Source organism: Argentina anserina, chromosome 5 (assembly GCF_933775445.1).
Source record: "Argentina anserina chromosome 5, drPotAnse1.1, whole genome shotgun sequence".
NCBI classification, from domain to species: Eukaryota; Viridiplantae; Streptophyta; class Magnoliopsida; order Rosales; family Rosaceae; genus Argentina; species Argentina anserina.
Window position 1 is genome coordinate 20,151,079 of NC_065876.1, and position 72,089 is coordinate 20,223,167.

Sequence of the window (72,089 nt, forward strand, 5' to 3'; positions counted from 1 at the left end):
TGATCATATATTTTTCATGTTCACGAAGCGATTGGAGGACCACCTCACCGTGCTCCACACGGTGAGGCCGTGCCTATCCGTACCATGCATGGTGAGGCCGAGCCTGCCCCTCTCGGCGGCTCCATGGCATTCAGGCCGTCGGTGGCGGCATCCCTTCCTTCACAAGAGCTTGTGATTCCTCCCGTGTTTTCTAATGCCTCCATGACAATCTATGATGTCCATCGCTCATTTTGCAAAGCTTGTTCTCTTGCTAGATTTCAAGGAAGTCCTTTATTTGATAAGTCTCCAACCGAGAACATTCCATTCTTACAAAGTCTTTAAGGTGACATTAGTGGACCATATTCAACTGAATGCAGACATTTTTCGGTATTTTTATGGTATAGGTTAAGAGCATCGACGCGTTAGTCACACGTCGATTTGCTTTCCACAAGGATCGCTGCATTTGCTAAGTTTTTAGCTATGATCATCATCCTAAGGGCTCACCACCTTTCACATCCTCTCAAATCTATTTGATTGGATACCGTTGGAGAGTTTACCTCCACGACTTTTGATGATTTCGTTTTGCATATCTATTGTGATCATCGTTGAACATATTGTTCATCATATTCATTCACCGCACGATCTAGCAGAGGCCCGGTCTTGGTTATGGGTACTAACCTACCGGTCTTTGCAAGGGGATATGTAATGATGTTGCATGCAACGACACTTATTCGTTTCAGACCCACAACTCACAAAGCGTTTAGTGCGTACCAAATGGTTATTGGATACGATCCCAACATTTTTTTTCACTAACGCGTATTTGGTTAAGTTGCTTATGTGCCTCCATTTTAGTATCTCCGATGGGTCTACATGAAACGATTAAGTATTTTGGTGGGTTATGATTTATGAATCACCAACACTTGTCCGCTATTTCCAATCTACAACCGTGGATCTCTATCCTGCGATATTAGCAGATGGTCATTTTGAGGAGACATACTTCCCATCGTTAGGGGGAGATATGGAGTGCTCCCATTCTGGTTTTAACGCTAGGAATTAACATGGTGTGACACTATGTCTCATTAAGATCCCACACTACTCTAAGTTAGCAAGAATTTCAACGCATTATTGACCTCCAGATAGTCAAAGATTCGATGCTTAATGACTTTACCGATATTGCGAAAGTGACGAGATCGCACATAAATGTTGTGATGTGCCGGTATGGTTAGAACTCTCAAAATATGAGAGAATTTCATATGACCTGGTCCTAGCACTGTTGGCACCATCCCTGACAGTGGGAAGGAAGCTGGCGATGGCACCATTGTACCCTGTGGTGTTGTCGGCGCCCGTGGTATTGCACCACAAAACAAGGGCGGCAAACACAAAGATGGACTAGTAAGGGTAATAGCTTCGTTCTTGGCTCCTACCTAGATGAGGGGGAGAAAATTATTCTCTGGAATCAAAAACCAGAAAGAAGCGAGGTGCGTAGGCACAAGTATTTCGCCCATCATCAAGAGATATTCTCTAAACATGTGTATCAATTAAGTTTTTGTGAGATGCTACAGACTCTTTTTGTTGATGTTAGAGAAGAATAGAAATCTCTCAAATTGATTGTATAAAGCGCGCGCGCGTGTTTAATAGATTGATCTCCCATGATTGATGATGTATTCGCTTATGCTCTTATTTCGTTGTAAAGTATCAACGATGAGCAACTTAACCGAAGTGAAAAGAATCAATACAGGCTGAACTAGACATGTTATGTTAGTCATTGTTTATAAGTGTAATGAGAAAGATGAAGTCATGCGATATTTGCAGGACTTATGGCGCAAAGATTGTCTCATTATCCTAGTATTGACTATGATGAGTTATATTCTCTCGTTATGGACATAATTGCTTTCCGCTACTTGATCAGTAGTAGTGTCCATGAAAACTGATTTGCAGCATATGATAGTGGTCATAGTATATCTGTAAAGGAATCTTAACGCATATATGAAAGTGCCCGAAAAAACCTTAATTGTAGTTAGAGTGCGACGTTCAAAAGAACGTAGTACAATCGGTTGCAAGAACTTATACCCATATGTGTTCATATGAAAGCCAATTTTGGACTCTCTATTCTGTCTAAGTAAAGATGATGAAGAAATTCAATTAGCTATGGATTCATATATGTTAGTGTTGCTGGGACACTATTGCTTTCATTATGATGTGATTAACTATGCACATATGCATCGTCATTGGACTTACATTGTTCCATCGACATAGGTCTAGTTCTACCAACGCCGCCAGCAACTCATACATACTAGCGTACGCGTTAGTGTTACTGTTGACACTGGGAGCGTAGAGAATACGTATGATTCCGTCTCGGATCAAAATTAGTTCTTCATTGGTCTATTCTCCCATTCCTTTGTGAAAGACACATTGAATGTAACAAATAAGAATCTGTCCAGTCTCATAGGTCAATTTGAACAAGACCTACATTACAGCTCACTCAATGAAATATGGTGAATTGGAAATGTCTATGAAATATGCTAGCGTGCAGCCATATTAGCCTCGCCAGCCATTAGAAATGTCTATGTGTCTACTTTCCAGAGACATCAACCATTTGTTCATAGCTATCGTATTGAGTGAGTTATGGCCGTTTTAGCAAAATATGACAGTTCTGTTCGGGAATTTGCAAGTCAATCAACTTCGACAGAGCACTCTGAACTGCTTCGGTCGAATTAGGTTGTGAACTTTATGTCACTGGAAAGCCACGGGTGTCTACTTTCCAGAACAATTTACAGTTCACTGTTACCTATAGTGACGAAGAAGTTATGGCCGTTTAAGTGAGTGGATGTCACTTTACTCGAGAATATGATTTTATTACAAACTCTTGTGTTGAGTTGTTATGCGATCTTGTTTCCTAAGATCTAAGTTTGGCTAAGTATATCATGTATGATCTAAAGATGTGTGGCTAGATTAATGATTAATCATTAGCCTAAGATTACTTTTGAGAAGCATGTAATGAAAGCATGTAATGAAAGCATGTAATGAACGTTGTATACGTTGTTCTGGCGAACTCCATGATTATGGTACTAATCAATGGGAGTTGTTTCGTAGACTTCAAGGGGAGTCTACCTCACATGATGCTATCAAATGTAGATGGTGTGTTGTGCTCTTTTTTCCCTTCGATCAAGCTTTTATTTTTACCCAAGAGGTTTTTATTTTGCTTGACAAGGTTTTTATCGAGATAACGATATGTGCACCATGCAACCTAGGCATGTGACACAAGGAGGAGTGTTCCGGGAGAATTACTATTATACCATTGTGTGTGTCTTAGTCTTATTAGGTTTCCTGTTAGAGATAGGTTCACACTTCTGTAATAGATTATCACTCTGAATCCTATGATATTGCGGTTATGTAATGCCTATATATAGGTCTCATTATCAATCAGCAAAGGGTTACATTTTGTTCCATTACGTTGTCATTATTCTCTTTTCGTTCCTCTTCAAACGAAAATGTCATTTTTGAATAAAAAGACCATCTTATGCTTATTAATCCGACAGATCTAAATTATTATATTTTTATATCATTTACTATTTTCAAAATGCTTTCAAAATGTAATAAAAAACGATATATACAATGTATGCTGAATATATATATATATATATATATATATATGTGTGTGTGCGTGTGCGCGCGCGCGTGCGGACGATATATATATTTATATATATCTATATGAGTGTGTGTGGTGCCTATATGGTAAATAAGAAAGTCATGAATCTTGACATATTTGTCACTAGAAAGATTACAATTGACATAATTGTATTAAATATGGTATTAATTAAGATATGTATACTCTATGAAAAATAACATTTGTTACCTTACATATCCACTTAAATCGATCATACCCTAACAAAAGAATATTCCATTTCAGAAAAAAAAACAAAAGAATGTTACTAAAATATTTCATCTAAATATAAATATTGTAGTTACATTATATCGTCTGAAATTTTAATATAAATATATTTTGTGCATATACATATATATATATATTGAAAATATATTTTGTGCATATATGTATATATTTCGCACGTGCACACACATATATTAAGCATATTTTCGTAAATTTCAATTTTTAAAGTTGTATTTTAGAAGCATTATTGTTATGAAAAAAGAAAGAAATGATAAAAAGAATAAAAAAATATTTTTATAATAATTTAGAACTGTTGAATTAAAAATAATATAATTGTCTTTTCATTTAAAATGATATTTTTATATAATTTGAATTATTGATATGGAAATGTAATGAGTATACCACATAGCATTGCAGCGCCGGAGTTAGCACCATATTATGGCGCCCTAGCACTCATCTTCCTTCTATTTACTTGGAACATAGAAAATGGGCATTTAACTATATTTAAGGAGTAGTAATTAAGCTACCACTTAAATGAAACATCTTGCGGAACATTGACAAGCAACCTACGATAATAATCTTGTTTAAAATCTAACAACAATCTTTAGCATCTTGCCACGGGACCTATGGAAGCCATATCAATCTCGATCATGAAATAGCTAGATGAAACACTTGGTCATTTGGATTTATGACTTGTTCATTAGATAAATTTGCAGTTGTGAGATGAATTTTTTTTATAAATGAACATGAGATGAGATATCATCTCATCTGATACAGAATGAAAGAAGAGGCATATAGAGATTAATTTGAAAGAGTTTTATTCTGATGACAAATATCGACATATTTAATTTAAAGATAGCATAGTCAAAAAAATATTTTGCGCTTCGCACAAATAAGAGTGATTTTTTACCCCCACTCAAGAACTTTCCTGGTTCCGTCACTGGCGACTATGCCAATTCAATTGTATCCCTTTTGAAAATGGGACGAAGCATTATTAATTATCAGAACAAGGAATGAAAAATTAACAACTTCCAGGATAATTTCAATTTTAATCATCAAGGATATTTTCCTTCCCTTTTGTTGATGGGAACTTCTATTCATACATCTCAAAATGACACTTACACCTCCTTAGTCAACTCTCCAATTTGTTTTTACAAAATAGCAAAATGCTATTTAAACTTCCATATTTTTTTCCAAAATGCCCATTGTCCAATTACATCAAGACAAAATTAAAGATATACCAAATATTTGAGTTTCTCGTTTAAATCAAACCCACACCTAATGCTTTCTCAATCTAAACCAAAGTTCTTTTTCTACAAGCCCATTATGCCATTTTGATCATTTTGGTTTCCTTAATCATTGCATCTATTTATTGTACATGTTTAATTCAATCATTCCATTAATTTGCCATTACTTTAAATTTCTAAAAGATTTGATTTCAAATTTTTCTTGAGAAAACGTTCTTTATATAGCTCATATGAGAGTTTCAGAATACAAACACTTCTCTAGCTTTTGTAGATCATAAGAGAAAAAACAAAGCATGTTGTGTACTTGTATCATTCGTCGTTTTTTTCTTCTTCAATTTTTTAAATCTACCAATAAGGTACGTATGTTATCTATGATATATATATTTTCTCAAATTTTTCTTTTCATATCATTGTACCATGAATTTTCGTGGGGTAAACCTTTTGTTCTAGGTTTCATCTTTCATTTTCTTTTCATTCTCTACTATTACCTAATAGATAGAAACATGCAAATTAGTATAATTTTCAAATTCAACTTATGAAAGAGATCTTTGGAATAATATATTACCTACCAAACAGGTTGATGTGAAAATTCATAGAAGAGATGTTAGCTATATAAATACATACCTAATGTTTAGGTTGTAATTAAAAATAAAAAACCTACTAAATAGGAATAAAAAACTTATATCTCTACCTCAAATTAAGGTGGTAAATAAATAGCTGAAATGAACAAAAGATACCAATGAAATAGAAAATTTTAAATTATTCAAAAAAAGAAAAGGAAAGTTCAAATCACCATAAAGTGATTTTGATTTTGAATTCTAGATATGTAATTAAGGAAATGCTTTATTATTTTTAAATTTATGATGAGTAAAAAAAATCTATATTTAAGGTAGTTAATGGGAGCACAACTTATTGATTAATCACTAATTTACATAACCTTTTAATAATGGCATTTTGTAATTTAGATTTAAAAGAATGGTTATAGTTCGGTGCATAATCAAGAAAAAAATAAATGGGTTTCTCTTAAAAGAGATTCTTAAAATTGGATAGATATTAAAATACCCCTTAAATCAATAACTTGCTATCCATACCTCCACAATTGTTAATTATACCTCCTTTAATCAAACCTCCATATAACAGACTAATTGTTTTTCCCGTTTAATAAGCTCTCAGTTTTGTCTAGATTCATAACTAACTTGTTTGTTCAATTAAAAACAATTACAGTGCATTACAAAATATATCTATCTACAAGTTGTTTAACATCATCCTTGATTATGATAATTATAGTGGAACCGAAAAATGAAGTCATTATAAACAGAAACTAAAAACAATAAAAAATAATATCAATACACTGTGCACATCATCTTTCGAAAAAATACATCAAAGTGGCCTACAGATTACATAACCATTGAAACTTACATAAAATTTTACATAATCATCGATTGTGAATGATTATGGATACATTGTTCTTGAACAAATTTTGTTGAAATGATTAAGACGGTCTTGGTACATAGAGAATAAATGTTGAACTCTTACATCAGCATTTCTTTCCCAATTCATGTTCTACGCGCGGTTCTTTGGGAAGAAAATTTGCATCATCTGTTTAAGACTTATGTCGTACGTACATTGAAGAAGAATTTAGATTGATTTTATTTTTATTTTATATTTGTACTCTTAATGTCTTTTTGCTCATTCACATGTATTGACTTTGTCAAGAGTAATATGAAAAAAAGAAGAAGGTGTAGGTATAATTTTGAGAGGTATAAATAGAAATTTTATTAGTTGATTTAACGAGAGAGAGAGAGAGAGAGAGAGAGAGAGAGAGAGAGAGAGAGAGAGAGAGAAGATGCATAGGAATATATGCCTATATGAATACAATAAAAAAATGATCTACGATCAAATTGTCTAATTTCTAACCAGCTAGCACTTTATTTTTCCAAGCCATGCAAATGTTTAATTAAAACAAAAAAAACAATAATTAATTATTCTTCTTTCTCTTTCTGAAGGAATAATTGATTGATCCCCCTTAATTTGCAGACAGTGGATGAGGGGATCATGATTATTAATTGTATTGCAATGGGAGACTTCCATGCTGCAGCATCAGCTTTAGTTACTCTTGGACTGGAGAAGTGTCTGCAACTCTGGGCTTATATTGAGGGATATTTGTAGCACCTCAGGCGATAATGCCTTCAACACTGATGTCTTGCCAGCTAAGTCTTCCAGAACAGCCCTACAAAATAAATCGATCATAATATTAACTAATTAATTTTCATCCTTAAAAAAACAAAATCGATCATAGCCTATATAACTTAGGGTACGTAATATGTACCTACATGTATATATAGACAGTAGAAAAACCAAGTTTAGTCTCAATGAGAACTTGAGATGATTAGATGCATAATGGATGAGATGGTTAGATGCTTAGTTACCGGGAACTTGTAATGACAGTGAAACATTCCATTCCTTTTTCTCCGGCAAGTTTTGCCACCATCAAAAACCTGGGCACGACGATCAACTGACCCGCAGTTACTTCTGCATCCAACACACTCTGACCATTGAGACTCGCGATTTGGACTCGACCGCCTCCTCCAACGACATAGATCACTTGAACGGTGGAATCGGTTGTGTACATGGGGGAGGAAATTGCAAGGGGTTCAAGTTTAATGAGGTTGGCACTTAAACCAGCTTGGTTAAGGAAAGGAAATTCCTTCTCAGTTAAAGTGGCACAGACATTGAGTTGATGAACAAGTTTTCGGGTGAGAAGGGCGTTGGTAGGCATGGTCTTTCCGTCTTCTAGCTTAACGAGCGAAACTCCTTTCTGGTTTTTGGTGACCTCATCAGCTTCATCATTGGTAATGTTGAATGACTTGCTAATGAAGTCAGTTGAAAAACCTCCTAGAAGACTTCGAGTTCCTGCAATAAAGAAATAGGTAAATACACCAGGCGTGTATGCCTTTGTAGTTTCGCCCAAGAAAACGATAACAAGGTCGTCGGCTGAGACGTCGCCATTGTTGAACCACCATGAGACTGCTCCAAGTGGTACCGGAATCACGTCTCCTTTCTTAAGCTTCAACACTACCTCCTCTGAAGTGTTGGGGAGTACCATTCCAACTACTCCATCCTCACCTGTGTCATAGATATTATAATAGAAGCAGTCAGGTTATCCTGAACGTTAATTTCCACTTGAGTAGTGGATTTTTACCATAATTTAAACAGTACCAAGAAACACGTACAAATATGATATACTAAACTGACAGAAATTAATTAGAGATTGATCTATCAAAAATTAAACTTGATGAGGTAAAATGGTTTACAAAACAAGAAGCGGCCTATTCATCTATAGTTTCTATAGAACTTACAGGCACAAGGTAGGAAAGAGCGAGCTAGAGACCGATTGGGGCGGACCTATTAACAAGCCCGATCGAAGGGGTTCAAACCCCCCTTAGGTTTTATTATATTTGATATTTTCTTCCTTAATTAGCCAATTACTATAAAAAATTAATTATATTAGGCATGTATTTATTATTTTGACGAACCATTATCCCTTATCAATCAAAATAGGTAAGATATAATAGATTTCTTTTTATCACTATAGAACGAGAATCCGAAAACAAATAAGAAGTCAGACACGTGTACAAATAAAATGTGATTTATTGAATATCAAGTGCGGGGTTACAATTTTTGTGAACTCCTCTGATTCTATCTCCACATATGACTTGGCTCATAGGTGGCGTGCACTTGATCTTGAGAATTTGAGTTTGATTTGGATTTGGATTTGATGAAGAACGAGTGATTTAACAGCTTGATGATTCTTCGTGGACTTGAGTTTGGATTTGGATTTGATGAAGAACGAGCGATTTGGTAGGTTGACGATTCTTCGTGAACTTGAGTTTGGATTTGGATTTGATGAAGAACAAGCTATTTGGTGGCTTGATTATTCTTCGTGGATTTGATGATCTTCGTGGATTTGATGATCTTCGTGGACTTGATGATTTTCGTGGACTTGAGAGACTTCGGGATTTGTCGATAGTGATCTTGCTCAAGTGATTTTTTCTTCTTCTTCTCTAGTCCCCTTTCTTCATGTTGAAAAGGGTATTTATAGTGTCAAGGTTTCTATTTTGTAGAATATTTAATGACACTAAAATATAAATTTCTTTAATTGTATAATTAAATCAATATGTATTTTCCGATTAATTTAAAATTAGTTATTCTCATAACTAAATTAAACAGAAAATAATCGACTTAATTATAACCGTTAAATAATTTATTAATTTAATCAAATGTCCGATTACCATTTCGAATCGTCAATGACATTCAATTTTCCGATTTATGTCGAAATCACGTAGCTTCGATTACGATCATCCGTTCATGTGCTGACACGAGTTTTATTCGGATCCGCACCAACTTTGCTGACTTTTGGGCCACGTGTGCAGTTTTGTCAGGTCCTTGGTTGATTTAATCATTTAATGAAGATGATTTACTTCATTAAATTTCATGTGTCTACAAATGCCCCCACTTCAAGTCGTGCTGTAGACATGTCGTCGTCACATGCCGAAAGCGCAGCTTGAAGTATGCACTTTGATTTGGAGAATTTGTGGAGCTAGGTTCCGAGGCTCCACCAATTTTGTAGTAATCTTTCCTTATGACTTCTGAGATTTAGTTCGACACGAAGGGAAATTATTGACCTCTCCGTCGATTTATTTTGTTTGTAAAACAAATGTTTCAATCCCCTCTGCAATCACTAGAAACATCTTTATTGGTCTCTCTAGACTAACATTCCGGTGCAATACCAGCATCATTCCAGATTCAAAAAAAATTAGTTCTCTGCTAGCTGGCGTCGGTGACGGAGCATAATTTGTGCGCGTCGCCTCAGTGCAAGACTACACATCCAGGCATGCGTCAAGGAATAACCACGCCTCTGATTTATGGGTTCTCCAAAATGTAGTAATGGCGCCACACCAAAATGACAAGATAAATCTTCAAAGCTATATTGCTTCCCACGTGAAAAGCATACAAGATCCTGCAGCCAAAGACCATCATTTACAGCTTTTGCAAGAGAACCCCATTTCCTCAAGTTGCTTTCTTACGTTCAATAGTGCCTCAGAAGACATGTTGCAGTATAGAAGAGAATCTTCATCAAATATATTTACAAATGCATCATATTCCTCTCCATCAACCCCAAAGTCTTCTTTACCAAAACCTTTAAGCTACCTTCTCCCTACAACCTTGCCACCCCATAAAAAATGAGGCATGCCGCATCTTCCTCAATCATCATGTTTCCTTTTAGATTTCTTTTTTGTACTTTATGGAGCACCATCACCACCTTTTGCGCATGTTCACTATAAAAGTTGTTAAGTATCATGATTTCAGACTACAAAAGAAACGCATCAACACAACTATAAAACTCTAATGTCTTTCATTTAGATATCGGTCATATCTTCTTTTAATCTTTATTCTCAAATGTGGGAAGCTACTTTTCGCTGCTTTTGTGTCTGCTTCATGCCTTCTCCATCATTTCTCCATGTTTCATCAGTACTGTAAGTTGCAGAAACCATGATACTCTATTACGAATATTACCTCCATCACCTCCATTATCTTTTTTTTTTCATCAATCTTTGCGTATCAGATTTTCTTATCAATCCCACTAATTCTGCCAGCTGTTTCAGACTCTCTTGACTGCATCTCTTTAATTGACCCAAGCTCTTCTAGCTCCAATTCAAACTGTTCTTTCTAACTGATATCCATCACTTCCCCTCAAGAACACCAAAAACAAGAACACCCCCCAATCCAGATTTTGTGCTACTTTTGGTACCCACTGCCTTCTTGCTCACAATATAGTAGATTTGTGTTAGAACTTCAGCAAATGCATTTTCTACATTGACTGCTTCCAGTGCATAGGTTTCCATGAAGTACAGTGACTCCTTCTCAGCATAGGTCTTTCCATCTTCGGTTGGAACAACTACAAGATGGCACATACCTGGCTTATTTCCAACCAGCATCACAACAATGTTGGAATCAGTGTGGTTCCTCAATTCTTTCAGCCATCTATCAACATTCTCGAATGTTGCATGGCGAGTGACATCATACACGATGAGTGCACCGACAGCCCCTCTATAGTAAGCACTTGTGATAGCACGGTACCTTTCCTGGCCAGCAGTATCCCAAATCTGAGCCTTGATGACTTTGGGGTCGACGTTCAAGGTCCAAGCGGCGAACTCGACGCCAATGGTGGACTCAGACTCGAGGTTTAACTCATTCTTAGTGAACCTGGAGAGGAGATTGGACTTGTCAGCGCCGATAAGGACCACCTTGAAGAGGTAGTCGTAGTCGTCTTTGTAAGTTTGAGGGAGACTGGTAACGTTGTTGGAGAGCGAAAATATGAGAAACACAACCATAAATGGGATCTTGGAGCCTGGCCTGAGCCTTATATGAGAGTGTCACTGCAGCTTCACAACGGTCACTCACTGGAAGGTGAGTTAGCAGCTTCGACACATTGCTTGCACCGAAAACCTTATCGATGGCAGCAAAATGGGTAGAGTCGTTTTCATGGCAGAAATAACGTGCAAAAATACAACCCCTCACACATTTTCTTCTCAAGAACTTGCAGGCTCCACAAGGCGAACCAGAGCCAGCCATGATTTTGATTAAGATCTCTTAATTAATTAGAGGAGTTTTTTTGTATGGTTTCTGCTCTCTTAGCTGAAGATATTGCCTTTCCATTAATCCTTCTGTTATCTTTAAAGTTGATGCACAGCGGGATCTGACATTCCGTTTTTTAAGAGTGTGATTGTGCATGCTCGGGTTTGTGACTGAACTCATAGTCTAGATGGACAAAGGCACGCTTGATTTCAGGCAGGAGTTCAAGCTTCTCCTGCAATGCTTCGCCTGTGTCATGAGCTTCTTGTAAGGGCATGACTACTGGGAGGGAGAGGAAGCTTAACGAGATGAGACTTCTGGGGTGAAGAGAGAGATAAGGAGGAGGAAGATTGAATGAATGAGTCTGCATGAATATGGCGGGTGTGGTAATTGGCTGATTCAATCATTGATTGATTGAATGTGGTTGTGCTCTTGTGCAACCGGTTTGGTTTATTTTTTTTAAGTCTGACTTTGACTTTGTTTTTATTGGTTTGATTTTTTTTTACCAGTTTGACTTTGACTTCTTTTTTTTACTTGTATGACTTTGACATTTTTTTGTTGACCTTTTTTTGTAGGATTTTGACAACAATCTGAGAGTCGCTGTCAATCTAGCCATTTGACTACTACGCGTTGATTTCTGGCGGATTTGAAAACGTAAACGACCTAATCGCTTAACTGCTTTCATTTCATAGACTTGACAGTAGTTAACAAAAACATGTTAGGTTTTACGCATCACATTCACCATGGCGGCTTTCAAGAGTTTGAAGAACGTAAACGACCTAATCGCTTGACTGCTTTCATTTTATAGACTTGACAGCAATCAACAAAAACGTGTTAGGCTTTACGCATCACATTCACCATGGCGGCTTTCAAGAGTTTGAAGAACGTAAACGACCTAATCGCTTGACTGCTTTCATTTCATAGACTTGATGGCAGTCAACAAAAGCGTGTTAGGTTTTACGCATCACATTCACCATCGCGGCTTTCAAGAGTTTTCTTCACGATGCAAGACTTATTGATCTAGAATAGAAGATTTGTAGAACGTCGGAGCAGCTTCAAGTCAAAGAAGAAGTGCCAAATCCAAGAGATTCCAGAACTGACTGCAACAGAGATTGAAGAGGCAAAGAAGTTAAGAGCCGATTTTGAAGAACGTCGGAGCAGGTTCAAGAGTTTGACCTGGATGTGACAGCTGACTTGAATGATCAGGATTTGCCCCTCTTTTTTTTAATCAAACCCTTTTTTTTTTGATGTGACTGAACTCTTATATTTTTTTTGATTTGACTGAACTTAAGATTGTTATTCTCAAGATGCCTATGTATCCTTCTAAAGAATGAATCAAGTCATCACGTAGTTCAAGGGTTTTTTTGGGTGCCTCGTGCAGTTTAAGCTCATGCAGGCGTGGAACATTTTTTTTGTTTTGTTTTTTTGTGTGTGTGTCTTATGCAGTTTAAGCTCATGCAGACTTGGAGCATTTTTGATATTTTTCAAGTATGATACTTCTTCAAGAACTTGCCGTTAATGGACCGATTCTCAAACCGTCTTCGGCAACAATTTTGTAAGCTCCATTAGTGTATACTTATCTGACGACGTAAGGACCATCCCACTTTGACTTGAATTTGGGGCCAGTCTTGTGCGTCATAATGATGGGTCTTCGAACAGCAAGAACTAAATCATCAACTTGAAATGACCGTGGTCGAACACCTTTGTTGAAGGCGTGTGACATCCGAGCTTGGTAGCATTCCAGGTGTTGTTGTGCATCAAGTCTCTTCTCGTCCAAAGCTACTAACTCTTGAAGGTTCAACTTGATATTTTCCTCGTTTGTGAGACCTTCTTGCAAAGCGATTCTCAATGACGAGATTTCTTTTTCTAATGGTAACACGGCTTTGACACCATAGACGAGAGAATAAGGTGTAGCATTTGTGGCTATCCGATACGTCATTCTATAAGCCCAGAGAGCTTCGCCCAATTTCTCATACATATCCCTCTGCTTCTTGCTAACAGTTTTCTTCAGAATGTTACAAAGCGTTTTATTAAATGCTTCTGCCAAACCATTTGCTGGAGCGTTATACATCGAAGAGAAGTGAAGCCTGAAGTGAAATTTCTTGCTCAACTTTTCTGTTGCGGTATTCGAGAAGTACTTGGCATTGTCTATGATGATGCATCGCGGTATACCATAGCGTTGTATAATTCTTCCAGTAATGAAGTCCACAATATTTTCTTTCTTTATTTCTTTGAGTGATATCGCCTCTGCCCTCTTTGAAAAGGAATCCGTGGCTGCCAGAATGTACATCTGACCAGCCGATGATTTTGGAGTGATGGGTCTGATTGCATCTATTCCCCAGACATCGAACGGGTGCGAAGCAATTGTCGGATCTAACAGCTCAGGTGGCTGATGAATAAAGTTGGCATGAAACTGACAAGCTTGGCATTTTTGTGCATACTCCATACAATCCTTGACCATGGCGGGCCAATAATACCCTAGTCATCTTACTTGAAAATGTAACTTTGGTCCTGACTGATGTGCTCCACACACTCCAGAATGAACCTCTTCCATGGCTTTGACCGCTTCATCTTTTCCCAAGCATCGAAGGAGTACTCCGTCAAATCACCTCCGATATAAAGTTTCTTTCTAGTAGAGGAAGCGCGGTGCTCGCCGCTTGATGCTCCACATTTGCTTCGAATCTTCGGGAAGCTTGTTGTACTCAAGATAGTCGATAAAATGATGCCTCCAATCTTCAACATGAATGATGAGAACTGACACTACAGAAAAACTGGCACACTGGAGTGAAGGCTTTGTTGTCATGCCCCACCTTCGGAAAATTGGGATGTCCAAAATTTAGTCTCCAGACAATGCCAAGGTCGCTGCCAAGTTTGCCAATGCGTCTGCCATTTAATTTTCTTTCCGTGGCACATGTATGAGTGTAACATTATCAAAGCCCTTCAAGAGTTGTGTGGCGAGTTGGAAATAAGGTACCAAATCTTCCTTCTTGACCTCGTAATTAGTGAGCAGTTGATCAATCACCAACTTCGAGTCCCCATACACTTCGAGATTTTGGATTTCAATTTCTAACGTTGTTTGCAATCCCATGATCAACGCTTGGTACTCTGCAACATTGTTGGAGCACAGTTCCCCAAGAGTGAAAGAATATGGCAATATCTGTTTTTGTGGAGAGACAAAGATAACACCAGCCCCTGCTCTGTCTGCCCTAGATGAGCCATCGAAAAACATCTTCCAAGTATGGAGGATATCTGCAAGGAAGACTTCCTCGTCCGGGAATTCATCTGATATTTCCCAATCCGCTGGAATAGGGTGGTCTGCCAGGAAGTCGGCCAACGCCTGTCCTTTCACTGCTTTAGCGGGCACATATACAATGTCATATTAGTTCAATAATAATGCCCACTTAGCCATGCGCCCGATTAGAACTGGTTTAGATAATATAAACTTAACTGGATCGGCTCACGCCGCCAAGTGCATTGTGTAAGCTTGCATGTAATGCCTCAAATTTTGAACGGCAAAGACGAGTGCAAGACACATCTTCTCTATCGGCGGATAATTTAGCTCAGGTCCAGTGAGAGTCTGACTTAAGTAGTACAAGGCTTTCTCTTTTTTGGCTTCATTTTCTTGGGCAAGAAGGGCCCCAAGTGATCTATCTTGTGCCGCGATGTAAAGGATACGAGGTTTCCCGGCGATAGGTGCACCCAACACCGGAGGATTCGCCAGGTATTTCTTTATGCTCTCAAAGTATTGTTAGTGCTGTCTACTTAGTGCTATTGTTAGTGTTATTGTTAGTGCTATCTTTTCTTAATGCTTACTTAGTGCAGCAGTTTCTTTTCTTAGTGCTATTGTTAGTGCTGTCTTTTCTTAGCTAGTGCTTACTTAGTGCAGTTTCTTTTCTTAGTGCTGTTTGCTTTGCTAGTCTATATATAGTTGTTTCCATTGTAGCTGCACATAAGATTCAGTTGTAAAAACTAGAAGTTCAATACATCATTCATATTCAAACTATTTCCTTGTGTTACCTTCTTCATGGTATCAGAGCAGTGATCCTCATAGGACCTGCTTCTGTTTCTGATTTTCATTTCATCTTCATTATCATTTCATCATGGCCGGAGGGGATAAGCTTGCAGGAAACTCTTCATCTGATTCCAAAGATGTCATTGACTCCAACACATCATCTCGTCTCACCTCCATCTTGCTCAATGAGTTCAATTCCATTCAATAGGCCAATGCCATGACTTTGGCTATAGGAGGAAGGCAGAGGACAAATTACATTAATGAGGAAGCAAAGAAGCCCATTACTTCTGATGTTGAGTATGATGCTTGGCTTTCTCAAGATCAACTGGTCAGGTCATGGATCATCAACTCTATGGATGGAACCAAGGCTGCAATTAATCTTTCAATACTCAGATAGTGCTCTTGACATGTGGAATGCAATCAAGGGCATGTATGGAGATCTAAACAACAGTGCTAGAGTGTTCCAAATCAAGAGGGAGCTGGCTGATCTTTGACAAGGTAATCTAACCTTCAATGAACATCTTGGCAAATTAACTGCAAAATGGAATGAGCTCGAGATCTACATGCCCTTTACCACTGAGAGAGCTATACTTTTGAAGAGACAAGAGGAAGATAAAATATTTGAGCTTCTTGCTAGCCTTGGAGCTGAATATGAGGATATCAAGAGTCATCTTCTCATGTCACCAGAGCTGCCTACTCTTCTCAATGTGAGAACCACCATTCAAAGAGAAGAGACTAGAAGGAAGGTGATGACAAATGCTGAAGTTGTTGTTGTTGAAAGAGAGGAGAGGGCTACTGATGCTAGAGCTTTTGCTAGCAACAACAGACCATATCGAGGCAGACGCCCAGATCTGAAATGCACACATTGTGAGAAGATTTGAAGGACTGGAGTAGGTCATGTGAAGGAAACTTGCTAGATTCTTCATCCTGAGTTGAAGAACAAGTTTCATGAAAGCTCGAGGGGACAGTTTAGACCTGTCTATACTCCTAAGGCTAATCAAGCAAGTTGCAGCTCTTCTAACTCACAAGATCTCAAAAACTTCACTGCAAATCTCATCAATCTCATCAATGATATTTGCAGCTTTTATTCAACCGAGACAAGGCAACTGTGACAGTGAGGGGGCTACTGCCATGCTTGGCAAGTTTGCAGACTATCTTGCTGATTCAAATATTACATGGCAAGAGTAGATATCAGGTATCATTTGTGCAATTTCCACTGCCTTAGATTTGTGCAAGAATAATGACTTTTGGATTGTGGATTCTGGTGCATCAGATCATATGTCTAATGATGCATCACATTTAGAAGATTTTCACACTTTCAAATCTCCCTCACATGTGTCAGTTGCAAATGGAAAGAAAGTTGAAATCTTAAGAAAGGGTAGACTTAAGCTTTTCTCTAATCATAAGTACTCATATGTCATGTTTGTTCCCTCATTCCCATTTAAACTACTCTCAGTTGGAAAAATCACTCATGTTCTTGATTGTCATGTTTTTTTCTCAACTAATAGTGTTGTGTTTCAGGATCGTATTTCAAAACAGAAGATTGGTGAAGGGTTTTTCCTAAATGGCCTTTACTACATTTCAGCTTCTTCAAGTTTTCATCAAAGTCTTGCTGCAGATACAAGCCTCATTCCTCTTCCAAATATGTGGCACATGAGATTAGCTCACCTTTCATCAAATGTCATGTCATTTTTGTTTCCTAAGTCTTATAAAATCACTCATGAATGTGAGACTTGTCATAAGTCCAAATCTACCAGATTGCCTTTTCCTAGTTCTAGTTCAAAAACATCTCGAGCTTTTGAGTTAGTTCACACGGATGTTTGGGGACCTGCAAGGGTAGAGTCTTTTGATGGCTATCGATTTTATGTAAATTTTATCGATGATTTTACAAGAACTACGTTTTTGTATCTCCTAAAATCAAAGAGTGAAGTGTTTCAATCTTTCCAAGACTTTCATAATCTGGTCAAAAATCATTTTTCTTCAAATATTTGCATATTAAGATCCGACAATGGGACTGAATACACATCCAAAGTCATGCAAAATTACTTAACACAAAGCATTCTCCATCAAACAAGTTGTATAGGTACACCTCAACAAAATGGTATTTCAGAAAGAAAAAATTGAGATTTGTTGGAGAAGACTAGAGCTCTTATGCTTCATGCTCATGTTCCTAAGAAATACTGGTCTCAAGCAATTCACACAGCTGCATATCTCATTAATTGACTTCCTAGTCGAGTTCTTAACTTCCAATCACCATTTGAGGTTCTCAAAGGAAGAAAAATAAACATTGATCATCTCAAAGTCTTTGGTTGTGTGTGTTATGTTCACACTCATGCCAAGAATCAAGACAAGCTAGATCCAAGAGCCATCAAGTGTGTTTTTCTTGGCTACTCCTCATCACATAAGGGATACTAGTGTTATGATTCTCAATCAAGGAAGTTGTTTATCTCCAGAGATGTGAGATTTGATGAAACACAACCATTCTTTCATGCTAAAGATAATGATCTTCAGGGGGAGCTATTTAAATCTGCAGCTCCTCAGCTAGTTATACCTAGTGAGGTTCATGTCCCTCACATTGTAGCTCCAAATGATGATCACTGCATTGATCAACCCTCTTCAGCTGTTCATGATGTTGATGAGGTCATTGAGGATGTTGTAGTTAATCAACCTGAAGATGTTGAACCTGATCCAGTTGCAGTCATTGAGCCTGACGTCGAGAACAATGTTGCAGATCCACTACAAAGAAGGTATCCTAGTCGAACTAGGAAACCAAATGTGAGATTTGGTTTTGAAACTCCCACTTCTCTACATACTCTTGGTAATATTGCTACTCTAAACAATGTGTCAGCTCCCTATTCAGTTTTTCTTAACAAGTTGTATGACACCACTGAGCCTCGATCATTTGAAGAGGCCAATCAGTCACCAGTGTGGAGAAAGCCTATACAAGATGAACTTCGAGCACTCCATGAAAATAATACTTGGAACATTGTTCAATTGCCAAAAGGCCACAAGGTAATTGGAGCCAGATGGATCTACAAAATCAAGTTTCATTCAGATGGCAGAATTGAGAGACACAAGGCAAGGTTAGTAGCTCGTGGTTTTACTCAAACGTTTGGAGTTGATTATAAGGAAACATTTGCACCAGTTGCTAAAATGAACATTGTTCGTGTATTGTTATCTGTGGCTGTCAATTCTGGTTGGTCATTGTTTCAAATGGATGTTAAGAATGCATTTTTGCATGGAGAATTAGAAGATGTGTATATGCGCTTGCCTCCAGGGCATCCTCAAGCAAATGAAGCTGGGGTTGTGTGCAAATTGCATAAGGCTATATATGGTCTTAAACAATCCTCAAGAGCTTGGTATTCTAAGCTCAGCTATGTGCTTCTTGAATGTGGTTTTAAAAGGAGCATGGCTGATTCATCTATGTTTGTCATAACTGGTACTTTTGGAAGACTCCTTGTTCTCGTCTATGTGGATGATTTAATTATCACTGATGAAAGTAATGAAGAAATTCAGTCTCTTAAAGGTACCTTGCATACCAAGTTTGCCATTAAAGATCTTGGTGTACTGAGGTATTTTTTAGGAATTGAAATGGATCAGTCACCCTTTGGCTTGTTTATCAATCAGAGGAAATATATTTTTGAGCTACTGGAAGAAGCTAACATGAAGGCTAGCAGTTCAACTCATACCCCTCTTCCAAGCAAATTTGATATTGAAGCATCAGGTGATTCTCTCCCTCACATCTCAGAATATCAAAGATTGGTTGGTAAACTCATATACCTCACAATTACACGACCAGATATTTCATATGGTGTTAGCTTGGTGAGTCAGTTCATGCATGCTCCTACATCTACACACATGCATTTGGTCAAACGAATTCTAAGGTATCTCAAGGGCACAGTGACTAAGGGAGTGTTTATGAAAAATAATGGTCATTTTGTCTTGTAAGGTTTTTCTGACTCTGATTGGGCAGGCAACACTCTTGATCGAAAGTCTACGACTGGTTTCTGCACATTTGTAGGTGGAAACTTAGTCACACGGAAGAGTAAAAAACAGTCAGTGGTGGCAAGATCAAGTGCAGAAGCTGAGTATAGGGCAATGGCCTCTACTGCATGTGAATTGATATGGCTGAAGGGTCTTCTTCAAGATCTTGGTGTCAAGTGCAAGAATCCTATCACTTTACATTGTGACAATCAAGTAGCAATGCACATAGCTGCGAATCCTGTCTTTCACGAACGTACCAAGCATTTCAAAGTGGATTGTCATTTCATTCGAAATCAAGTCCAAAACAAAATTCTGACCACTTCGTTTGTGCGTTCTTCTGATCAACTGGCCGATGTGTTCACCAAAGTGTTGCCTACTGCTCAGTTCCATCGTCTATTGTTCAAGCTTGGTTCGAAAGATTCTCTCGATCCAGCTTGAGGGAGAGTTTTGTTAGTGTTGTCTACTTAGTGATATTCTTAGTGTTATTGTTAGTGCTATCTTTTCTTAGTGCTTACTTAGTGCAGCAGTTTCTTTTCTTAGTGCTATTGTTAGTGCTGTCTTTTCTTAGCTAGTGCTTACTTAGTGCAGTTTCTTTTCTTAGTGTTGTTTGCTTTGCTAGTCTATATATAGTTGTTTCCATTGTAGCTGCACATATGATTCAGTTGTAAAAACTAGAAGTTCAATACATCATTCATATTCAAACTATTTCCTTGTGTTACCTTCTTCACAAAGGCATTGCGACAAGCTTTATCCCATACAAATGGAACATCTTTCTTCATGAGTCGACTGAATGGTTGGCAACGGTCCACCAGGTTTGATATGAACCGTTTGATGAAGGTAAGTTGTCCCTGAGGATTTTCAACTCGCGCAAATTTCTTGGCTCTGGCATTTCCTCGATGACTTTAATTTTGGATTGGTCTACCTCGATTCCTCGGTGTTTCACGATGAATCCAAGAAATTTTCCAGAACTGACGTCGAAGTCACACTTTAAGGGATTCATTTTTAACTGGTATTCGCGTAACCTGTCGAACACTCTTCGTAGATCTTGCAGGTGAACACTTCTTTTCTTTGTTTTGACAACCAAATCATCAACATAGCATTCTACATACTTGTGCAGCATGTCACCGAAAATATTCTGCATAGCGCGTTGGTACGTTGCACCGGCATTTTTTTAACCCGAATGACATGACCTTATAGCAATAAATTCCTTTGGGAGTTCGAAATGCAGTGAGTTCCTCATCCTCTCAGGCCATCTTTATCTAGTTGTAACCTGATAATCTGTCCATGAATGACAAAACCTCATGCCCGGTTGTTGCATCCACCATGAGCTCTATGATTGGCAGAGGGAAATCATCTTTTGGAATGCCTCGTTTAAATCACGAAAATATACACAAACGCGGATTTGTCCGTTCTTCTTCTTGACATGAACAATGTTTGCGATCCACTTGGGATACTGAACCTCTCTAATGAAGTATGCGGCAATCAACTTATTAACTCCTGCTTCAATTTAAGGAATAAGTTCTGTTCGAAAGCGTCTTTGTGTATGCTTGTACGGCCGAGCCTCTGGTGTTTGACAGCAAGTCGATGAACTGCTACCTTTGGATTCAGGCCGGACATTTCTTTGTACGTCCAAGAAAAAACATCTTTGTACTCGAGCAACATATCAAGATATTCTTTTTCTTCTTTGGAACTTAAAGACGCACTCACAAAAATAGGTCTTGGGTCTTCCTCTGTTCCCAAGTTAATCTCCTTAAGTTCGTCCATACTGGCTTCCCCCCCCGCCCCCCCCCCCCCCCCCCCCCCCCGTCTTCACGTTCTGGAGGAGATTCATCTACTTCAATTTCAAAATCATCATGACCGTCTTCCTCTACGACATCTGCTTCTGCCACCGTGACATGATAAGAGGTTTGGACAATGTTATCCTCACCGCTATTATCGAGGTTGCTGTCTCCTTTTTGGCTAGTGAATATGATGGTATGTTGCTTCACTTTGATTTGATCCGTGGAATCCACTTCCAACACACAATGCCTCTTCATGCGTGACGGGATAAGACTTCGGATTTCTTTGCTCTCTACTCAACTACAAGTCGTTTTCCTCTTGCATATTTGTCGTTCCTCAGGTGCTTAGATCCTTTCCAATGCAGGCTTTCGCGAAATGGGGTTTGAGTCTTTCTTATCTTTGTCTAAACTTTACATCCTTTTGAATACGGAAGGCCAAGTGATTGTTCTACCGATGCGATTGAAGACTGAACCTCTACTTGCTGTCATGTTCACACGGTCAAAAACCGATACCCTCTTGATTGATCCTTTAATATATTCAGATGTTGCTCTTCGGGAACCTGGACGAATGCGATCGAACGATGAAATGCGAGGGGTTGACTGAACCTCTTGACTCTTCTCTTCAACTACCTCGACGCTGATATGTTGCACATTGGCTCGCTCCGCCCTTCTTCTTCTTGAAATTCTGATGGGCTTGCTTGAAGTGAAACCGAGACCAACTTTAGAAGAATCAACTATTGCCCCTTGCTCTCTTAACTTTTTTTGTGACTCATCGAGCTCATGCGCCATCTTTGCTGCAGCCTGGTCGTCCTTTTTGCTTGATGAACCAAAGTCGTATCCGGCCTTTTCTAACAGCTTGTATGCGTTAGGATCGAACTCTTCACTTGTTCTTTTCTTGGGCAGCGATCCATGTTCCGTCTTACCTTGAATTGGTTTGACAAACCCCTTTAATGGCTGCTTTGTGGGATTTTGGTTACTCACCTTTATTAATGGCAATGTTGACTCCTCCTTCAACAATTTCACATCATCCTCCTCTAATTTTCGTAGGCACTCTTGTGACTTTGTCCCCACAAATGGAGATTCCCCCTCCCTTCGTCTAGACTTCGGAACATAGCGAAGGACCAGAAAGGCATGGCTGGCTTTTCTTTCTGCAGACGATGTTGCCACTTCAGATGAGACTTTTTGCGACACTTCACCATGAAGCTTAATGTCTTTTGATTTGGCATCATTCTCTCTAACTTTAGCGGCTTTCCCCGTGGAGGCTACTCCAACCGGAAGGACTTATTTCATTAACTCCTCATCGGTGTAGAATTTAGAATCCGCAAAGTATGATTCAGCTTCAGTGAATGGTTTGGCATCTCCTATCACGGTTTTCACACCTCCGCGATAGAACTTGAAGCATTGGTGTAAAGTGGATGGCACGATGCCGTTTTCATGTACCCATGGTCGTCCCAATAACAAGTTGTACGAGGTCTTCGCATCGATGACATGAAACAAGGTGTTTGATTTTAGCTCTCCGATGTCCATGTCTAGTCTAATCATTCCTATCGCTCTTTGTCCTCCTTGGTTGAAACCTTGGATCATGAGACGACTCCTTGATAACTCATCAACGTCGATGCCGAGTTGAGACATGGTTGACTTGGGCATGATATTTACTGCTGACCTTCCGTCTATGAGCATGCGATTCAACTTCCGCTCTCGTATGTACCCTATTATGAAAAGAGGCCGATTATATGGCTTCGAGCCCAATTAGAGGTCATCATCTGTGAAGTGAATGGTATCACAATATGCATCACACACGCTACATTCCTTCATGCTTGTACAGTGTTTTTCTACGTCGACAAGCAACTCCACAAGCGCGCATCTCGTTAATTTTGGCAATTGCATCAAGTCAGAGAGGCTAAGTTGGAAAGGTAGACTCTCTAATTGTTTCAACACCTCATTCTTCTTTAACACTTGACTTGCACCTATTTCTCTTGCTTCAGACTTCTCGTCTTCTTTGGAGCTGACTTCACAACTTGTGGCCATTGAAGTGACATTCGGTTGTTTTGTAGGCAAGTATTCTTTTGATAAGTTCCGGCAAAGAGGCTTCCACAAATATGTAATAACTTTCGTCTTAAAACATCCTTGTCGGTTCTCCACCTGTGGTGGAGGTGATTTCTTATGGCTTGGTTGGGCGATCAGTGAATTTGACATCATACCTCTGTGAGTTCTTCACCGGGTGACCAATATCCATCCTTCATCATCGGCATTAGAGGCAACTTGGAGGATAAGCTTGGAAGCAGGACATTCTTTAACTTCTTTGGTCTTCTTATGTTCGCGCGTCTCATTTGTGAAACAGAACGGTGCTTTCATCGGGTGAAAAGGGAGTGGAACTGGCTCAAACGACCCGAGTGTTACGGTAGTGCAATTGACTTCAGCAACATCGTCAACGTCCAACTCAATCTTCCCTTGCTTGGCGAGGTTCATTATCAAATCCTTGAGAACAAAGCACTTCTCTATAGGGTGACTAACGAGGCAATGATATTTGCAATACTTCGGATCGTTGACTCGATGCATTTCTTTTGGACGTTTGCACTCTGGAAGATCTATTATCTTGTTTTCGAGCATATCCTCTAACATGCCCGCCATATCAGAGTCTGGGAACGGGTACATCTTTCGCTCCATCTCCTTCAACATGCGTTTACTCCTATCGTAGGTTCGAGGAGGGTCCACCTTATTGAACTCCTTTTTATCCCGCGTAGAGAACTTAACCGGTGCAGTATTGATGACCATTGATTCTTGGGAAAGCTTCTTCACAACCTTGTCAAATTTGCTTCCGAAGACTTTGTCTTTTTGTTAGTCAACCAGGGACTCATTCTTTCCCTTATGACTTGCCAAGCTTAGCTCTATGTCGTGGGCTCGAGTAGTCAACTCTTCGAAAGAACGAGGCTTGATTCCTTACAATATGTATAGGAAATCAAAGTGCATGCCTTTGATGCACATTTCAACGGTTGACACCTCTGACAGTCGGTCCTTGCAATCAAGGCTAAGTGAGCGCCATCTATTGATGTAGCCGATCGCGGGTTCATCCTTCAGTTGCTTCATGTTACTTAGCTCCATCATGCTCACCGTCCGCCTTGTACTACAGATTCGATTAAGGAACTCGCGCTCCATTTGGTCTCAACTGTCAACATACGCCGGCTCTAAGTCTGTATACCACTCGAAGGCATTTCCCTTTAACGAGCGAACAAACTGCTTGACAAGGTGATCGCCTTTTATCCCGGTGTTGCTGCAAGTCTCCACAAAGTGGGCGACGTGTTGCTTTGGGTTCCCTTTACCTTCAAATTGTTGGAAATTTGGTGGCTGATACCCCAGCGGCATCCTTAAGTTGTCAATCCTCTTAGTGTAAGGTTTGGAGTAAGTGATGGAGTCACGAGAAGGACCTCCATATTGAGCCCGAATTGAGTTGGTGATGATGTCCTGCAATTGTTGGAGTGATAAGGAACCAAGCGAGTCACCATCGTTCTTGGAAGTTTCTCCCTTTTCATTTACTTTGCTCCTGCCAGGCAATCCTTTGGTGGAGTTCTCATTATTATGATCTTCCAACTTGCTATAGAGCTCAGCGATTTGCACATCCTTTTCTTCAACCGTTCGGGTGAGCTTTTCAACCATCTCCAACAGATTGGAGAGTTGCTCCTCGATTGTAGATGGCCCCGCCACCAAGACCTGCGCATTGTCAGAAGATGATTCATGTGACATAGAATGAAAGTTTTCGCCATCTTCTTTGGGACTTCCATGGAATGATGCCGTGCTAGATTCGTCATCAGAGAAAACGTCTTCCAAGATAGGGCCATCACCATGAACGGATAGAGGAGATTGCTCCTTTGGCTCCTTCTCCTTTGACACTTGCTTCTTCCCACTTTGAAAGGCATGCTTTATTACTCCCAATCTCTCCAAGGTGATGACTGGATGACGAGGCTTACTAGTAAGTGCCATAAACGTCGTGGGTTGAGCTCTAGCCACGCTCCAGGTGACAAGGGAAATCGGTTCACTCTTTGATTTAGAGAATGCTTGTTTGGATTTCTTGACCGGCTCGGCCTCTCCGCTTAACCTCCCGGTTGTGGACTTGGATTTCTTCAATGGAACGGCTTGGTTGTTCTTAGAAGCCATCGCAGAAACGAAAGATTTCTTCGGAGAAGAAGATGAGAGGCAAAAAATGTCCCACTGGGCGTGCCAATTTGTAGAACGAGAATCCGAAAACAAATAAGAATGCAGACACATGTAAAATAAAATGTGATTTATTGAATATCAAGCGCGTGGTTACAATCTTTGTGAAATCCTCTGATTCTATCTCTGTATATGACTTGGCTCAAGGGTGACATGCACTTGATCTTGAGAATTTGAGTTTGATTTGGATTTGGATTTGATGAAGAACGAGCGATTTGGCAGCTTGATGATTCTTCGTGGACCTGAGTTTATATTTGGATTTGATGAAGAACGAGCGATTTGGTAGCTTGACAATTCTTCGTGGACTTGAGTTTGGATTTGGATTTGATGAAGAACAAGCGATTTGGTGGCTTGATGATTCTTCGTGGATTTGATGATCTTCGAGGACTTGAGAGACATCGAGATTTGTCGAGAGTGATCTTGCTCAAGTGATTTTTTCTCTTCTTCTCAAGTCCCCTTTCTTCATGTTGAAAGGGATATTTATAGTATCAAGGTTTCTATTTTGTAGAATATTTAATGACACTAAAATAATAAATTTCTTTAATTGTATAATTAAATCAATATGTATTTTCTGATTAATTTAAAATTAGTTATTCTCATAACTAAATTAAACCGAAAATAATCGATTTAATTACAACTGTTAAAAATTTATTAATTTAATCGAATGTCCGATTACCATTTCGAATCGTCAATGACATTCAATTTCCGATTTAAGTCGGAATTACGTAGCTTCGATTACGATCATCCGTTTATGTGGTGACATGAGTTTTATTCGGATCCGCACCAACTTTGTTGACTTTTGGTCACGTGTGCAATTTTGTCGGGCTTTTGGTCGATTTAATTATTTAACGAAGATAATTTACTTCATTGAATTTCATATGTCTACAATCAGCAAATAGAAAAATCTATGCATTTACCAAAAGAAAAAAACTTGAAAGTAACAAATGGATAAATTATTACTTTCTTTACTTGTACATTTTTTATTATCGTACTAGTTTAATTAGGAGATAATAGTATGTAGTTTATGATATAAACAATTTCCTTAATTTAAAATTGAACGACTTCTATAAGAAAATTAAACAAAGTTTTAAATTCAGTAATTTTGTTACTATGCTTTAACATGCATAACCGCAATTTCGTATATCATACTTAGACCCCAGGCTTCAAATCTCGGTTCCACCATTGAGTGCGAATAATTACATATGTACATACCTTGAAGAACATAGCCCAATTTGGCAGAATCTGCATAATGAGGAAGAGCAAAGCCACTAGGCTTCAACACAAATTTGCCGGCACCAACGTTGGCCTCACCGAGCGCAGGAAATGACCATACGTAATATCCTCCACCGTCTCCCTCGAACGCTGCTACTGCTGACTTTGGTGTTAGATCCATCTCCGCCATTGAGGATCGGTTCAAAGTTATATTTTGAACAATAAGAAATGGAGCAAAGACCTTTATCAGTTTTATGAGTAGTGAAGGGATGGAGATCCTTCCAAATTGCAGAATGGTTGAAAATGTTGTAGTTCTTTATTATATAACTCTACGCACAGTACGCACTACATGATTGATCATCGTTATATTAGGGGCTTATATTAAAGTGATCATGATTATGTCTAGACTTATTCGCATCACCAACGAAGGGATGATCCACGTTTTTTTAACTTTTCTGGACTTTTTTGGATTTTCTCTTACTGGTCCCGGAACATGGATTTTCTCAACATGTGCCTACATCAAAGAAATCAATAATGAGGCTCAATGCGACATCGAAGGAAACGCTACATGGTCATTGTATCAATTATCAACATGTGCACTAGAAGGGACGCTGGTAGATGTGGCTAAGAATCGGAAAACCACAATAAGGTGGTACCTACGCTTATCGTAAAATGCCATTTGGATTCTACAGTGCAGTGGCGGAGGGAGAAACAAAAATGAGTGGGGGCAAATTTTTTGAATCAATGACACATAAGTTAAGACTCTGAAAGGGATGCAAAGCTATTATCCAGTAACAAAAGAGAGAAGTAACAAGTATGTTTAGCTCTTTGATCCTTCTAGCTCACTAAATATTGCACTTTCCCTTGTAGAGTTGCTATGTCACAGAATTCTGAATTTGATCATATCTCATCCTTAGTTTGTTAAAGCTATTTTTGGTGATCAAAATTAAACGAATAAAACATATTCTTCAACCAAGTCTTTTGCATATATGTTGGAGGCATCAGATCGATACTATATATATGTGTCTATATATATACATGCATCTTCTAGAGCGGAGCCCTGTTTTGAAATTAAAGTGCGGAGTTCCTTATTTGATTAATTTTTTTGTCACTTTGTCGTATCTCCATCATTCAGTAGTCATGTATGTATGTATGGATCATCTATACAAAATTTCCTGCAATTTTGTGACCATTAAAGTATCGAAATACTATTAAATCTATGAATTAACGGTCACAAAAATATGTGAAATTTTATATGGACGATCTATACATACATACATGATTAATGAATGGTGGAGATGTAAAAAAGTGACTGGAGTCAAATAAGAAACTCTTTAATTTCAAAGAGGGACTCTGTTCTGAAATGAGATTATATATACACACATACAATCTGTCTAGGCCTCCTTCTAAAGCTCTAATCCAAGACCACAAAAGTAGAAGAACATAGCGGAAAGTATCACACTAGCAAAGAAAAGCATAACCAAGAAGATGATAGATGAATATGACCGTGCAATCGACAATTAATTTCTTTCACATGGCAAGTAAAATTAGTATATGAGTGGGAGCACAAATGACTTAAACATGAAGAAAATCAAAAACTCTCTTTCACGTGGTTCTATATTGCCTCCGCCAATGCTGCAACGCACTAGGTACGCTATTACATTGAAAAGATTATTGAAATTTTCATGAATTACTTCTCAGTTTTTGGAAAGAGTTTTGATGATTGCCTTCAAAATCTAGATGGTTTAAAAGAAAATTGTACTTCTCGTTAGTGGAAATAATAGAAGATGAATCAAACATAAGGAAGAAAGAATGGCATGAATGTGCAAGTGTCCAAAAAGAATGTTTATTGTTTGCATGCAGTGTATAGTGCTTTCTTGCAATTGCCTTAGTTTTCTTGATTTTTCTCTTCACGATTGGTATGCATATTGCAGTAATTATTTTTGTTGCTTGCATTATCTTTGGATAAATTTAGTTTGTATGTGGCGACCTATTTTCCACCTTACATACACATGTATTAGCCATTTGGTTTGATTAACTGCTCCAGCTTGTGGTCGCGTTCTATATTTGATGACCATGAAAGAGTGTGCATGCAGTGAAAGGCGTTTGTTTTGAGATGCCTTGGCGTGTCGATCTCTCTCATAGCCTTTAGAATGGATGCATGACTTTCAAAGGATGAGCTTGGTAAGATTGTTTTTGAGTTTTATTCATGTGCTTAATTGTTGTTTATATGCTCGGAGCTAAAACTTCTCTTGGTTATGAATTTGGTTGGCATAAATAGATTGGTATGGTCATCGCTTGGCATACACATTAGCTTGTGACATGTAGACATGAGCTTGGAAAGATGGAATGTCTATCTTAAGCGGATGTAATTAGTAAAATGCATCTGGCTTGATCTCTTGACCAAGTGCTCACACAAGCTTGCTATTGCAGTAGTATTTTGATACAACAAACATGCATGAGGAACTCTTAATTAGAGTAGGATAAAAGTAGCAGACTAGCAGTGCCCTATATCATTCGCACAGTAAAGTATGGACGTTTAACAGTGGAGCTTCTTTACAGTGTCAATAGTAGCATGAAAGGGAGTAGAATCGACAACTAAACTTTGATTCTTGCAATATACTAATTGCAACAAGTATACAGGCCATGGTGCTAAGGTCGATCTTCCGATTAATTGATAGTCATATATTTATGTGACTTTTATTGTGTAAATTATTCATTTTACTTAGCTATTTTGTTATTTTTTTAGGTATTTTTGAAGTGGGATAAAGAACAAAAGAAAAATCTACACCTCTATGTCCATCACTTCCTTCTTTATCACCCACTCCCTCTATGATCATTCACTTCTTTCCACTTCATTCCATGATCACTCACTTATCATTCACTTCTTTATCATCCACTTCCTCAATGATCATTCATTTCTTTCATGATCACCCACTTCCTTCCACTTCATTCCATGATCACTCACCTCACTCACTACATCATTATCTCTCACTTTTCTCTATTTTTTTTTACCACCATTCTCCTCTATAAAAACCTCCATCAACACCATCTCCATATACACCATTTTTCTACAACCAACCAAGAGAAATATATATATATATATATATATAGAGGGGAAGAAAAAATAGAGAGAAGAAGAGAAGAGAAATAGGAGAAGATGGACATGAAGAGTCGAAGTGAAGTCACCTTCAATCTCCTCAAGCTACAACTCACATCTCCACAAGGTGCTAAAATCTCATCAAGCGTCCATAAGAAAAATGAAGTTCGGTCTCTTCTCCTCTAATTCATCTTTGATGTATTCTTTGATGTTTTTATTCAAGATTATGTGTAACTAAATTTCTTAATAGTTATGGGCTAATCAAAGCAATAGATATGTCTTTGATTTCAAACTCTAATTAATTTATATAATTTTAGATGAGAATTTCTTCACTAATAGTTCATTGATAATTCTATTGCATGTCTCATTGGGTCGATATTTTGATGCATGTTTTAGGATTTTATTATCTTGAATATGTATATGACCGACATATCGTTGCATATTCTGTGAGAGATAATAAGTTATTTACAAGTACTTGTGTGAAGTGATTCCTTAGTAATCTAAGGCTACTAACATTGACCTTAGATTCTTTGTTGTTACTCGAACGTTCTTAGAACTTCATGATTTTAATTATTTTGGTCTAGATACCGACATTTCATAGATCAATTAATTGGGAATATAGTTAAGTCGATACTGACATTTCGCGTAACACGACAAGTAAGAGAATGTAATACGGTTAATAACCTAACGATATTGGCTTAACTGTGAGTGCATTCATTTATAATTATTGACATTGTTTTGGGGTGATTGAAGCATATCTAGTGGTAGAGAAAAGTTCCTAGCTATTGTTTTTCTCATATTTACATCCATATTTACTTTTTAATATTCTATTTTTAGTAGTATTTCTGTTTTTTTTTTCACCAATCAAACCAATTTCGAATACCCTCAAAATATGTGTGGTAGTCCGCCACTGTGTCTAGTTAGTGTCTATTTAATTTCGTAATTTTTGGTTGAGTCTAGATTAGTTAATTAATTAGGTTTTCGCTCCTAGGCCGAGTTTGCCAGATTTCTGGTTTACGCGTCTGTTTGTGTTTTTAAGTCTTATTTTCACCAATTCTCTATAAGTAATGACCTATATTTTCTATTTACTACATTAATATAATTGATTTGATAAAATGGTATTTTTATAGGTGGTTTTGCGCTTATCATTAATATGTACGTAAACTGCAATAAGCATACATGACTAAAAGGTCATTAATAATATGTCATAGAGTCAACAGCATGGGCTTTGTCCGCCGCACTTGTAGTCGGTATGGTACGATCTCTCGATCACTCTCATACACTCTGATTTGTTTTTCTAGGGTCGAATTGTTTCAGATTTTGTTCATCGCTAAAATTTTCAAGAGTTTTCCAAGTCATTGGGTAATAATTGAAAGTTGATGAAGAAAATTTTGGACCTCACGGAATGTTCTGCAATGGTCTATGGTCCAAGATTGTCAATGACACATGCAGTGGCGGAACCTGAAAAATAATCTCGGATGGGCCAATTTTTTTGCCGAAAAGACAATTTATACTAAATATATCACTAACTATGTAATTAAAACCTAATTAATGGGAGAATTAATTTTCGCCGGAGGGACCGTAGTCCTCTTTGGCCTCCAAAGTGATCCGCCACTCGACACATGGCGCATGGTGACTCTGGTGACAGTGTTTGACTAACAATTAGCCGTTAGTGTAAATATTAATTGTTTAATTTTAAAATAATCTTACATGCATTAGGCTAGTTAGGCTAAGTTGAGTTAAAATTGTATTATTCATAGCCTGCGTTTTCAATCCGACAACGTTGGACCAACGTAGGACTGGAAGAAACATTAGCATACAATGCTTTTCCAGAGCTTGAGTAACTGCCTTCATCATCAGCATGCGGTACCAAAGTTGAATACAAAAATAATTACCCCTTGGGGCACATCTCATGTGTTACCATATTGCAAAGGTCCTTGTTGTCATAATTGTAACACAATAAAGTTGTTTGAGAGCCCTAAGGTGGCAAAGATTGTGATTTCTTTGTTTTCGTGAACTGCGGACAAGGTGTAGATAGGAAAGGTGAGGTTCCCTTGCTCCAAGCGAGTGCCGTAACTTTTATAAGGGATGTGTAAGCAGCCATCCTTCCATCGCTTCTTTGAAAAGCGACCAAAGCTTGTGAGCTAGCCTACCCATACCACCCTTGGAATTAGGGTTTATCGCCCATGCCACCCATCATATTGCCAAGTAGGGTTGCTCTGAATTCAAGGTATACTGTGCCGTTCAGGGGCGGACTTAGGATTTGACCATGGGGTGGACTACAATTTTGGCCAAATGTCAATTTTTTTTTTCGTTATAGGTTTACAACATAGAGTGTATGAAGTTTTTATAATTAAAGGTCAAAGAATCCTCAAATATAACTGTAAAATGATATTTTGGACATTGAAGACAAATTAGAAAACCAACAAAGTTTTATTTGTAATGACAGATTCAATAGAGGGGGATCGGAGTTCCTAAGGTGTTTTAATGATTTAAGAAGGTAAGACTAGAAATTAGTAGAAATTATGGAAAAGAAACTTAAGAACATAGGCATAATACTGCTATAATTAGAGTTTTTGAAGTTCAGGTAGTTGGTTTTTTTTTACCTCCCAGAAATCTGGGTCCACCCTTTGATACACTTAGGTTTGCCCCTGGTGCCGTTTGATGTGAAATAATTACATGTATATAGTTGAGCCTGGTTAGGGAACTGGTGGGTTGAGCAGGCTCGTGCGGTTAGGATTGAAAATGAAGAAGTGAATAAGAGCGTGAGGAACATGAACAACCGGACAATCTTAGCCATGGTGGAATACAAGGGAGAATGAACACGTAAGCTTCAAGGTTTTGGCAATTGTCTGTGAGAAGAAGGAAGTGAGATAATAGAAACCTATCAATAGGCCCTCTTATATATAAGATTCTTGTATCAAGTCCAGTACGGATTATAATTTCTTCTTTACTCGAAACATGGAATTCCAATACAGATTAGGATTTCCTAGCTTAATTACTTGGAACATGGAAAATGGGCATGGCACTTGAATGAAACATCTAACGGAACATTGACAAGCATATTATCAATCTAACAATAACCTTTAGCATCGTGCCACGGGACCGATGGAAGCCATATCGATCTCGATCTTGAAATAGCCCATGGCTCAGATATAATGAAAGGATGAAACACTTGGCCATGCCGAATGCGCGCGTACCCAATAACGTACATTTTCCCTCATATATCCTGATCATCCCCACCTTCAACAACAATCGATCTCTCTCTTTCACATTCTTAGGTTTTGTTCTTGGCCAAGAAATAAAACCCAATGCATATAGTTCGATCTACTTCGACATTTGTAATCCTACCTCTGGGATCATATTCAAATCCCAAGAATTGGTTTAGCAATAACTAATTAAATGAAAAGACAGCCATACTCTTCAATCTTCACAGGACCTTTTGCAGTGGCACTGGTAAGGCCGCAGTCATCGTGTGTTAAGATGTAGTAGTTGTAAAGCTACGTGACCAGCCAAGCAAGCCTTAGAGAACCACCACGTACAGACGACTACACATCTACCCCTGCCTTATACTATCGGCCAATTGAAGCTCGGACAAACATCAACATCTTGTTACTTAATTTGGCGTAAATGATTTGCATTATTTTGCATGGAAGTCAAGGAACACGTTCCTTAATCACTAAAGGCACACTGTTCAAAGTCACTGGTAGAACTACCACAATATTTTGCCACTTGGCTTAAGCTTGCTTACAAAATCCATGTATTTTGTTACTTTGTCATATGACAAAGACTCTTCTACCCTTTTTTTTTTGGCTTCTTTTTTAATTTCTAATTGCCTCTTCGTTTCCGTTGGGGACAATCAAATAACTCCGGTCGATCAATTTAAACAACCTTTAACTGAAAGTATAATAACAATAATGCCATTCAGACCTAATATCAGAATGCTTTCAATTTGATCATTATGTGATCGAAGGCGTATGAAGTGAGGATTAGTTATTTCATGGTCCTAAACCTTCCACAAGGATTGTTATATGGTGGTCCGAAGACAAATCACTCTATTCTAGTGGGAAACATGCATTGCATAACATAAAAAATTTAATTTGGTAAATACTGTATGATTACTAAAGACACTGTATATATTTTCTGATTGCCCTATATATGACAAATTGACAAGAACCATTCCGCCCTTTTGTAAGACAGCGGATCAAATATTAAAGGCTCATCTTTGATCATCTGCGTCCACGAATACTTCGTTATAAAATGATGAATCATTACCAGCACTTCGATCAGTCCTTGCAAAGTCTGCCCTGGGACAATGCAAGGTAACTGTATGGAAGGAATGATTTCGATGAATTCTCGAATCGCGATGGATCAAACTCGTTTGGGCCTTTAAATATGTTGCTGTCCATGTGTGTACAGTGTACCAGGTGCCACCCATAAAACCAGCAAGTGATTATAGTTAACAACTTAATTAAGATATAAATTCTGTTTGTAACTTTGGTTTTAGACCCTAAATTCTGTATACTGAGCTAGTTTCACTTAATTATGCCAAGTTCCATGTCCAATCTGGTTCAAAATATGTATTTGAAGCTGGCTAGCTAGCTAGGATACGGTTAGGGTTACACCTGCCATCCGTTGGGGATATCAAAGCCATCAAAGGTGGTATCTCTCCTCGCACACTTGAAGTTTCCAAAAGCTAGGGCAGTCATCCTCATGAGCTCTTGGGCCGCCCTCCATGTGTACTTCATCATTTGAATTTCGTTCCATTGTAAAAACCTGCCCTTCACTTCCTTCCACAGCCTTGGCTACTTCTTTTTGCTCTACATGTACTCATAGATGCAGCAATATATGGTGAATATCTAACAAAGTGATCGACTTTGATATTTACATGTAGTTAATTATAGTAAATAGAAAACATTGATAACCTTGATGCACCTCGCTGAAAATTTCGGAACCTGCAGAAAGACGCCTTAAAAGGAGGATGAGGAGATTTGAGGTGGTGTCATGGCTAGCAACTATCAGAGTGATGAGATTATCAACGATCTCCTGCTCTTGCAGAGGCTGACCATCTTCATCTCTCAGAAGCAGCAGGGCTGAGATGATGTCATTGTTCTAGCATGGGGGGTCATATCTGTTGCCTTATCCTGCCACGAGCCTGCACTGCTTTGTAAAATTGAGTGCCTGGAAGATTTAATGGAATTGCCCACGTACAGAAGATTTCTTCACAGAGTAACAACTTAATTCTAGGATAATTTTCAATTTTCAATCATCAATGATACAGTATTTTTCTTCCCTTTCGTAGATTTAACAAGAAAGAGAAAGAGAGGATCGGAAAAGATACAATTTCTTTAAAAAAAAAAAAAAAGGATTGCAGAAGATGTCTATTGAAGAGGGTATGTATAGATATAGGCAATAAAAATTGATCTACGATCAAATTAGACAATTTCTAACCAGCACTTTATTATTCCAGCATGGCTTGATATATGTTTAATGTTTTGATTTAAAAAAAAAAACAATAACAAAGACATAGTCTCATGTTCAGAAGATCAGACGTACAATAACGTAACACAAATACTGAACAAGAAGATCTTCTTCCTCTTTCTGAAAGGATAATTAATTAATTGAAGCAGGGGCTCATCATTATTAATTGTATTGCAATGAGAGACTTCCATGCAGCAGGATCAGCTTTAGTTACTCTTGGACCGGAGAAGTGTCTGCAACTCTGGGTTTATATTGAGGGATATTCGTAGCACCTCAGGCGATAATGCCTTCAACACTGATGTCTTGCCAGCTAAGTCTTCCAGAACAGCCCTACAAAATAAATCGATCATAAACTTATTAATTTTCATCCTTGAAACAACAAAATCGATCATAGCCTTTTTAACTTAGGGTACGTATTATACATATAGACAATAGAAAAACCAAGTGAAGTCTCAATGGGAACTTCAGATGATTAGATGCATAATGGATGAGATGGTTAGATGCTTAGTTACCGGGAACTTGTAATGACAGAAACACATTCCATTCCTTTTTCTCCGGCAAGTTTTGCCACCATGAAAAACCTAGGCACAACTATCAACTGACCCGCAGTTACTTCTGCATCCAACACACTCTGACCATTGAGACCCGCGATTTGGACCCGACCACCTCCTCCAACGACATAGATCACTTGAACGGTGGAATCGGTTGTATACGTGGGGGAGGAAATTGCAAAGGGTTCAAGTTTGATGAGGTTGGCACTCAATCCAGCTTGTTTAAGGAAAGGAAATTCCTTCTCAGTTAAAGTGGCACAGACATTGAGTTGATGAACAAGTTTTCGGGTGAGAACTGAGAAGGGCGTTGGTAGTCATGGTCTTTCCGTCTTCTAGCTTAACGAGCAAAACTCCTTTCTGGTTTTTGGTGACCTCATCAGCTTCATCATTGGTAATGTTGAATGATTTGCTAATGAAGTCAGTTGAAAAACCTCCTAGAAGACTTTGAGTTCCTGCAATAAAGAAATAGGTAAATACACCAGGCGTGTATGCCTTCGTTGTTTCGCCCAAGAAAACGATAACAAGGTCGTCGGCTGAGTCGCCATTGTTGAACCACCATGAGACTGCTCCAAGTGGTACCGGAATCACATCTCCTTTCTTAAGCTTCAACACTACCTCCTCTGATGTGCTGGGGAGTACCATTCCAACCACTCCATCCTCACCTGTGTCATGCATAGATATTATTATTATTGAAGCAGTCAGGTTATCCGGCCTGAAGGTTTTCATCTTGAGTTGTGGATTTTTACCATAAATTAAACAGTACCAAGAAACACAAATTAGCTATACTAATTAAGTGATCACTGACATAAATTAATTAGAGATTGATCGATCTGTAAAAAATTTAAATTGACGAGGTAAAATGGTTTACAAACACATACGAACAAGGTGCGGCCTATTCATCTATATACTATAGAAACTACTTGCAGGCACAAAATAGAAAAGAGCGAGCTAGAGAGCGAATAATGATCGACATATGTACATACCTTGAAGAACATAGCCCAATTTGGCAGAATCTGCATAATGAGGAAGAGCAAAGCCACTAGGCTTCAACACAAGTTTGCCGGCACCAACGTTGGCCTCGCCGAGCGCCGGAAATGACCATACGTAATATCCTCCATCGTCTCCCTCGAACGCTGCTACCGCTGACTTTGGTGTTAGATCCATCTCCGCCATTGATGATCGATTGAAGGTTATATTTTGAACAATAAGAAATGGAGCAAAGACCCTTATCAGTTATATGAAGTTGTGAATAATGTTATAGATTGAGATCCTTCCAAATTGCAGAATGGTTGAAATTTTTTTTTTGAACAGGATGGTTGAAAATGTTGTAGTTCTTGATTATATAACTGTACGCACTACATGATTGATCATCATTATATTGGGGGCTTATATTAAAGTGATCCTTTTACAGCCAACTTGCTTTGTCTTTTTTTTTTTTGTATTAGATTTGTTAACTTTCTCAATCAGGCACGTTGTCAATGGCGTGTAAATTATATATATTTCATTGAATATACAATCAAAATTAACATTATGCATCGATCGATCTAGATATGCTTTAATAAATCAATCTCTTCAGACTTTCTTTCGATGAAGAAATCAATCTAGCTATAGCTCTTTAGACTTATTCTCATCACCAACGATGAAATAATGCTAAACGTGAGTGACCAAAAAATAAACGCAAAATTATATTACATTGGATCCATAAACGGGGCATACATTTTTCTTGAGATATGATTGTGTTTTCTTATAATAAAATCCCCGTCTGTATCAAGTAGATGCAAACTCATTTCAATCTTCTTTAAGCATGTTTGGAGGCGTGAAATTTCATTGCGGACTCTTTGGCTAAATAGTAAATATGGACACTAAGTTCGCGGAAACAGTTGGTTCAACTCTGTGCCTCGTTTGCAGAACATGCTCTTCTACTTGACTAGTGGAGTTGTAATCGTGGCTTCAGTCTGTAATTTTGCTTGGTTCAATCGAAAAGAAAAACTCATTCCAGTATGTTATTAATCTTCTTCTTCTTCACTTCCTTATGTATAATAACCTGATCACGTTACATTAGGTACGCAGATAGAGGGAGGCAATCGAACCAAACAAAGGGAGGTCCCTGAAGCTTAACAAAGTTAGCAAGCTTAATTATCAACAACAATATTGAGCTTTCTAAACACGCCGAAATCTATAAACCAATACAGAGCTGAAACACTTTTATTTTCGTTCACCAAAGTACTGATCATCCATGGAATTGAGTCAATTGACCATTTCCCCATAATACAATCAACCCGCAATTTGGAGTCGCCTTGACCAAATCCTGGAATCATGGTAAAATCTGGCTGCTAGGAGACTATTTGAGACAATTGCTTCCAGCACTAACATGATCAATATTTTTGAGGCAGTAAATAACAAATTTCCATCTGAATTGCGAATCAAAAAGCGAATAGCAGCTGAACCTCGCCTAACCACAAAATTAATTGGACCTGATGCACATCAAGAGGATTCCATTTAATATGAAACTATCGAGAGTTTTACAGACTCCGACTTTGGATTAGCTTTCCTGCCCTGTAAAAAAGTTCAACTTGGTGAGGGAGCTCACTGATGGCAGAACAATTTGTTTACTGCTTGCCAAATAGATGAAGACATCATGAAGATTTGAGTGATAACATCTAGATGAACATAAGGATTGTTAATAATAGAACCAATCTAGTAAAAAGAGGAGGAATTCTACGATAAAGGACTAACAAAGTTTGCCATATTCAAAACATTTCTAGCAAATTAAGGAACAAGTCATAAAGAGTTGGTCAATATTTTCTTTGTGGAAATCACAAACAGGGCATAGAGCAGAAACTTGTAAATTATAAACGTTAACATTGTATTCCGTGATTTTAGTTAATTTCACCGGTAGTCTCACTAGCTATGTATTTGATATTCTCTTTTTTAATTCCCCTAAATAAGGTAAGAGCGCTTTCAGCATGAATATACCTTGCTTCCCAGCTGGACCTTAGAAAAGTGAGAATAAGCTTTCTCTTATTAGTCCTGGAACATCTGCTACATGTACTTCCGGGCAAAAGTGAACTCTCAACATAACATGCCTAATTATAGTTTGACACAATCGTACTCATGCATATGTGCCTTTAATGATAAAAAATAGTGTATTTAGTATTTATTGTCCTAGTTATTTGCAGCTGATTTCTAGGGTATTTATTGCGGATCTTAGAGATCATCCGTTAGTTCCTAATAGGCAGAATTTTAAGAACAGTACATGAGGTTTGCTCCACTGAGAATTAAGGGTATTTGACTTTTGAAACTATAATACCAGCACATGAACTAATGAATTTTACTGTTTTGATGTTTTATTTCAGGAGTGTTTCATTAGTGGAATTAGTTTTGAGGTTGGATTTGTGTGAGACTAAGGAGGGCTGGTTTGTCTCGAAGAAACAATACGACACTAAAGTCAGCCTTTGAGTTCTCTTCCTCGATCTCACACCTAGGAACATAACAGAACAAGATTAAAATACAATGAAGAAGCATATATGTAACTCAAGAAAAAAGGAGCACTGTCGAGAATCCAAGATTTGGATACATACCAGCAGCTCATCACACTCAGGCAATCCCACCTAAATCAATCAGACTCCATGAGAATTAATATCCAAATACTGAGGACGAGAAATAAACTTTAAAGGAACAGATTATCAAAGTGTTGAAACAAGACCCTGTTCTTGTTGATTACTAGAAGCAACCAAAACCACAATGCAATACGCCACTCTATCTATCACTATGGAACCATCTTACTCTTACTGATAGCAAAAAGTTAGTACAACAATGGGTAAATTCCTCCTATGGTACCTGATGTATGGCTACTTGGACAATTTGGTACATGATGTATGAAAACGGATAATTTGGTACCTGAAGTTCTCATTTGTATTCCATTTTGGTACTTATTTCAATTTTGATCATACTTTCAGGGTACTAAATAGTCATCTAGCCCTTATGAAAGGGATGTCAATATCTCTCCTTGGTCTGTATGCCTAAAATCTTCAAAATCCAATACGTACTCAAAATTTAATCTCATTGGCCTTATTTTCTATCTCCTCCCACTAAACACAACTTTTTCAATGTGCTTTTTGAAAAGAAACGAGAGGGAGAATTCTACCCAAATGAAATGATCAAAAAGGTCGAACAAGCTAACCACAAGAGGATTTAGGATTTAGAATGGATCACGACTTCAAACAGAAGTCACAAATGGTGTGCCTATAAGAGTTAACTATTTGTTCAAATGCAAAAATATCAACAGCGTATCTGAAACATGCTTTACAGGAAGTAAGGAGAAAAGACACATGACAAGGCATCAACACAGGGTAAGTATTCAACTGATCAATGGTAGCGTTAAACAAATTAATCAATATATATATATAGCAGGAAAACCAACACAAGCATATTATCTCTTATATAGCAAACAGCTAAAATCTGCAGGTTCTTCTAAGTACAATAACTAAGAACAAAACCACTAAAACACACCTTCCATTTCATCTCACTTCCCATTGAGCCTCTCAATGGCGGTGATAAGACCTTGCGTTCCAAGCTTCCCATCCCCATTAGCCACCATACCTGAAAACAACTGCTTGCCCAATGCAGCACCCGGCAACACTACTACATTCGCATCCTCACCTTCCTCAACAACATCCACCCCCATCCCCATATCCTTCACCATATACTCCGCAAAACCACCCAACCTGAAGTCCCTCTCAATCATCCTCTCCCCAAACAACCCCATTACTTTCGACCCCGCCGCGCCACCCCTCACCGCCTCCATAAACCGCCTGACATCCAACCCGGCCCGCTCCGCAAACACCAACCCTTCACTCAGCCAAGCAAATTCACCCCCACAATGATCTGATTTCCAATTTTACAGCTCTGGCCGGAGCCAGCCGGACCCAAATAAGTCACCTTCCCATGATATCAAACAACGGCGCCAGCCACTCCACCACCGCCGCATCCCCGCCGGCCAGTACAGCAAGCTTGCACTCCATGGCCCCGATGTACCGCCGGACACGGGCGCGTCGACGGACAAGCAGCCGACGGCGCGTGCGGCGGCAGAAACGTCACGCGCGAGGGTGGGTGGCTGCTGGTCATGTCGACGGTGATGGAGTTGGGGCGGAAGCCGGAGAGTAGAGCGTGTGGGGCGAGGTAGTTGGAGCGGACGTCGGAGGGGTGGCCGAGCATGGTGAAATGGGGACAGGGCGAGGTGGGTGCCGAGGGATTGGAGGGGGCTGGCTTTGGAAGGAGTGCGAGCGTAGACGGTGAGGGAGTAGCCGGCAGAGATGAGGCGGGAGGCCATAACGGCTCGCAAGACGCCGATGCCGATCCAGCCGATGCGGGTTTTGGCCGGAGATATGGGGTCTGGGTAAGGACTCCCCTTAGGGCTCGTCAACAGGGCCGAGACGAGACCGGCCTGACCCATTGGCATTAAGTGATTTCAAATATGTAAATAGTTTTGGCATTCGCATCTTTGTAATGTGTCCTACCCTCAGGGCATATTAGTGTTGTTTTTAGTTTGCTGAAAATTCTGACGGTCAAACGAAATCTGTATTGGATAAATTTTAAAATAGTCACTAAATATATATACCGATCACATCAGGTGATGTCGATCGATTCCAATAAGTTTTCTTCATATAATTATTTCATAATACGATAGTTTTATTATAAACCTAATATAAATGTTATAATACATTAGTGGACACTTCGATAATCGACAATTTCAGTTCAAAATATAGTCGATCGACACCGGCAGATGTGATCGGTATATATATTTAGGGAACCCGTAAAAATTTCATCTATTTTGAAATTGGTTTAACCGTTCGTACCAACGGTGAACTAAAAAAGAGACGTTTTGACATATTGAAACCCCATTCACTGGGGCTTTGCTAAATGGATTTCTTCAGTGAGACCGCGCACAATCGGTAATAAAAATTAAGTGATTTTTCAGATATGCAAACGGCTTTCGGCAATTGCATATTTGTAATAGGTCCTCCCTTAGGGCATATTTGTAATAGGTCATCCTTTGAGGTATATTAGTGGTGTTTTCGATTTACTGAAAATTTCGACAGTCAAATGAGGTCCGAATTGGATGAAATTTTTATAGGGTCACTAAATATATATACCGATCATATCGGCTGTTGTCGATCGATCCCAAGAAGTTTCATTCATATAGTCGCTTCATAATGTGATAGGTTTATTCTAAACCTAATATAAAGGTTATGATACATTAGTGGACACTTAGGCGATCACCAACTCTAGTTCGAAAATGGTCGATCAACACCAGTAGATGTGATCGGTATATATATTTAGGGACCCCGTAAAAATTTCGTCCGTTTTTGACATGGTTTGATTATTTGTACCTATGGTCAATAAAATGCGTTTTGACATATTGAAACCCTATTGACCAGGGGTTTGCTAATAGGGTTTCCTCAGTGCGATCGTGCACAATAGGTAAAAATGAGGTGATTTCATATATGTAAACGGCTTTCGGCGTTCTCATCTTTATAATGGGTCCTCCCTTCGGGCATATTAGTGGTGTTTTCGGTTTACCGGAAATTCCGACGGTCAAACAAGGTCCGAATTGGATGAAATTTTTACAGGGTCACTAAATATATATACCGAACACATCGCCTGGTGTTGATCGATCCCGAGAAGTTTCCTTCATATAGTTGCTTCATAATGCGATAGTTTTATTATAAACCTAATATAAATGTGATGATACATTAGTGGACACTTTGGCGATCGATAACTCCAGTTCGAAATATGGTCGATCGACATTAGCAGATGTGATCAGTATATATATTTAGGGAACCCATAAAAATTTCGTCTATTTTGGACATTGTTTGATCGTCTGTACCTACGGTGAACCAAAAATGAGGCGTTTTGACATATTAATATCTCCATTGACCGGGCTTTTTCAAATGGGTTTCCTTGGTACAACCGCACACAATCGGTGACAAAAATTAGGTGATTTTCAGATATGTAAACAGCTTTCGGTGTTCGCATTTTGGTAATGAGTCTTCCTTTATGGCATATTAGTGTTATTTTCGGTTTACCGGAAATTCCGACGGTCAAACGAGGTCCAAATTAGATGAAATTTTGACAGAGTCTCTAAATATATATATCGATCATATAGTTGTTTCATAATGCGATAGTTTTATTCTAAACATAATAAAATATGTATGTGTAATATTTTTTTGATGGACCGGGCCTTGCGGCTTTTGGCCGGTCGGGTCGGTTTCACACATCTAATCTAAGCCCGGCTCTCTACTAACGGAAGTGGGTTTTAGTGGGCTTTCTCGCGGGTCAGGCTTGGTAAAAGACCATTGAGCTTGCAGGCCTCCGCGGACTTTTCAGATCCGCGGGCTAAATAATGAGGCCTACTCCCCATCACCTTGTAGTTTTATGCTTTACTAAATGAAACAAGATAGTTTTTTTTTTTTGAGAAAAAAACAAGATAGCTTTACTGAACCAAGATAACAAAACTAAACTATTTACCTAGTGTTATATATATTGCTACCAAATTGTAGTTATGTGTAAAAAAACCCTTTCTTCGAGCACTTTGTTCACAACTTCATCTGCATTTCTTCTACTTTGCCATCTGGGTTTAAAATATGTAAATAAATGAGTGTTTCGAAGCTTCTGATACCCGGTACAGTTAAAATCACATCACAGTAATGCCTTTGACCCACAATAACAATATTAAATTATCGTTTTAAGGAAAAAATTCATCAATATACTACAAATTAAACCACAAATTAAACATCAATGCCACTGAGCTTTAATAACAATGGTAAACCACAAATTAAAGGCAATATACCTTGAATACCAACACATCCTAAGCTACTAAACCTCAACAATTTTAAGGATTTTGATGGAAATGATATAATTTCATGAAGAAAAAAATGGAAATCATACACGTCTAAGACAACTGAGGCTCAATAACAACGAGTAAACCACAAATTCAAGACAAAACAATAGAATTTACGTAGCACTAATGCTACTGAGGCTAAGTAGCTTACGTAGTCGGAGAAAAACCGCTGAGAAGACATGAAACTATCAAAGTGAAGCACAACAAAAATGGTACATATGAAGTATTATATATAATCAGTATTTCTATGCTACTGAGGCTCACTAACGTAAGCAAACACTAAAATTTCGGCGAGAACAAAAATATAGAGGATCAGAAAATTGAAAATTTCTATTTGAAAAAAATTTATGGAAATTTATATAAAACACATGGAAATTTTGAATGAAACTTTGAGAAATGTTTATTTAATTAATTATCTACTATATGTCATAAAGATTTGTTATATAACTATTAGTTTATAGTGAGTTATAGTAATTTCAGATGAAATAATCGTCGAACGTTATTAAAAATCTACTTCATATATATATATATATATACATATGTATATATATATATATACAGTCTCTATCCAGAGTAAAGCTTCACTCTGAAATTACAGAGTGAAGTTCCAATTTTGGCACACTTTTCGGTCAAATTTTTTCACCATAAGCGATTCAATATTTAGGTATGATATTCAAGATCATCTCTACAAAATTTCATCTAATTCGGACATCGTTAAGGTATTGAAATTAGATCAAATCAATGAATGAATTAAAATTATTCAACGTGAACCGTTCGTGTAAATCTCAATTTTGAAAACTCAAACCATTGTCAAATTAGATGAAACTTTGTAGAGATGATCTTGAATAACATACCTAAATATTGAATCGCTTATGCTGAAAAAAATTGACCGAAAAGTATGTCAAAATTGGAACTTCACTCTGTAATTTCAGAGTGAAGCTTCACTCTGGATAGGGACTGTATATATATATATATATATTTACCCAAAGAGAAGCTAGGTCTTCACAACTTATTTACATATGATACATTCAACATCAAATAACATGAGTGGTTTAGAACTATATAAAAGATTTATGTGGTACAAAATTTGGGTTTAAAATATGCAAATAAATGTGGTATGTTCCGGGAGAATTACTATTCTACCCTTATGTGTGTCTTAGCCTAATAGGTTTCCTGTTAAGAGATAGATTAGCATCTCCGTAATAGATTAGGACTCCGAATCCTACGGGATTGTGGTTTTGTAATGCTTATATATAGGCCCCCATATCATTCAATAATACAAAATTTATTCATCCTGAAACACGTTATCAGCACATTGCCCTAAACCCTGAACTTTTAGAGCCCTAGAAATTTTTTCTCTTCTCCACCGCCGGCCACCGTCGTCTCCGGCCTCCGGCATCTCCTCGTCGGCGCAGCCCCTGCTCGTCGTTGTTGCAGCCCCCCCGCTGCCCCGCATCCCCGCACGCAGCCCTGCACGCTGCCCCTACACGCACCCCTGCAGCCCCCGCATCGCAGCCCCTGCAGGCCCTGCTCGCTGCCCCTGCACGCACGCTGCCCCTGCACGCACCCCTGCAGATCCGCATCACAGCCGCATGCAGCCCCGCACGCAGCCAGCCCCGCACGCAGATTCTACCCTGCAGCCCCTGCGACCCCCTCTGCTGCCCCTGCATGCAGCCTCCGCAGCCCCGCAGGGTCTCTTCCGCATTCGCTCCGCAAAAACATCTTTTTGCCCCGTAAGACCTTGCATCAGAGGATTCAAAATTGCTCCTCCCGCATATATACGCAAGAAACGCGAACTGCACAAGCAAACTCTTCGCTCAAGAGAAGTTACTCCCGTCTTCTCTACCCTTTTGGGCCTATGGCTTGCCGAGCACAATAGCCCTTTGGGCTTCATACTATATTTTCTTTTCCTTTTCCTTTTTCCTATTTCATTATTTAAATGTTCATTGGCACGTTTTTATTTCTAACGATATTTCACGTGCTCGTATAGGTAAAAATCATTACTCGTCGTACTATGATGATGACATTCATGCCGAGATGGACGATACTTTTGCCATCTACATACGATTTCGATCGTATCCTCCCAAGATTTTTATGTCATCGGACGAAGATCGAAAAAGGAATTCAACAAGCAACTTCATGCATGACGATCGATTTGCAGAGCAATTTACTTATATGCGGTCTATTTGGCAGACCAACAAGTATGTTTTTCTTAAAGTTGCTGCTTTTGAACATATATATATAAATTATCGGGCGCTATTATCCTTTTCTCATGTCTTCTTTTCCGGCCTTTCTTATAACGCTGATGAGACCAAAGAGGGATATGATTCCCCTCTTGGTCGACGTTTTTCGTGTGACGGTCTTGGGGGAGTCACGTTATTATTTAAAAAAGAAGATATCAATTTCGTGTGGTCACCTGAGTGCACCGCTGTTTTGGGTGCGATCATGAGAATCGCTGATATGCATCGATTATTTTGTGACCATATACATCACAACCCTTCTAATTCCGGTTACATACTTGAATAGTTTCGATTATTCGAAACCTATACAACCCTCGTTTCTTATGGATGCGTCGCCATCGCAACTGTTTTTTGAATGTTTGAGTTCTCTTAAACTCATGTCTATAAACGATAATCCCAAGGTCTACGTACTCATTTATTTGAGTTAATTCATTACTCTGAAGCAGCACTATTTGCTGACAAAAGATCCCAAAACTAACGAATTATATGGGACACAGTTCAAGTGATTTAATGAACGTCTATGGCGTTGTATTATCAGAGTTGACCTTGATGCATACTCCACATCCAAGAAATGCATGCTATTTTTGGCACCTTTATCTATTTCTTGAGGGAATTTTGGAGATGGAAACGTAACATTCTTCCATTCTCAAGTAAGCACATTTTTGAGCCTCAGGCTAAGGCTCCGCCCAATCCGATATGCAAGATTTTGTTGCTACGGACTTTTGATTAGTCACTCTATTTTGACTATGTTTTCTGCTTACTATTTTTCAAGTATGACGATTGGCATTGCTATGTTTCTTGCTCGACTTTAGCTTAAGTCGTCTATTGGAATTGGAAGTTTGGTTGTGTTGTATTAAATATTGGCATATTCTATAAAATTTCTCGTCTTTCTTGGACTCGTGAGAATTTTATTTGCCTTGGCTTAGCATGCATGGTCAACGTTTGCAACTCACGTGGTTTTTAAATTGGCCGCTTTTGGGTTACATGGGACCCCAATAGCACTACATTGTGATTTTGGACCTTCAAATTTGGAAAACGGACCTCGGAACGTCAAAATTGACGTCGTTTTTCCCGGTTACTGTTCCGGCGTTTCTGGAACGTTTTCCGGCGTTTTACCGGCGTATTCGCCGCCTTCCGACCATTTTCCGGCGTTTCCGGCACCGCCATCCGGTTCCGGACGGAGTTCCCTGTCGGACCTGAAGTTACGGCCTCCATACCGGCCAGCTCCGGCCGCCGCCGGCCAGTTTTCCGGCAATCGGTGCCGCCGGCTTCCGACGAGTTTTTCTGACGATTTTTTTTTTTCCGTCGTTTCTCGTCATGTTTTCCGCATATTTCAGCAGTTCTTGCTGCCACGTTTTCCCAGTCCAAATTTCACCCGGTTTTGAGTTATATTGACATGGTTTTCCGGTTAATTTTCCGGTTTTCCCCAAGTCGTTTCATAGCTCAAATGATTTTATTATTATTGGTGACCACCCGCACCAATAGAAGGTTTTCCACCGTAATTGTTTGGTATTCAACTGCTCTAATACCATGTTTTTCCAACTCTTAAGTTGAAGAATGTAGTTCTATTGCCATGTGATACATTCGATGGGATTACCATTTGTTTCAATCCCCTTTCTTACAATATCCTACGGCGTATTGTGTAGAGAAGTTCACCGCGTCGTTGACTCTCTTAATTTTCATTTTGAGAATGTCCGCCGTGAAATCGAGTGTCTTGCTAATTGCGTAACCACCCACACTGTCCTACGGCGCAGGTAGTTATTTTACGGATCTCGTACGGAGATTGTGTTGTATATCTTCGTGCCTTGCTAAGTTTTAAAGGCCATACATGCCAATGATGGATTTTCATCTTGATATTTGTGTTAAGAATGGAGAGGAATAAATCTGTCAGTCATTGACAGTATCTTTTTCAAGCTTCGACAGTAGCTTTGTTAGCCTGCAGACATAGTTTTGCTTGCCTGCAGCAGTAGCTTTATGTAACTCAAGATTCTTTGAATCATGGGTTTGGTTTTACTGTCCTCTCGGTTTTGACATGATCGTTTTTGGTCATTTTGAACAAGATATGATGATTCGAGTTCTTTGAAATTCACATTATCATCTATTTTTCATGTTCACGAAGCGATTGGAGGACCACCTCACCCATGCTCCACACGGTGAGGCCGAGCCTATCCGTGCCATGCACGGTGAGGCCGAGCCTGCATATTTAGGCGGCTCCATGACATTAAGGCCGTCGGTGGCGGCATCCCCTCTTTCGCAGGAGCTTGTGATGCCTCCCGTGTTTTCTAATGCCTCCATGGTAATCTCTGATGCCCATCGCTCATTTTGCAAAGCTTGTTCTTTTGCTAGATTTCAAGGAAGTCCTTATTTGATAAGGCTCCAACTGAGAACATTCCATTCTTACGAAGTATTTAAGGTGACATTAGTGGACCCTATCCAACCGAATGCGGACATTTTTCGGTATTTTTATGGTATAGGTTAAGAGCATCGACGTGTTGGTCACACGTCGCTTTGCTTTCCACAAGAAACGCTGCATTCGCTAAAGTTTTTAGCTATGATTATCATCCTAAGGGCTCACCACCCTTCCTATCCTCTCAAATCTATTTGAATGGATACCATTGGAGAGTTCACCCCCACGACTTTGATGATTTCGTTTTGCATATCTACTGGGATCGTCGTTAAACATATTATTCCTCATGTTCATTCACTGTACGATCTAGCAGAGCTCGGACTTGGTTATGGGTACTAACCTGCCGATTTTTGCATGGAGATATGTAATGATGTTGCATGCAGCGACACTTATTTGTTTCAGACCCACAACTTGCCAAGAGTTTAGTGCGTACGAGATGGTCACTGGATACGGTCCCAACGTTCTTTTCACTAACGCCTATTTGGTTAAAGTTGTTTATGTGCCTCTATTGTAGTTATCTCAATGGGTCTACTTGAAACGATTAAGTATTCTGGTTGGTTATGATTTATGAATCACCAAAACTTGTCCGATATTTCCAATCTACAACCGTTGATCTCTATCATGCGATATTAGCAGACGGTCATTTTGATGAGACATACTTCTCGTCGTTAGGGGGAGATATGGAATGCTCCCATTCTGGTTTTAACGTCAGGAATTGACGTGGTGTGGCACTATATCTCATTAAGATCCCGCACTACTCAAAGTGAGCAAATGTGCAACGCATTATCGACCTCCAGAAAGTCAAAGATTCGATGCTCAATGACTTTACCGATATTGCGAAAGTGACGAGATCGCACATAAATGCTGTGATGTGCCGGTAAGGTTGGAACTCTCAGAATATGAGAGAATTTCATATGACCTGGTCCTAGCACCGTTGGCACCATCCATGACAGTGGGAAGGAAGCCGGCGATGGCACCATCGTACGCTGTGGTGTTGTCGGCGCCCGTGGCATTGCACCACAAAACAAGGGCGGCAAACGCAAAGATGGACTAGTAAGGGTCATAGCTTCGGTCTTGGCTCCTGCCTAGATGAGGGGGAGACCATTATTCTCTAGAATCAAAACTAGAAAGAAGCGAAGTGTGTAGGCACAAGTATTTCGCCCATCATCAAGAGATATTCTCTAAACATGTGTATCAACTAAGTTTCTGTGGGACGCTACAGACTCCTTTTGTTGATGTTAGAGAATAATAGAAATCTCACGAATTGATCGTATACAGCGCGCGCGTGTTTAATGGATTGATCTCCCATGATTGATGATGTATTCGCTTATGCTCTTATTCCGTTGTAAAGCATCAACGATGAGCAACTTGACCGAAGTGGAAAGAATCAATACAGGCTGAACTAGACTTGTTATGTTGGTCGTTGTTCGTAAGTGTAATGAGAAAGATGAAGTCATGCAATATATGCAGGACTTATGGCGCAAAGATTGTCTCATTATCCTAGTATTGAGTGCGATGAGTTATATTCTCTCGTTATGGACATAATTGCTTTCCGCTACTTGATCGGTAGTAGTGTCCATGAAAACTGATTTGCAGCATATGATAGTGGTCATAGAATATCTGTAAAGGGATCTTGACGCAGATATGAGAGTGCCCGAGGGACTTTAAATGCCTCCAGACCCCGGAGAGCTTATGTAATCAGATTGCGACGTTCGAGAGAACGTAGTACAATCGGTTGCAAGAATTCATACCCATATGTGTTCATATGAAGCTAATTCTTGATTCTCTATTCCGTCTAAGTATAGATGATGAAGAGATTCAATGAGTTATACATTCATACATGCTAGTGTTGTTGGGACACTATTGCTTTCATTATGACGTGATTAACTATGCGCCTATGCATTGTCATTGGACTTGCATTGCTTCTTTGACATGGGTTTAGTTCTACACTTAGTGAACCAACACAAATCTTATCCACACCAACGCCGCCAGCAGCTCCAGCAACATCAACGTACGCCTTGGTGTAGCAGTCGACACTGGTAGCGTAGAGGATGTGTACGGTTCCATCTTGGACCAAAATCAGTCCTTCATTGGTTCATTTCCCCATTCTTTTCGCGAAAGACACATTAAATGTGACAAATCAGAATCTGTCCAGTTTCGTAGGTCAACTTCAACGAGACCTACATGACAGCTCGCTCGATAAAATATGGTGAAATTGGTACCGTTGGAAAGGTCTATGTGTCTACTTTCCAGGGACATCAACCTTTCGTTCATAGCTATCATATTGAGTGAGTTATAGCCGTTTTAGCAAAGTAGGACAGTCCTGTCCGGAAATTTGCAAGTCAGTCAACTTCGACAGAGCATTGTGAACTGCTCCGATTGGATGAGGTTGTGGACCTTATGTCACTGGAAAGCCACGGGTATCTACTTTTCAGAACATTTTACGGTTCACTGATACCTATTTTGATGAAGAAGTTATGGCCGTTTAAGATTATGGCACTAATCAGGAGGAGTTGTTTCGTAGACTTCAGAGGGAGTCTACCTCACATGATGCTATCAAATGTAGACGGTGCGTTGTGCTCTTTTTCCCTTCGATCAAGCTTTTGTTTTTACCCAAGAGATTTTTATTTTGCTTGACAAGGTTTTTACCGAGACAACGATGTGTGCACCATGCAACCTAGGCATGCGACACAAGGGAGAGTGTTCCGGGAGAACTACTATTCTACCCTTATGTGTGTCTTAGCCTAATAGGTTTCCTGTTAGGAGATAGATTAGTATCTCCGTAATAGATTAGGACTCCGAATCCTACGGGATTGTGGTTTTGTAATGCCTATATATAGGCCCCCATATCATTCAATAATACACAATTTATTCATCCTGAAACATGGTACAGTTAAATCACAGCATGGTAACGCTTCTGACTCACAACATTTGAATTAACTACAAACTCACTTTCCATATTTTTTATACAAGTTAGAACATAAGCCCAAACATACAAATAAGTGGGCCTAGAAATGTCTAAAATACCACTATTTTCCTGAAAATTACCAAGCTGCTACTGTAATATCCCGAAATTTAGTATTTACTATTTAGTACTCTAAACTTTATAATGTCTTACGAAAAATCATTTGTAAATAGAATTTGAGTGTAGGAAAATGATTTGACTAATTAGAGGCGTATTAATAAGACCAGACTCATATGCCCAGTTCTCTTGACAATAACTTGTCAGCCTTAACTACATGCACTCTGATAAGTAGTGCATGATAGTCAAGAGTGATTCATTCACAGAGTTTCTGTCTCAATAGGCTGGTGCTGGCCTTCTGCAATCTGTCAATAATTGATAGATGAATATGAATTTCTTAAAAGCTGCAATCATGATGAGTTAATCCTCATTGCACAATCATATCTTCGGCGTTATAAAATTAAGTTCTGGTGAAAGTCTTCTTTGTATGGACAGTTAAAAGTCTTACTCCTAAGGGCATCTCCCCCGTAAGCAAAAGGCCATAATTATTCAGCCTACCAAATTCAGTATGTTCCCATATAGATGCTTTTTTAACCTATAGGCTAAAACTAGCATTCCCACCATAGGCTAAAAATCATAAGTCATTTTGTCAAATCTTGTACAAACGACTAGTTTGACTAGTTTATATATACACATATATACATATAAATATATACCCACACATTATAATAAAAAATAGCTAAGTTTTGTTTTGAAAAAAAATAATAACGAGTAGTTTGAATAATTTAATTAATATAATTATAATAATAATTGTGAATAACAAACTAGTTGATTAATTAAAAACAGCTAGCTTGTCTAGCTGACTTATATATATATATATATATATATATTTTTTTTTTTGTAACGGCTAAAAAACGGCTTAATTTAGATTAAAAAAAATACAAATAACGAGTAGTTTAAATAATATTATAATAATAATTGTAAATAACGGCTATATTCTAAAAAAATCTATAAAAGCATGCATACCATCTATTGTTGCCATCACCTCATTTTCACTCAATTCTATTCCATCTCTCTCACTTTCAATTCACTACAATGGATCCATCCCAAATATCATCCTCTTCTTTATCTTCAAATGGAACTTTTGAGTTCTATAATTCTATATTAGCTGCATTTGATGAGGAGAAAAATATGTTGTTTGGCATGTATGCTAACAACAATATTCTTTTGGTGGAACATCTCAACAACGAAGAGGATGATGCTTAATCCGCAAGGAGAGGTGCATTTCCTTGTCACATAACTATTTATTGTGATCGAGAAGCTGCTGGACAAACGTTTTCGACATATTATTTTGCTGATGTCCCTCGATATCTAGAGGTAAAATTTCGCAGACGTTTCCATATGCGTAAAAGTTTGTTTTATTGCATTATTGATGCAGACAAGAATCATGACAACTACTTTGTGCAACAACGTGATGGAATTGGTAGGCTTGGATTGTCATCCCTGGTAAAATTCACTGCTTGTTTTCGTATGCTAGCATATGGTGTATCAGCTAATTCACTTGATGATTACTTGAAAATTGGTGAATCTACAACAATTAGATGCATGCAAAAGTTTTGTCGGGCTGTTGTAGAGATCTTTGCAGAGAGATATCTTAGAAGGCTAACAACCAATGATGTTGCCAGACTCCTTTATATTGGTGAGGAATTCCTCGGAATGTGAGGAAGCTTATATTGCATGCACTGGAGGTGGAAAAATTGTCTAGCAGCTTGGGCAGGTGTCTATGCCGGACGTAGTGGCATGCCAACAATTATTCTTGAAGCAGTTGCTGATTATGATATTTGAATATGACATGCATATTTTGGCTTACCAGGCTCCAACAATGACATCAATATTTTAGAAGCATTTAACTTATTTGCGGAGCTTGCTGCAGGTAAAGCACCTCCATGCACGTATTTTATTAAGAATAAGCAATATGATGTCAGTTATTACTTAGCAGATGACATATATCCTAAGTGGTCTACACTTGTCCAAACTATTCATGATCCTCAAGAGATGAAAAAACAATATTTTGCCACCAAACAAGAGTCATGTAGAAAAGATGTTGAATGTGCTTTTGGTGTTCTTCAATCACGTTGGGCAATTGTTAAGAGTCCGGCACGTTTTTGAAAAAAAACGAGTTCTACATGACATCATGACTGCATGTATCATTATGTATAATATGATTATTGAGGATGAGCGTGATTTATCAGCACCCATTAGGGAATTTAATCATGTGCCTAGGCCTACAGTTGAAATGCTTGGTAATGAAGATGAACGATTTACTCAGTTTCTTGCCCGAATCAGGTAATCAACTGGAAGGTGATATTATAGATGCTCATCCAACTTGAAACAATAACAGTAGTGCGATTGTGCAAGGGCAGGAAATATGAATTTTTATCTCATGTATATAATTTATGTCATGCAGCAATGCTTTTTATTTGTAAAATTATAGGATGGTATGAAGATGGGGAAGTCATTAGGGAATATGATTGAACCAAATGACTTGGTTAATAAATTCGGGTCTGACGCGATCAGGTACTTCTTCGTCAGGGGGAGGTGGAGTTTGGTAGTGGTAGTGATGGGGATATTCGTAAGACCGTTTCATCAACATTGTCAATGACTCAATGCACATCTTGCCAATTCAATTGGTATATCACCGCAACCTCAACACTGGTCCTTTTGGGTTCATCATAGGCAATTTCTTTGCTGTTATTATATCTTCATGAATTCTATAGGAAATCTGCTTAACCGCACTCTGGGCTTCTTAAGAAGAACTCCCAATCTACTTTGGTGATTGATTCAAGTATTGCAGCTGAAGGAACTACATTCAAGGACACTGTGGAGAAGTTGGTAATATTTTCATAAAACTAACACGATTTTTAAGAATGCAAATTTGTGGAATTACTAAATGTAGAGGTGTGGCCCAGGTTGGAAGCCATGAAAGCCTTCTTACAAATATTAATATTGCTGCTTTTAAATTGTTGCAAACTATATCCTAGTTGTCACAACGTTTTCATACTTTGTTAGGTTGAAAAAGCTCGGGTTGATTATGAAAGGCTCTCAGCTTGTGAGACTATATCAGCTTGTGAGGCTGTTCTTGAGATCAGCAATGCTGGAAATTCATACTTGGATGGGCGTGCAGCACGGTCTCTCTTTAAGCAAGGGGGTGCTGCAAGTGATGCTACTGCAAAGGTGTGTGGGTTTATCTGTTTCTGGGGGTTGGTTTGTGTGTGCATATTTCTTTCAATCGCTAGTACTGTTGCAAACTTTTACATAACTTTCATTTCTCCATAAAAGGTCTCTAGAAAAAATCCTGTGTTTCAGTCATACAACATTAAATTATAATGCATCTCTGAACATATAGGTCGGTTGCTCATCATATCTACTGGTTGAATATTTGTATACGAGGGGGCAACTCAAAATTGTCATTTCCGAAAATATGTTTGCTTGTGGACCAGGACCGATATTAGAAGCAATGAGGATTATAGCAATTGCATTATCTCCTGTCACACCAAGTTTAAGTTGGAGAATATATTGACAGCTTGGCTACTCAAAAGATCAGTTTGATGCTGCTAGCCTGCTACTTGGGTACTGATCTCACAGGCTTGTTCGATGAATGTATTTTCTTTATGCCTGGACTGTCCAGCTACTTGTTTGATAAACTAACATGCAGAGTGACACCAAGTGGGGTGGGCTTAAAGGTGGTCAGTTCATGGCTCAACCTCAACCAATCTTTGCAAGAATTGAAAGCCAGACAGAGGCAGAAAATGGAGTCGAGGCACCAAAACAAGTGAAAAAGAACAAGTTACCACAACCCCAGCAGGTGGTTGAAGCGTAAAGATTCATTCATTGATTCTCTCTGCCATTTTTTTCATTTTTCCTTTTCCCTAAAACCTATATTGGATCACAAAATTACTCGGAATGTTGTTCTGCTGTAATATTAAATTTATTTGCATAATGATTAAATGCAATTGAATTTTCTGAAAACCCAGTGCTAAGTATGTGTCAGCTTCCTTCTTATTTTCCCGATTTTTCCCTAATGATGTCAATATACTCCAATATATCAGCTTCCATCTTATAACAGCTTCCTTCAATTGATAAAGCCTTTCAGCTGCATTTTTTTTCTATCATTTGTTCTTTGAAGCACTGATATTCTGATTTTTACTGCAAACTTATAGATTAACTTCTGAGGTCATCACAAGCTCTGCCGATTCTTCCAAGTAGCCTTGTAAATGACTTACATACTTAGAATGAGTTTTTACCCAATCGTCTTTGATTTTGATAGGTATTGAGTGTGATTAATAATCATGGATCAGAAATATCACTGCATCAGGGGTTGATAATAGAATCGAAAACTGATTTAGATTACAGATATTCAAGAAAGTAGCTGATAGTCTTATTGATTGAGATAATTAATTAATCCATCACTTGGGTAGCTAAAAATTGATGTCATATTCAGGGTAAAAAACACTTAATCAAATTGGTCTCAATTTTGTTTTCCTATGTACGACCACTTAAAAATCTACCTGCCTAGAATTAGTTCAGCAAAAATAGATCATCACACCTCTGTACAGAACCCATGTATACAGATCGCCACATTTCATCTAAACTTCAATTGATTTTGCATCGCCAAATCCTTTGGCCTAGTGACGCACTTATCAAGCTTCAGCGCCTAAACTCTTTTAACATCTGTAACTACAATATACATAAACAGCAGTAAACATGCATATCGTATGCAATACAATATATATAACCACCAGTATACATGCATATAGTTTGCAACAATAGGGGACAGAGTATACAATGGTGTAGCCTAATGCAATGGATCTAGGCTCTTACGGAATTACCTTTCATGACGCTGAGGTTGAACGGTTTATTAGTGACGACAGCAGGATGTCCACAGAGTCAGAAACACCATTTATGTTTGACCAGTGCCTAGCGTCTTAAGGTTTCTAGAGCTCCATGTATACTGTTACGAACTTAGGTAGGATGCAGATTGTACAAAAAGAGAAGAATAAAATTGCTTATTGCTTATAATACATTCATACACATATCAATCCTTTATATAGCCTAATTTACATATAAAATAATCCGTGATTCACTCCATGATTCACTCCGTAATTCACTCCGTGAATCACGGGCCGTGATTCACGCCGATACTCCCCCTCAAGTTGGTGCATACATATCAACCATGCCCAACTTGCTAAGTGAATCATAAAAGACCTTTTTAGATACTCCTTTTGTGAGCATATCGGCAAGTTGCTCTTCTGTAGAAACAAAAGAAAAACTAATGATCTTCGCGTCTAGCTTCTCTTTTATAAAATGACGATCAACCTCCACATGTTTTGTACGATCATGTTGCACAGGATTATGTGAAATATCAATAGCTGCCTTGTTGTCACAGTATAGCTGCATAACACTTTTAGGCTTAATACCCAAATCTTGTAGCAAATTTCTAAGCAATAACAATTCGCACACTCCCTGAGCCATACCTCTGTATTCTGCTTAAGCACTAGATCGAGCTACCACATTTTGTTTCTTACTCTTCCATGTAACAAGATTACCCCCAACAAATGTAAAGTACCCTGATGTGGATCTCCGATCTGTAATATTTCCAGCCCATTCTGCATCTGTGAAGCCACAAGTTTCAAAGATATTATTGTGATTAGAGAACATTACTCCTCTCCCTTGAGCTGACTTCAAGTACCTCAAGATCCTTACAACAGCATCCATGTGGTCCTCATTGGGATTATGCATGAACTGACTCACTACACTTACTGCATAGGCAACATCTGGTCTGGTATGTGACAAATAAATCAGGCGTCCAACTAGCCTCTGGTAACGAGTTTTGTCAGTGGGCACTTGATCTGGGTACTCTGCTAACCGATGGTTCTGCTCAATAGGAGTATCAATGGGAGTGCAATCCAGCATACCGGTCTCTGTTAGTAGATCAAGGATGTACTTCCTCTGACACAGATAAATACCATCACTTCCCCGGGCTACTTCAATGCCTAAGAAGTATTTGAGTGTACCTAGGTCATTCATCTCAAACTCTGTGGCCAGCTGTTTCTATAATTTATCCACCTCAATAATATCATTTCCAGTAACTACCATATCATTAACATATATAATTAGGGCTGTTACCTTCCCTTGTTGATGTTTGAGAAATAACGTGTGGTCTGAATTACTTTGTCTGTAGCCAATTTTCCTCATGAATTGTGAGAATCTTCCAAACCAAGCACGAGGTGACTATATAAGACCATACAAAGACTTTCTTAATCTGCATACAGAGTTACTTGGAGAAGCAGCCACATATCCATGTATACTTCCTCTGTTAGTTCTCCATGAAGGAATGCATTTTTAACATCAAATTGCCTAAGTGTCCAGTTTAAGTTAGCAGCGACAGAGAGCAATACCCGGATAGTGTTTATCTTTGCAACAAGTGCAAATGTTTTTTCATAGTCTATGCCATATGTCTGGGTGAACCCCTTCGCTACTAGGCGTGTTTTATACCGGCTTACTGACCCATCTGGATTATGCTTCACGGTAAACACCTAATGACATCCTACAGCCTTCTTGCCATGTGGTGGAGGTACAAGCTCCCAAGTATTGTTCTTTTGTAATGCTTCCATCTCTTCCTCCATTGCTTTCCTCCATTTTGGATCTCCCAATACATCATGCACTTTGTTAGGTACTGATACAGTAGATATTTGATTCACAAATGACTCATATGACCTAGATAATATTTTAGTACATATAAAATTTTCCACAGGATACTTAGCTTTAGTTTGAAGGGTAGGTTCATATTTTTTTGTTGGTTGACCCCGAGTAGTCCTATTTGGCAAGACATATTGTCTACTATTAGCCTCACTAGTATTAGTCCCAATAGAATGACTAACCTCAGATGAGTGATCTTCTGTACCAGAAGATCATTGGTCAGGGGTATAAACAGCTGTATGGGAGACATGAGGGGCTGTTGTGTTGTCAGCTTCTGGTGCCTGAATCTCTGGAGTGATGACATCTGGTGGTGCATGTGTTGTTGACACATTGGTAATCTCAATGGAACCTGTTACCATATCGACTGGCATTTGTCTCCCCCTCTCCATGATACAACTCTTCAAAATATAAATTCTCCCCCTGAAGAGCAGTATCAGAAGAGTACTTCCGGGTAGGGGGATGATAGCACCGGTACCCTTTCTGATGTCCTCCGTACCCAATAAACACACATTTAACTGCCCCGGTATCCAATTTAGACCGCTGATGTTGTGGAAGATGAACAAAAGCAACACAACCGAAAATGTAATAACCCGATTTTTCGGAATGATTTTTGGATCACTTTTGAATTTATAAAGTATGTGAAATTCATTAAACGTGTTTGTGCCGCCTTGCGAAGTCGGAAATTGAAAACGGAAACGTTAACGAAACGTTTATTTAGAAAAACATTACGTTTCCGAGACGTGAACATCGACTTTTACTCCGTCGATCGTTTGTGAAAACTTTCTTCATGAAAGTCGTAGAGCTCGTCGATACGAGTGCGTGGACATGTGACGTGTTCGAATCGGACATCGGACGTAAAAGTTATTAACGTCGGAAGTTCATTTCCGATTTTGGAAATAGTATAAAAAGAAGGAGAGAAGATTAAAAATCAGAAAATCAGTTTTTTTATCAAAAATCAGCTCGGGTACTGTTCACCCGAGCGCGGGTACTGTTCACCCGACCCAAAAATCTTCTCCGATCGATTTCTCCACCATCCGATGTCGCCTCGTGTCGTGCCACCTATCAAACTGACGGGCTCGACGATCTCCATCTTTTGGGCTACGCCTTGCACTCCGGCGACAACCACACACGGTGCAGCAACCGCCAGAAGTTGCTGCTGTGTCGGCACCGCCTCCTCCGGCCACCATAGCTCGAGATTCTTGGGGGGTTTTGCTTGTCTCAGTCCCAGCAACATTCCCACAAAAGGAATCGAGGTGTAAGTACCCGAATCAAAATTTCAATTTCTAACAGTAACTGTGAACAGTACATGGTAAAATAGTGACTGTGAACAGTGTTTTGGCAAAAACAGTAACTGTGAATAGTGGTTTAGTAAAAACATTGATTAGTACATGAACAGTGTTCTCTAAACAATGTTTTATGAACAACATTTAGCTGTGCTAAAATCGTCACATGATATTTTAAGTATCATTTTATAAGCATTTATCGTGCTATTAGGTGACTGACGAAACGAGTGAAGAAATTACTTTCAGGGTCGTGGAAGTTGCACGCAGGAAAGAAGGTGAGTAAAATCTCACATATTTACGAATCTACCCTTGCGGAGATTCAAGATTTTGCAAGAGTTTTAATATTGAATTACGACATGTATACAATATAGTGGATTACATATATATTGTATAAATGGTAATAAGTACATATATATATAGTTTGCTATATTATATACTGTTATTAATTCATTAGAATTGGTCATTTCGATGACGAGAATTAAATATTGAGCATGTGATTTGATTTTTGTACAATATGAGGTGTGATTATTATACGTGGTTTTAACATGAGTTTGTTAAAATGTTTTGTCTTCGGACGAGTTTTTGTCTTCGGACGTGTTTATGAAATATGACATGTATATGATATAATGGATTATATATATATTGTATAAATGGTAAATATGTACATATATATATATAGTTTGCTATATAATATACTGTTATGATTTTATCGTGATTATGTCATTTTGATGACGAGATTTATATATCGAGCATGTGATTTTGATTTGTACAATATGATGTGAGATTATTGTACGTGATTTTAACATGGAGATTGTTAAAATGTTGATTTGTCTTCGGACTTGATTTTTGTACAATATGATGTGAGATTATTGTACGTGATTTTAACATGGAGATTGTTAAAATGTTGATTTGTCTTCGGACTTGATTTTTGTACAATATGATGTGAGATTATTGTACGTGATTTTAACATGGAGATTGTTAAAATGTTGATTTGTCTTCGGACTTGATTTTTGTACAATATGATGTGAGATTATTGTACGTGATTTTAACATGGAGATTGTTAAAATGTTGATTTGTCTTCGGACTTGATTTATACAATATGATGTGAGATTATTGTACGTGTTTGGCAAGTCGGAACCTAGCCTTTGGCCGGGCGAAAGTTACGATACAGTTAGAGCTCTAGTCTGTCTGCCGGAGTACTGCATGTGAGGTAACGGGTGATTATCTGCTCATGAGTACTCATATTTTTGGATGTTGGGTAGCGGGTGGTTGCCCAATATCGGCGGTGTACTATGAGAGGGGTAACAGATGTGTACCAGCGTTCTTTAGTACCAGTATTATAAATGCATTTGGGTAACCAGAAGGGTTGCTTAATTTCTCATGAGCGCTTCATTTCATATTTTTTGGACAACCAGATGGGCCGTCCATTGACTCATGAGTGCATTTATATTTGTTTGATTTGTGGATTTTCGTATATATTGTTATGCGAGTTATATTTTCATTTTACTCATACGAGCTGTAAAGCTTACCGGGTTTGTGTTTACAATCCCGGTGCACCAATTCGATGGTGTAGTGGATAACTCCGCAGGTGTAGATTAGCGGGAATTGACGGACCGCTCATAAGACTTGAAGTTATTTATCCCCAACTTGTGTGAGGATTTGGTGTGACAATCTTGTGAGGTTGTTGTGAGGATTATACATTTCCATTTATTATAATGTTGAATTATAATTTGGTTTGTAATAATCGGTTTGACTGAGTTGTATTTTGAACTCAGAGATGATCCGTTGTGGCATTTTAAATGATTTCGATTTCATTGAGATTGTTTGGTGTTTAACGACTTTGAAATTTTGAGTTTTTAAGCTTGAAATTTTGGGGTCGTTACAGAAAACACGGACAGGAAGATTATGAAAATAGGGTAATGAGACATAAGATGCAAGCACCTCATAGGGAACTTTCCCCTGAAGGACACGAGATGGAAGATGATTAATGAGGTGGGCGGAAGTAATGACAGCATCACCCCAAAGGTATTTAGGCATATGAGCACTAAAAAGAATACACCGAGCCATATCAAGTAAATGACGATTTTTCCGTTCAGAAACCCCATTTTGCTCAGGTGTGTAAGGACACGTTGTTTGATGAACAATTCCGTGTGTGTTAAAGAACTCCTGAAATACATGATTCACATATCCCCCCCCATTATCAGAACGAAGGACTCGAATGGTGGCATTATATTGTTGGACAAAGGTACGGAAGGCACGAAAAGCTGGAAAAACCTCATCTTTATGTTTAAGAAGAACAATTCATGAAAGACGTGTGGAATCATCAATAAATGACACAAAATATCGCATTCCTGCCACAATAGACTCTTTAGAGGGTCCCCAAACATCAGAATGAATTAATTCAAAAGGAAGAAAACTTTTAGTAGAAGTACTAGGGGAATAAGTAGATCGATTACTCTTGCCCAAAACACATGTCTCACAACATAATAAAGACTCGTCCACATTAATAAACAAAGTAGGCATGGATTTTTTCATAACACTAAAAGATGGATGCCCTAAGCGATGATGCCATAACCAAACTTCACTTAGCTTATCAGAAGTGGAGAGTAAAGCGGTCTGAGGCTGTCTCCCTAGTTTTTCCCCGACGTATGTTAGATCTAGATGAAACAACCGACCCCTCAGAGACCCCCGACCAATTACCTTTTCGGTGAGAAGATCTTGAACTATCACACACATAGGAAAAAAGGTCACAGAACACTGAGCGTTAGCGTTCAATTGGGGAACAGATATCAAATCATGAGATAAAGCATGTACATAAAGTGCATTGCGAAGCTCTATGGTGGGAGTAATACGAACGGACCCTGTCCCTAACACGGGGAATGCCTCACCATTAGCATTAGTAACATAGGGTACGGGGGGAGGAGACAATACGGTAAAATAAGATTGGTCATAAGTCATATGATCAGATGCACCAGAATCAATAATCCATGTATCAAAACTAACAGAGTGAGAAATATTGAAAGCCATACCAATTTGACCACGGCCAACAATGGAGGCTGTAGGTGCTCCTCCAGCAGTATGATGATCATGCCCAACCACACCATAGGTATCTAGTTCCGGAACGAATGTCGGAACATGAGGGAGCTGAGAACTATCAACTTTGGCGCCAGAACCCATCAAAAAATAATTTTAAAAACAATAAGGAATTATATAGCGGATCGGGTCAAAAATCTGGTCCGGGTCAGAGCTGGCCGAGTCGGATCAACTGCGAGTCGGGCCGGGTAGGATCGACTTCGGGTCGGGCCGGGTCGGATCGACTTCGGGTCGGGTCAGTTCGGATCGACTGTGGGTCGGGCCGGGTCGGATCGACTGCGTGTTGGGCCGGGTTAGATCGACTGCGGGCCGGGTCGGGTTGAATGTGGGTTGTGCGGGTCAAATTTGCAGAAGACGCGCACGGGTCTGCTTGACGTAGGAAAAAACTCGACATCGTACCAGCTGGTGATGACTTGATGCTGATAGGAGCACAAGTGTGACGTTCTTAATGTGATTATGCTTACTCTTTGTTACCTCTTATTTAATATGTTTTAGTTTCTTTTGTATGAATAAGTGTCTAGGTAGAGCGTATATCAATTATGAGTGAATTGATGATGAAATCGTGCTAAGTGTTAAGAATCCTTGTTGAAATATGATTCCTTGTTCGAGTAGAATTCATCCTTTCGTATTTCTTTGTTTCTAACGTATTTATTCTTATTAGGAAATACAAATCCATGTTGGAGAAGGAAAGATCCTAGTTACACAAGGAAAGAGAAGAAGATACACTTAAAAGCCCAATCCATGCAATAATTAAAATGCTGTCAAGATTCGTAGCCCAACTTCGACGGGGTCCCATGGATAGCTACGATCGAGTTAGAAAATGTATCTTATATGGATAGACAGATTTGTGAGTCTAGTTTCTGTAGGATTTGGAATCAAATCAATATCTTATTCCTACAGGGAGATATGACCAAATCATTACTCGGAGGTCCAGTGAGCTCGACGGAATTATTTCAACCATTGATTTGCTTTTGATCCAAGGGCTATGAGGGAAACTTGGGACCTTGTTTCCCCTGCATATAGAGCACAAATATGATCAGAATCTCCATAAATCCCTGCACCAAAGAATGTCAAAGAAGGCATGTAGCAAATTAATGAGAAGAGGTAAGAAAGTCAAAGAAGGCATGCAGCAAATTAAATGAGGAGAGGTAAGAAAATCAAACATGGCTGCAACAATTAAGACTTTTCCTGCCTCCCTCATTCAAAGGAAGAAATTTGTGCAAAATAAATCAGCATTAAAGGAGGAAGAAGATATGCAATTAATGCAAAAGATATGCAATCCTTATAAAAATCAGAATTCTGGCAGTGCAGTTCATCCAACTTTGACGGGCTCTCCTGGACAGCTCAAAAGGATTGAGAAAATGTTCCTTATATATATGAAAAGCCACGGAAGTCTAATTGAAATTGCCAGTTGGAATTATCTCAATATCTATTTTCTAGAGAAAGTTATGGCCACAACAAGGGACAAATGTCAGATCTGCCGAATCTAGGAAACCTCAACTAATTTGGTTTCAACTTTGTGGACTTTGTGACCATCCTCCCTTGGGTTTCTTCCTCTATATATAGCACCTCATTTCCAACGATCATCTCCATTCTCTCACAAAGCTAGCTGAATTGCTGCCCAAACACATCCAGAAAATTCAAGCCACAAATCTTCATCCATCACCACCAAACCGTGCTCATCTTCCCCCTCTTGCCTCTCCAAATCTGAATTCATCTTGCTCCATCCCTCAAGGTTTCTAATGTGTGATTCATCCATGGCTTGTAATTTTTATTTAGGTTTTCTGCAATTTTCGATTTTATTGTATGAATTCTTGGATGATCTTTTTGGTTTCATATATGAAGAATATAAATTCAGACTTCTTTGATTTTATGTTTTGATTGTATGAACTCTTAAATATGTATGTATGCCATGTGTAATAGCTTAGGGCAGTAGGTTTTCGAAATTAATTTAGGTTTTAATTCAATTAATTCCTTGAATTTGTACATCTAAATCAATGCTTGAGGAAGCCAAGGCCATGGTTCTCCTAAGGTTGCGATTTCATTCACCAAAGTGTTCTTTGATTGAATATACGCTTCGTGTTTCAATTATTGATACTTGATTAGGGTTGTGATAGTTCTAGGAATTTGCATGTTTAATCAAGATGAGTGACGCCATGCTTGCTTACATGTCTCCAATTCGACTTAATGTGCTTATCTGCTACTTTGTTGTTTAACTAGTACGCTTCGTTATGTTGAACTCTCTTTAGCATATGTTTAGGATTGAATGCTTCGTTGATTCTAAATAACTAAGAAGTCTTAACGATTAGATGAACCGCTTCGGACTCTAATTAGAATTGGAATTGAAATGGACTTAGGAAGAATCGAAAATACTTGCTGCCTATATGTTGTTCTATGCGTGTCATACATGTTTCTTGAGTAGAATTCGTGTTTTGGTTATGTGATGAGTGGTAGATCAATTTTATATAAGTAATTTATGATTTATTTTAAGTTGTAGTTTTAGAATCCAAATCAAATCCCCCAATAACATGATAAGTTTTGAGGCCCTTTTGATTCCCCGGACTGAACGATCCCTGCTTATTCTATACTAACGATGATATTTTTCAGGGTATTTTATAGACGTTCTAACCAACGATCTATCAGATGCAGCGGAGGGAAGGACGTGGAGCAGTCCGCGAGAGGGTTTACCGGTACTCGTCGGTGATGGAGGAGTTTACCGGAACGAGGCCGGAATGTGGTATGTCACGGAGATAGAGGAGTTCGCCGGAGATGGCACTCGTTGAGATGAAGGAGCTTGCCGGAGATGGCGCTCGTGTGAGATGGAGGAGCTCGCCGGAGAGAAGCCCGTCGTGATGACCTCGCAGAAGGCGCGGGTTCCGGTAGGAGACGGTACCGGTATTCACAACCGGTATGTCGTGGTTCCTCCGAGCAGGTGGTTGCTAGCGGTGACAGAGACAGCGAAGTCGTCGGCTCCGAGCTGGCGGTTGCTGGCGGTGACAGATAGGTCGTCGGAAGGGATTGCACCAAACGCTGGACGAGAAGGAACTCGTCAGCCGGGCTTGCTGCCGGAGAAAGAAAAGAGGGAAAAAATCCCAGAAAAATAGAGCAATTTCTTCGTGCTCTGATACCAAGAAGAACAATATTTCTTATTGCTTATAATATATTCATACACATATCAATCATTTATATAGCCTAATTTACATATAAAATAATCCGTGATTCACTCCATGATTCACTCCGTGATTCACGCCGACAAAAAGCTTCTCGATCCCATGTACCACTCTGATTCCAATATGCATCTATTTGAACTCCCAAAAAATCTTAGCCTTAGAGAAGAAAACCCATATTTGCTATGGAAATTAGTTGTCAAACCTGATAAGATTAGGCAATTTGAGAATTAGAAAGGGCCTAAATTGAAGCCTATAAAGTAAGGCATTGGTTCAATGAAAATGGTGATTAAATAACAAGTACCTAGTTTAGCTATGGGCTACTTCAATCAATCAATTAAATGCTTTCCGAATTTCCTTTATGGTGAAAGTACATTTGAAAGTTTCTTCTGCATAGAATTTGCAATCACATTATGAAAGATGAAAGTTGAGGATATGAAACTAGAATAGTATGAACGTATAAAATAGATAAAAAGAATTTAAATTTAATAGCATTTCTCTTTCTGAGTGTAGAAAATGATTCTCCAATACATTCTCAACAAACATGTGCAATTATATAGCAATATATTCCAAAAAAGTAACTACTGCCTGAAATCAGCAGAACAATATAGGATAAGCAAGTACAAGGACGGAAATAACGCACCACTCCAACAGAATGATGCAGCTTCAAAGTTGCAACACATTAATGTAGAACTGTAGATACTGAGCCTACAAATTTATGAAGCTCACATTGAATTGATTTTACATTTTTAAATTTCTTCTCTTAGTAAATACAGTTAGCAACCTTCAGACACAACATAACATTTCAAGATAAATTACTTGTATTTTGATATGGACATTGCCAAATAAGTAGTCCAAGACGCTGGATTCAAACCCTGACTTGAATGCAGTGAGCCCATCAGACAAAAGCAGATTAAGTAAAGAGATGCTGCAAACAAACAGATATAATCAAAATTCCAAGCTAATTTAGAAGCGGAAAAGAAAAGGCAATGCACAAAGTAGAAATGAAGGAAGAAAAAAAGATAAATACCTCTCAGAATGAAGGAAGATGTGAGTGTTTATTGGCAATCCTTTTTGTGGACAAAACACAACTTTCACTCAAGCATTTTGGCCCAAGCAATCAGTCCAGACCATGTATGTATTTAATTCAACTGACCCAAGTCAAGATTGAAGACCCAACATGATCTCATAATCCATGGCCCAAGATAAAAGCATGCATATGCATTTCATATCATATAGGATGACATACCTGGTTTTCATTCTGTCTGAATCTGGGTTTCCTAATTTCAACTTGATGTCTTGAGTTGTATGCAATTACTTGCGTGTCATGGGTTTAGTAAGGAAAAGACATTTTATTTATTAGTTTTAGTAAGGAAAAGACATTTCATTTATTTTATGGAGAGTCCAAAAGTCAAAGGATATGACTTTTCCTTATTTTATGGAATCTTGTGTTTGACAAGATTTTTTTTCCTCTTGGTCACTTTGACTTTTCTTCTATCATCATGTGGGGTTATTATATGCTATTTGAGGACTTGTATATAACAACTCATCTCTAAGTCAAAAAGTCAAAAAAAGTGTTGTTACTTCCTTATTTCATGGAATCTTGTATTGGACAAGATTTTATTTTCTTGTCTTTGTTATTTCTTTGACTTTTCCCTTCTTATCATATATGTAATCGTTGTACCCATGCAGATTTTTTGGACCCTTGTTTATATAGGTATATTTGTTTTTAGATGAATCTCTCTACTCACCTCACAGGAAATAAGGTGTAGTTGGTCTCTTTGACTTTTGAGTTCTCTATAGTCAATACATCAAATGATTACACACTATTTCTCCCTAAGTGCATTTGGTTTTAAACCATGCACTTAACTCTTTCGTGTCTCTTCTTACAAACTATGTGTTTGTCTAGTTTGATTTCTTGACTTGGTTAGGTTGAGTTGATTTAATCAGCTGCTTTTGTAGGCTCCCATTGAGCCTCATCTTGTCTATAAATAGAGAGCCATGCTCTCTTTCCAACTTTGTTCTCTAGGTTGTTAAAAATGTAGTTTTATATTTTTTTCTTTTGCTGGGACTTAGTTTCCTTACTCTATCCATTGTTCCTTTTTTTTTACATTTTAAGTCTTTCATATGATTATAAATCTTAGAGCTGGACACAAAAACCTCTTTTCAAAAACCCATATCATTTGACTTGCATACTTTGTGTGGTGTAGGTAGTGCAAGCAACCACGAAAGTGTTTACAATTGAATCAACTAAGATTTATAACATAGTTAGCTATCTCTTAGACTAGGTGAGTCGAGACATGATAGTAACATAGTTAGCTATCCCTCAAAAGTTGTAATCTTGTGAGATGTGTTGAAATACTTATTGTGAACCAGCTAAGTGTTGGTTGTGTTCGGAGCTGAATTTTGAGTGACTTTTTCATATGTAAACGTATACTTAGTGTCAAGAGAGATAGAACATGTTGTAAACTAGATAGAGTCTAGACAGAATAGTACCACGGTCACCTATCCATGTTGATTTAATCTTGTAATAAGTGTTGTTTTATATAGTGGAAAAATTTGTACCTAAGAGTAAGGGGCACACCGTTTTTCTTCCTGATACAAGATTTCTGCGAGTAAAAAATATCTTAGTGTTATTTGTTTATTTATGCACTTCTTATGTTCGTAATTCTACCCCACAAGATAGCACCAACTCTTGCTATACATGAGAGCGAAATTGAACGAAAACGTTTTCAGGGCCTATTCACCCCCCCCCCCCCCCCCCTCTAGGACCTTTAGAAGAGCAATTGCATGAAAATTCATCTTGAATTTTAGATTGGTTAATGTAGATGTAAAGATTGAAAGAAAATGAATTTCATAGAAAATATTGTAAATGAAGGACTCAAAATTAACATTTAATGATCAATACCTATTTAGTTCAAATCATATTGAATTGCGATGTTTGGGATGTGAGAAATATTGTGCCACTCCTTCCCTACAACTTCTTCGTATTCTCTTTCTAGAATTGGACAAGTCGTGATCTCTAGAGTTTGCAATGTTGTTATCTTGTAGAAGAAGTCTGGCAGTGCTTTGAGCTTTGGGCAACCATGAATTAGCAATTCATAAAGGCGTGGCATGATTTTGATTTCAGAAGACTCCACATTTGGTATTCGTTTCCACTCTTCTCAACTGGGCATGTTGGAAAATTGGAGTGTTTTCAATTTGGGGAATAGAATTCCTGTATTAGAGGCCAGAAATTCAACTCCCACCTTTTTCACTTTGTCCATGTCCCATATTTTCATAATTTCAAGGGCCAACAATTTTCCAAGAGGAGGCAAAACTTGGCAAAACCTCCAACCAGAGAGACGAATTTGTTTCTAATTGTGTAAAGAGTTGATCCAATAGATATATTCAGTGGTGCCATGGCAATTCAAAATTGAAATAGATTCCAAATTTGGATGTCGTTGTATTGCTTTCACTATTTTTGAATCACTTTTTCTCTGCTCTCCACCTTCGAGGTGGAACAATACAGTCAGATGATAGAGGTACTCTTTATTCCGCAGATGTGCTTTCTCAATCTCACTCGCATCATCTTCTTTCTTACCCAAGTTCACTATCTGAAGGCTCCCCTGAAGCTGGTCCATAATTCCCAGATCTCCTAATTTCCACGCTTCAACATCCTCACCCTCACATACAATAAACCAATCTAGTACCTGCAGCCTTTTCAAACTCACCATCCCTTTTGGTAAGTACCTCAGCTTAGAACAATGCCAAACATAGAGATGCTTCAAGTTGATCAACTTTCCCATTGCATTCGGTAGTTTCTCAAGTTCCTAGCTGTTTCTAAGATCTAGAGTTTGTAAATTGCATAAATCACACACAACTTCCAGTACCTTTTTCAAAGCACGATTTCCAGACAAATCCATATATCTCAAATGAATAAGTTCACCAATCTCTTCAGGAAGTTCTCGGAGTATGTGAAGATTCAAATGCAATGTTCTAAGGAATTTTAGTTGCAGAATAGAACTTGGACTTATGGTTGTGGTTTATGAACCTAGGATTGAGAGGGTACGGATATTCTTGTAATTGAAAAGTGGAAGTGGACCGTCCTTCACATCTACAAAGGACAGATGACGAACCTTATCACCCCGTGCTAGCTCCACTCTTTCATGACTACCCTCAACCCCTTCTATGATGATGCATTCTTTTCTACTAGGAAATTGCACAAAGTAGTGCACAATATCATGCATTTTGCAACCATAGACATTTCCAATCTCATCTTTCTTTAAATCTTGAAAAAAAGACCGCATTGCTAGACTCTCAAAATAATTCTCACCAACACTTCGCTTTGGTTTGTTTCCATTTGAGTTAAGATAATCTTGTGACATCCAAAGCTCAATTAAATTATTTTTTTCCAGGTCATAGTCTTAAGGAAATATTACACAATACAAAAGACACCTCTTAATTGCTTGAGTTAAATCATAATAACTTAGTAGTAGTGGTCTGAAAACTTGATCTTCAACTTCTTCTAATTCCCATATCTTACTATTCAAAACATCCCGCCATTCCTACCTTGTTTTTTTATATGACACCAGACTACCTAAAGTCTTAACAGCAAGAGGCAAACCTTCACACTTTTTCACAATTTTCTCACTAAATGATCTAAACTCAGTAGACTCATCTTCTTCACTATCCAAAAATGCGAGACAATTGAACAATGCTAAGCTATCACGATCGCCCAACTTGTCTAATTGGACCATGCTGCTTCCCCCCCCCCCCCCACATTTTAACAACCCCTCTTTTTGCGTAGTCACAAGTATTTTCAATGATCGCTTTAGCGACATTAATCTCATTGAAAGGATCAGGGATACAAACCCATACCTTCTTATCATAGTAGGCTGCAACACTATCATTGTTATATACTAATTGGGTACGAGTTTTTTTCCCTATCCCACCCATCCCTACAATCGGGAGGACATGGAACCTCTCTCCATCTTGGTTACTCTCTCTCAACAACTTACTCAACAAATTTTTTGTCTTCTTTGCGGCCAAATATCATAGATATATCGACCAAAGATGAAGTCTTATGCCGTTGAATAAGCTGTTGATCATCATGACCACCTATTGTGGATTGATGAAAATTTCTCTCTTTCATCATCAATCAAAGTTAACCTCTCATTCAATTCCTTTATCCTTTTAGCAAAGTTAACCTCTCCAGGCTCCTCCTGCTTCTCCCCCACGTGTTGTCTCAAAAGTTCAGTGTTCCACTCATCTAGCACGTCATCCATCTCGTACGATACATCTTTCAGCTTCTCCAACCAGTCTGCCACTCTAGCCTCCATAACTTGTTTCTTTTATGCATCCTCAAGCATAGCTTGGATAGCTTTGAGATTGATGTTGAAAGTTTTGACAGCTTTGTCGGCATTCAAAACTAGCTTCACTCGCTCATTTGTGTGTTGATAAACTACTGAAGCCAATTGCTCCAGAAACACAGAGATGAGTGCCTCAGCCATTTTTCGTATTCAGAACTTGGTTATAAGAGGAGTAGGAAATTGTTTAGAAGAGTGCTATCACCTCTATTGTACCGAGTATATAGTTGGTGCTGAAATTAGGGAAGATAAGGACTAATGAAAGTGCTTCAATTATTTTTTCAACTAGGAAAGCATATGCCTCTTTAATAATTGAAAGAAGCATTCTTCATCGAAAGTAAAAAACTTGATGGGCCCATATATTTCGTTTTTTCTTTGCACCCTTAAGTCTTTCCAGCTGCTCCATTATCACCAGAGTTCTTACAAATCCAAGTAGCCAACCATGCGTGTGAAACATGTAGGAAATTTCTTCACATTCCTATCAATCCATACAACACACAGATAATGGCAAATTAACGTACACAAAGTCCCAATAGATGAATTTACCAAATGACAACTGAATAAAGTGGATATAAAAAACTGAACTTTCAGAGGAGTGAAATATATTTTGTTTGTGAAATAAGTTATTGTTTCACTGTGGCTATGTTAATAGACTTTGTAGTATAAGAGATTTTCTAATAAGGACCATCTTGTTGAGGATTAGTTGATGACTTTCCAATCAATTATTAATTAGACCTACTTTTCGACCATGTTTTTAAATCTCAACCTTTTATATTTTAGGTATATATAAGTAGAGAAAATTTTCAATCAATTAAGTGATTATTAAGGTATCAAAGTAGAGAAAATTAG

General features: G+C 38.5%; 5 protein-coding genes and 2 pseudogenes across 5 annotated transcripts; 2 read left to right on the forward strand and 5 right to left on the reverse strand.

Annotated features, from left to right (window-relative positions):
* Positions 1-7,192: 7,192 nt before the first annotated feature.
* LOC126794186 (legumin B-like) lies at positions 7,193-27,136 on the reverse strand. The gene is made up of 3 exons (XM_050520844.1): positions 26,947-27,136; positions 7,545-8,241; positions 7,193-7,345 (listed from the first exon to the last, which is right to left on the reverse strand). The coding sequence occupies exons 1-3, from the start codon at positions 27,134-27,136 to the stop codon at positions 7,222-7,224; spliced, it is 1,011 nt and encodes a 336-aa protein (XP_050376801.1). The 3' UTR covers positions 7,193-7,221.
* On the reverse strand, positions 10,860-11,510 carry LOC126793792 (ras-related protein RABA1c-like). The gene has a single exon (XM_050520415.1). It carries the CDS (start codon positions 11,508-11,510, stop codon positions 10,860-10,862), a length of 651 nt encoding a protein of 216 aa, XP_050376372.1.
* Positions 27,137-35,471: 8,335 nt separating the features above from the next.
* On the reverse strand, positions 35,472-37,322 carry LOC126794185 (cocosin 1-like). The gene is given in 4 exon segments (XM_050520843.1): positions 35,472-35,857; positions 36,040-36,392; positions 36,394-36,740; positions 37,062-37,322. Coding segments are annotated over 4 exon segments (1,014 nt in total). The 5' UTR covers positions 37,252-37,322; the 3' UTR covers positions 35,472-35,733.
* Positions 37,323-38,254: 932 nt separating this feature from the next.
* Positions 38,255-41,533, reverse strand: LOC126795689 (probable 3-hydroxyisobutyrate dehydrogenase-like 3, mitochondrial). The gene is given in 7 exon segments (XM_050522470.1): positions 38,255-38,634; positions 40,591-40,938; positions 40,941-41,027; positions 41,030-41,113; positions 41,116-41,193; positions 41,196-41,302; positions 41,304-41,533. Coding segments are annotated over 6 exon segments (921 nt in total). The 3' UTR covers positions 38,255-38,634; positions 40,591-40,603.
* An 11,152-nt stretch (positions 41,534-52,685) lies between these two features.
* On the forward strand, positions 52,686-53,940 carry LOC126795690 (uncharacterized). Its single transcript, XM_050522471.1, is given in 4 exon segments — positions 52,686-52,791; positions 52,912-53,289; positions 53,491-53,768; positions 53,770-53,940. Coding segments are annotated over 4 exon segments (933 nt in total).
* Positions 53,941-53,963: 23 nt separating this feature from the next.
* On the forward strand, positions 53,964-55,502 carry LOC126795691 (methionine--tRNA ligase, chloroplastic/mitochondrial-like; annotated as a pseudogene).
* A 13,746-nt stretch (positions 55,503-69,248) lies between these two features.
* On the reverse strand, positions 69,249-70,830 carry LOC126795692 (putative disease resistance RPP13-like protein 3; annotated as a pseudogene).
* Positions 70,831-72,089: the final 1,259 nt, after the last annotated feature.

Coding starts and splice junctions, on each gene's coding strand:
- LOC126793792 (XM_050520415.1), bottom strand. CDS start 11,510: ATGGTTGTGTTTCTCATATTTTCGCTCTCCAACAACGTTACCAGTCTC.
- LOC126794186 (XM_050520844.1), bottom strand. CDS start 27,136: ATGGCGGAGATGGATCTAACACCAAAGTCAGCAGTAGCAGCGTTCGAG. Junction 8,242..26,946: donor ATTGGGCTATGTTCTTCAAG/GTATGTACATAT, acceptor TCTATGACACAG/GTGAGGATGGAGTAGTTGGA. Junction 7,346..7,544: donor ACTGTCATTACAAGTTCCCG/GTAACTAAGCAT, acceptor TTTATTTTGTAG/GGCTGTTCTGGAAGACTTAG.